Genomic DNA, 72,089 nt, shown 5'->3' on the forward strand with positions numbered 1-72,089 from the left:
AGATAGACCTAGTAATGGAATTGCTGGATTAAAGGGTACAAACAGTTTAGTAACCTTTTAGATTTATTTATTAATTGCATTCCAGATTGACTTGTCCAATTCACCAAGACACCAAGAGTCCATTAATACACTATTTTCCCATAAGTCCTGCCAACTTTTGCCATTTTCCTTCTTTTGGTCAAATTTTCCAATCCTTTAGCTTAGTCTTTAACATATCTCTAAGATCTTCCCCTCCCTCCCAACCCTCTCTTCTCAAGATTTAGATTTCTCATTTATGCTTTCCTACCTAGAGGTGCAGTTTTTCCAGTTTTTCTTTTCTTTTTAAATGGACTATTGCTTTAAACAAATGTATTTTAAATAAGATGGATTTGGGACCAACTTCACTCATTTTGCTCTTACTCACATTTATTACAGCCCTAGAACATATGTCAAATATGAATCAAACTACATGGATGTGTAACCCCCAAAATAAAATATAATGAAAGCATTTCATAATTATTTAATGTAGGATTTCTGGATTGTCTCATTTCTCAAATACTTAAGATTCAAATGAATCCCTTAAGAAAAAAGTGTAGAATTTCATTACAAATTCCCTGAGCTGATGATGTTCTCCTTTGGTACAGCTCAGTAGTACCTGCTCCTCCCTCAGCCTCTTTAGATCTATAGTTCATTCATCTGGTGAGCTGTATACTTATGTTGAGACTCTGATTGCTGGGTTGTTGTCGTTCAATTGCATGAGTTGCTCCAAAGGAATCAAATCTTGGGATGGCTCCAAAAGAAAGTTATTTTCTTTCCATTCCCAATTGAGTCAGAAAAATTTATTCATTTACTGGTCTGAAAATAAAGTTGATGCATGTTCCTCAGGAGATTCTCTCTCTGTACCTTTTTATGGCAAAATGCCACGTGTAGAACAGTAAGGAATATTTTGTCACATGGCTGACAACTACAGCCTCTTGGGCCATGATTCAGTCAGAACTCATAAGATAAGCAATGTTGAGTCCAGAAACTACTGAGGAAAACAAGTCCAATGGGAAGTGAGATTGTGTCTGGGCAGTACTTTTCCCCCTCCATCTTCACTTGAAGAGTGACATAACGTGTTGCTAGGGGGCACTGCACTGCTGGAAATGTCTTTTGATAACAAAAAGTTGAGGGTTTCCCATTTCATAACAAAAATATCATGCCTTTTCCACTCTCTAATTCCCAACCCTGGTCCCTCTGCAGTGATCAATCCTACCATTGCTGTCTGTGCTCACCCTCTTTCCCAATTCTTCTAGTGAGGTAACAGGATAGAACATGTTATTTTTCCCCCCTTGTTAGCAGTAAGCATTCAATCATTTGGTCATCAATCATAAGAGTAGTTGAAGTTCATTGATGGGTAAAAAACTTATTTGTTTTGGGTAAAGGGGAGCTGCCTAAACGGGAAGTTTTATATCTAACTAATGGTTCTAACAAATACATCCTCTGAAACCTTGACAAGGAAATTTTAAAGTATCCTCAAACCCATACTCTGAAACATGTCTATTTCTCATTTTAAAAAGTGACCACTGTGAATTCAGGAATTACTTAAAGGAGTCTTTATGAGAAGAAGGTGAAAAATTCAAAGTTTAAGAAGGCTAAACATTTGTTCCCTTGGCTTGGCTAGAAAAACTTCACCCTTTTTGAAGTATACCAAAAACAAAATTAACTTTAGGCAACTAAGTAGTGTAGTAGCATATAAATTGATAGGCCTGGAATTAGGAAGATTTGAGGACCTCAAATGGCCTCAAATATTTACTGCCTGTGGGACACTGACAAAAGCACTTTACCTCTGTTTGTCTCAGTTTCTTCATCTGTAAAATGGGGAAAATAACAGCACTTATCTCCCAGGGTTGTGAGAATTAAATGAGATATTAATTATAAAATGCTTAGCACAGTAGCTGGCACATAGCAAGTTCAGTAGAAATGTTAGCTTCTATTATAAAAATCATGTATGGGCATATCTTAGTCTAGATCCATGTCATTGAGCATTTTTTCCCACTCATTTATCTTACTAGGGTCACAACATACTAGATTTAGATCTGGAAAACACATTAGAAGTCATCCAGTTCAACTTTCTTAATTTACAGATGAGGAAGAGGAGGTCCCAAAGGAGGCTATGCTTTGACCAAGGTCATAGGAGTTTGGCCTGTTAAATGGCAAGAGTCAGAATTTGAACCCATGTCCCCTGACTCTAGAGTCAAAATTCCTTCCACTACAACACCATGCAGCACAAACATTTCTAAAAGGTCTTTCTGGGGGCAGCTGGGTAGCACAGTGGATTGAGATTCAGGCCTAGAGATGGGAGGTCCTAGGTTCAAATCCGGCCTCAGACACTTCTCAGCTGTGTGACCCTGGTCAAGTCACTTGACCCCCATTGCCTAGCCCTTACCACTCTTCTGCCTTGGTGCCAATACTAAGGTAAGGGTTTTTTAAATTTAAAAAAAAATTTAAATCAAATTAAAAAAATAAAAAATAAAAGGTCTTTCGCTGGCTCATCACCCTTCTGGGAGAGGTACTGAGACCATACATAAGCAGAGACTAGAACCAGTGATTTCTCACTCTGGCAACTATAATAGGATTAAACTTCACTTAAGAGTTAATTTGATTCAACTTTAAGAATACCCTGACAATTCTGTAGAAATGGGTCTTGATAGCCCATCATGTAAAGTGATATTAGCATATCCACAGTTGACCATGAAATATACTTTTGAGAATATGGAAGATTTGCCAAGCCACCATTTGAATTTTTCTTCAATAAATGCACTTTTAATAACATCTTCCTTCCTCCTGTGGATAAAAATGGTCTTGATATTCTCATGGGGAAAGAAAAAAGTGAGCATCCCTCCAAAAGCCTGTAAAGATAGAGAAGAAATAGAGCTTCTGCCAAGAATAAAAATGTGAAAATCTGAAATGTTTAGAGCTTCTGATTAAACCTTCAGTGGTATGTTTCTCTTAGACAAAGCATTTGTCATAAGTAGCTTGTCTGCCCGAGTATGATTTATGCTGCTGGACCGAAAATGGCTGAATAATTTATGCTATTTATTGTTCTAGAAAGTTTTTTGAAATAAACAAATTAAAAATAATGCTGTGTAAAGAGAAGGAAGATAGTGGCAGGTGGCAGTAGTCTCTGGGGTGGGGGGAAAGTTTATTTTATGTGAAGAGTTAATAAAGTGTACCTAAGAGAGAAAGACTCGGGGACAGGGCTCTAATAGGTGAACATTGTCAGCATTTTCAATGAAACCAATTGGCTAAGAGAAGCTGTCAAATAGGTGTGAAATGAGGTGGAATTACTAGCGAAACACTTTCTTTTAAGGTACTTTGCTTTGTCCTTTGCAGTGCCTTGCAGCAAAAAAAAATTAATTTAAATACTGAAAATGGAAAATCTGCAGCTATATGGATGTGATTTCACTAAGAAAGTCTTGGAATCTATTTCCTGTTTTCAGAGTGTTAAGTATGAAGCTTGAGTACATCTGCATACGTGTGTTACTTATATAGGTGGACATATGTACTTCTTCACATCTATGCACATACATGGACTGTGTACTATATATTTTTGTGAGTGTTAGAAGCTACCACTTTTTTAGCATGTCATATACCTTGAATTGTCAGTTTATAAAATTTTCGGAATGTACGATTATTGGTCTGTTCTTGCTGCACATTTTTACATAGCTCATATGATTTATCTCACCTGCTGAAATTCCAAACTCATGTTAACCCTTTAAAAAAATTGCCCCAAAACCCAACAACAACCACCGCAGAATCTCTTGAATCAATAGGAGTTACAGACAAAACGATGGATAGATGAATGAATGTGCCGAAACATGGGATGCTCGATTCACCTGAAACTCTTCCACAGATAGAGCGCTGTAAGGAATGGTTAAAAAGATCTGAGATGTTTACAGTCTACATAATCTATACATTTGACATATTAAAGGAGACTTCTATCAGCTGCTCAGTAACCATTCCAGAAAAACGCTTTAAAAGAACTCATGCAAAATCACAGTCACTCGTCTGCTGTGCTGTTTCTAATTTGAAGGCAAATTCATCTCTGACACACAGCAGACTCTGTGCAGGTGGAAGCAAGCCCCTCTCTGCTCCTCTCTCTGCCAGTCAAATTATGTCATCAGTGAAGGATCACTGGTTTTTAATGATACGGTGGCCTCCACACTGAGAACCCGGTCCTGGCAGAGCAGTCTGCATAGCCAATAAAATGGCTGTCACCAAATTACAATTGACACTTAGCATCACTAAATCTGTGGTGTAATTCCTTGTGACAGTTGTGTAGGTATATTAGAAGAAAATAATTTACTTCAAACCCAGCATGTTAGACACATTTTCCTGAGTGTAATTCATGTCACATTTACAGTAGCCAAAGCAAGCAGTCTCGAGGCAACCTTAATCTGGGAAAAGATCATAGATACTAACATGTTCATTGAAGTATGATTATTTATGCATGCAATAAACAAAGCTAGAGCAGTTGTTCATTGTAGGTTTTAATTGTTATTGGGGGTTTTAATTGTTATTGGGTTTTAAATGAATATTAGCCTCTTTTGCTTTGGGGATTAAGAAAACTGTAAAGGGGAAGCAACATTTTACATGTAAAACAGGCTTCAGCTGAAAAGTCTCACCATTTCTTCTTTTTCCCCAAATGAGATGGCTCCTCAGGACTCTCCTTTGGCCCTTTGCCATTGGGGGGCATAAATTGCACTGGCCAGCTCCTCTGTGAATGGTGGCTCCCCTCCACCTGACTGAAGAAATGCTGGTAAACTCAAAAGCATCTCAGCTAGTGGCCACGCCAGTCAGGATGGCTTTTCTCTTGAAGTAATAATATTGTGGAACAAAGGTTCGGGAGGCAGAAACACTTTCTTCCGGATTACTATTTTGATACATTCATCTGGAGCGGAAGTGCAGAAAGAACCTTTGCTGGTCTTATAAGCATATATAAATGTGACAGAGTTAAAGGTCTCCACTCTTCAGAATGAAGTGGTTCGAATGTCTGGCGAAATGGGACTGCAAAAAATTCATTCCAACTTTGTCTCTAGGCAATTCACCTTTGGCCCAGTGATGATATGAGTCTTTCTGCTGATGGGGAAGATATAATAAGTCAGGTCAGGCAGTCTTTAGAAGGCAGAGCCCTATTTGTTAGCAGAATGAGGCAGGTGTAGTATTCTGTGCTAGATTAGCTCATCCCAGCATGATAATTACCTCACAGGAAGCCCTCAAGGTTACCCATCAAACACAGGAGGAGCACATCCAGTTCTGGAAATGGGCGTGTGTCTCCTTAAAGAGTCTTCATTTAGAAAAGTCCAAATTCTGAAATGCAAATCATTGGGTGATCATTTCCTTTTCCTTCCATTCTATCATTAAAACCTTTTCCAGTACAGGCAAACACCCTGAAGAAAGACAGGCTACAACACTGCAAATGGATTAATCACTGTTCTCTCTCTCTCTTTCTCTCTCTCATTCAGTTTATTTTCTCATTTTGTAGCAGAAAAAGTAAAGGAGGAACTGAAAAACCTAAGTTCTTTTCACCATTTGTCACCCAATCCCCATTAAAAAAACAAAACAAAAAACCTGTCTTTGAGAAATTAATTCCAAATGACTTGACTATTTGGAGGAAATATGGAAAAATAGAGCTTTGGCTCTGTGCCATGGAGCAGCCAGAAGAGATGGTAACTGGCATGTTTTTGTTTACCAAATAATCTCTTCAAGAACACATATTCACTCTTCATATACATCATGACATTGGAATCAGTCATGACTACCACATAGCAACATGCCCGAGGGCCATATCTGTGCTAAAGAGACCTCAGTGTCACTGGAGCAGGCTGCCGGCAACAGCCGTTGTCTGGCTGGCAGGGTTAGAACCTCTTCCATTTACTAGGTCAGTGAAGATGACCTTAAAAAATTCGTTAGAGCATTTCCCCCCTAGAGCACCGTGGTGACAGTATAGGGCTAGCTAGGTTGCACTAGGGGTCCTTGGCAGCTGCAGCCTCCAGTGGCTGTCACTGTGGGCACCAGCAAGCAGAATATTTTTGGAGAAGAAGCAAAAACTGAAACAGGGAAAGGAGAGAAGAGACTCCTTTTGCAATTGTGGCTTTTCCCACTATCTCCCCAAACCAAAGTAATAATACTCAAGCGGTGATATTTCAAATGATTTATATTTTTAAAAAGGCAAACACTAATATTGAAACTGACTAAAAATAAAAGTTATTTACATGTATTCAAACAAACCCAGGGGAAACATTCTTTTAAATAAAACCAAGTACAGCAATTAAAACTGCCTTAAGACTTTGGAGTCATCCTGTACTTCATCCAACAGCAGTAAGGGGGTGAGCAATATTTTTTATTAGCGATTAATATAATGATTCTGTATGTTGACAAACAATAAAAGTTTTCACAAGTTTCTTTATATTTCTAATATATTGTTTAGTCTTTATTTAGATCTGTTTCATTTGGTGATTTTTTGTTTTTCTTTCTTTTTTTTCTTTTTTAGGAATTATAATGCTTTTATTTCCAGAATGTACAAAACACTGATCCTTCTATGATTCTGCCATGTGGACTCTGAATTCCACGAAGCTTCAAAATAACTAAGAAGATTTTTTCATTTGTGATGAAATGGTCAAGATTCTTTTTGTAAACCTCTTCCCCCTCCCCCAAAGAAAAAAAGGTTGACTATGACTTTTAAACACTTCTCTCAGACTAAAAGGAATGAGGGCTATCTTGGGGAAGAAGGAATACTCAGTTGCCAGAGGGTGGATAGTCTCCATTTAAGGTCAAATGAGTTGCCTTTTTGCCTCAAGAGATTCTCTGCCCACCCCCACCAATAGGTGGAAAGGAAAATGGAGAAAGGGAATATTGGGGATAAAGATAGACTGGAGCGGAGAGGGAATCCCACTCCCCTAAGTCCCACTCTCATTTAGGAAACTCTACTTATGCAGCTGAATGTCTCCAAGAGCACCCACCAGGGGCAGCCCCCTCCAGTGCTGGAAAGCCTCCCACTGCAGAAAGAGAACAAAATATAATATCAACTTTGCCAGAAGAAGCCTAATCATTTCCCCACTAATGGTGGTGGGAAGCATTGATTGAAGGTCTTGGATTAAACACTTGACACAGCCATCAAAAAGAAAGGTAATCACTGTTTTGAAAAACATATATTGGTATTTTTATTTCCGTCAGCTTTATGTGCACATTGATGAAGTAGCTTAACTGACAGCAGGTGGAAGAATCTAATCTCTCAGCCTTCCATTGCTTCCAAATACGGTCACATCATTTCCATTTCCAAACCAGGTCTGATTTGACACAGAACACATGGCCTATTACCTCATTATCTTGCAAGTTCCATTGGAGGAATTTTCCCCCTAAAGATAGCTTGCTTCATTGCTGATTTAGAATATTTCTGTTAAGTGAGACTTTGAAGATTTCTGTTGGAAATATTCTCTTTTTGAAGAATGTTTATCATACGCTGTCAGGGAGAAAGTCTAGTGTGTATATACACACACACATATGAGTGCATACACATTTCTTACTCCATTTAAGAAATATATGTCCTAGGATGAGTCTATCTTGCTTGCTCATCCATTTCATTATTTTTTTTATATTTGCTTCTTGATAAATTATTTTATTAAATTAATGCTATATTTTTTAAAAAATATATTTCTTTCTAAAATCACATCTTTGGACAATATGAAACAAAAGCCATTTTCTTGATTTATTGAGACCAAATCTCTGTGGAGTCATAGGATGATCAAACTGAAAAGAACTTTGGAGATTAGATCAACCACTTGATTTTACAAATGAGAAAACTAAGGCCTGGAAAGGCCAAGCTCACAAGGCTGATAAGGGTTTTTTTGTTGTTGTTGTTGTTATACAGTCATTTTGTTTGTGTCCAACTATTCCTGAATTTATTTGGGATTTTCTTGGCTAAGATAATGACATTTCCTTCTCCAGCTCATTTTACAAATGAGGAAAACTGAGGCAAATAGGATTAAATGTTTTGTCCAGGGTCACACCACTAGTAAGTGTCTGAAGCCAGATTTGAATTCAGGGAAAGGAGTCTTCCAGACTTGAAGGCAGGCATTTTAGCTACTTCTTCACCTGGTTGCTCCCTGACAATGGTAAGACCTGATTTATAAACCCAAGTCCTTAAACTCATGTTTCTTCATTACTTCTTCCACTATATCAAACCTTACATTTTTAATATGCATCAAGAATAGCTAAGGAATAAACTGTGTATAACAATAGTCTATCAATTTCAGAATTAATTATAGAGAGCTAACTGTCACTTTTACCCAAAGGCAGTATTCACCCAAACAGAAAAACAATATATATCTGGGGATGCTTTTTTCCTGGCAAAAAAATAATACCTGATTAGAAAAAGGAGGGAAATTTATTTTATAAATAAGATTCTCTTATCTATACATATTATGAATATAACTTTAATCGGGCCCTGATTCAAGGACCTCTTATAGGTTTATTTTTCCTTACTTAGAATTTTTACACATAAGACGTTGATATTTTATATTTCATCCAGAAGTCATCTTTTTCTCTTTTATTTGGACTTTTTGATGTTTTTTATTTCTTTTGACAATTGATTCATATACCTCATAACTCAGCCATGTATCCCATGTGTCTGTCAACACCCTCCTTAGGGGGGGTTGTATTATTATCCTATAATGCAAAGTTTAAATTCTTTTGAGAGTAATTTTAGGATAAGAAACTTGCTACCTCCCTGAATCAAGAAAGCGAACTATCTGGAGAAAGTGTTATGAAGTTGCCTGCAGAAACCACATACTGTACCAAAAGATCTAGAGTGAATTTTGGGATGTGGTGATTTAAACTATGGGGGGTTGAAAGCATTTATTTTGAATGTACACTTTTGTGCCAAAGGGGACAGTCGCCGCCTTATTGTTTTTTTGTAAATGCACCTAACATTAGTTTTGTTCTTTTTCTCTTTTATTTCCCTCTTATCCCCAAATTATTGTAATTTCCCTTTAGAGAGTATAATATTGTATGTACCTCTAGTTGAAGATCTTTTAAGTTGGTTATGTGTACTGATTCCATGGGGAAAGTAGGTATGTAAATCTGGGAAATTTCTACATGCTTGTTTTACATTGGAATCACAGGGGGATTATGTAATTAGAATTTTGTACCCTAGGACTCCATTTCCCAGAATCTCACTTTCGTCCTTATGTTATGTCCCTACATTTTGGAGATAATGTTTCTGTACCCCTGTCCCCTCTCTCTTCCCCCACTAATCGCATTTGGGAAAGCTTCTCTTTACTCAGGTTCTTTCTATTTCCTTTACTTCAAGTGATTATTAATCAATCTTTAAAATATACTTGGAGTTATTGGATATCAATTTTAATATTACATTTCCAGATATATATGTATTTCAGAGAATGTCATACATACATTTAAATATGTATGTTCAAAAGTGAAAATGATTAATCTTCAAGTAAATATCAACTTGAACTGTTTTAAATATTAGGTCTATAATACACATATAAGCTTTCCTTAATCAAAAAGAATCCTATACTGAAGTAATTTAAATTAACATCAATTGACCTTTAACACTGTGTATTCTTTAGGCTATAGAATATAGTTAGGGAGTTTTATTTCCTCTATTCATTTTAACACTATAAAATTATCAGATAAATAATGGGTTTGGTCTACCTTTCAAATCCCAAAACTTATCAGTCTTCAATACAAAATGGAGAAGAGTACCCTTACTCCTTCAATCTAGATTCTTCAGTTCATCCAAGAGTCTGTGTGGTTGTTGGGTTGTTGTTTTTTGTTTTTGTTTTTGTTTTTTCATAAAAATAAGCAGTAACAATAGAAAGATCTACACATTGTGGCATTGCTCATTCTCCAGTACAAAGCACCATAAAGCAAAATATCTGATATCTGGGAACTGGAAACAGATTTGGTTTTATATTCTTACTATAAAACATGTACAAAAATGCAAAAAATGTTTAGCCATAAAAATAATTATCATTTGCTCTGGGCATGTAGCTTTTTGTCGATATGCTAGCAGACTTTAAAGTAATGTCTATGTAGTATGGCATCATATATGAATCTAAATACACCTTCAACTTTTCATAAAAAATTACTGCCACTTTTATTATCATTTAAATATGTTAGAATTTATTAATATATACTTTACCAATTAATGTACATAATAAATATTAATATGCATCAATTATATTACATTTACTTAGTTTCTTAAAGTTAACACAGTGCTTTATGTATGTTTTCTTACTTTTATTATCACAGTAATATTATTATTACTAAAAATAAGTAATAAAAGTATTATTCCCAATTTACAGAACTGAGACTTAAATAAGTTAAGCCAAACTAAACTAATAGTTTTTTGTTATGTGTTTTGTTTTGTTCAGTTGTTTCAGTTGTTCAACTCTTCATGACCTCGTTTGGGGTTTTCTTGGCAAAAATATTAAAATGGTTTGCTTTTTCCTTCAGTTAACTTTACAAATGAGGAAACTAAGGCAAACAAGGTTAAATGACTTTTCCAGAGTTACATGGCTAGTAAGTGCTTGAGCCCAAATTTGAACTCAGGAAGATGATCTTCCTGTCTTCAGGCCCATCACTCTGCCTATATTGAAGATGCTCATTCAACTACTTGAACTATTAGTTCAGTATTTAGCTAGTAACTAGTTTCAGGACTGCTGGTTAGCCCTGTTAAGATTAAAATTTGGGGAAAGCTGATGCAAGTCGAAATTAGTTTCTCTCTGCAAGGAGTATTATATTTTTTATGAGGTTTATTGAAGATTAAAATATAAAGAAAACACAAGTAAGAAAAGCACGTGTCTAGGCCCAGAGAGTCTATTCATGACCACTCATATCTTGCCTGCTAGGTGGAGAGCCGTGTGTGCTCCGAAGCAGAAGTAGAAAAAAAGGGCAGAGCCTATTCACAACCAGGTTAAATACCCCATCTCGCTCTTGGCCCAGGTGAGATTTCAGTGAGATTAGAAGGCATTCTGGGGAAGTGGAGTAAGGACTTCTGGGGATTGAAGTCCTGGATTCAAGTCTCCATGTTTACAGCTCCCAAAATTGATATTCCATATCCTACCACTGGACATTAACATTATCCATTCCCCATGCCTAAAACGTACTTCTCCCCATTTCTATTTTTTGGTATCTTATTGTTCCTTCAAAGGTTAGGTCATTCCACTTCCTCAGTAAATTGTTCCTAAACATAAATTACATCAGTTGGCTATGTCCCTCCTCTAGTTTTCTTAGAGTATTTCATTTGGCATTCTTGCTTGTCCCATTTACTTTTTATTCGAAATATCTGCATATATCTATCTATCTATCTATCTATCTATATATATATATATATATATATATATATATATATATATATTGTATCCTCCAATAAAATGGGAAGTACTTGATGTCAAGTGTCTGAGAGCTCTGTGCCTATCACAGTACCTTGCATATAAAGGAGAGATTGATACATGTTTCTTGAATTATCAGTCAATAAACATTTATTAAGTACCTACTCTTCAGCTGACTAAATGCTAGGGATACAAGGAAAGGCAAAAGATTGTCTCTGACCATGAGGAATTCAGTCTAATGGAGGATACAACATGCAAAGACCTGGTTTGGAATAAATAAGACATAATTAACAAGAGGGAAGGTAGTAAATTAAGAAAGATGGGGGGAGCTAGGTGGCACAAAGAGGGAGTCAGATGGAGAGTTGGGAAGATCTGACTTCAGACACTTCCTAGCTATATGACCCTGGGAAAGTCACTTAACCCCAATTGCCTTGCCCTTGCCCCTTTATCCTAAGAGTTGATACTAAGCCATGAAAAAAAAGATTTTTAAAAAGAAAAAATGATTGGAAAAGTCCTCCTGAAGAAGATGGGATAGTAGCTGGCACTTGAAAGAAGCCAATGAAGTCAGGAAGCAAAGAGAAAGAGAAAGCATTCTAAGCATGTGAAAATGACCAGAGACAAGAGATGGAGTCTCTTATTTAAGGAATATGAAGGAGGCTTGTCAGTGTCACTTAATCTAAGAGAATATGGAAGGAAATAAGATAGAGAAATGGGAAGGTATTTGTAGGGGGAAAGAGTATAGGTTATGAAGAACTTCGATCAACAAAGAGTTTTTTATATTTGATCCTGGAGGTAATAGGGAATCACTAGAGTTTATTGAGTAGCAGAGTGACATGATCAGACTGAATTTTAGGAAAATCACTTTGGTGGTTGAATGGAAAATTGATTGGAATGGGGAGAGACCTGTGACAAGCAAACCAAAGACCAGGCTATTGCAATGGTGCAGGCAGGAAGAGATGAGAATCTGCATCAGGGATGTAGTAGTATCTGAGGAGAAAAGGGGTATTCAAGAGATATAGAAAATATGAAATCAATAGAATTTGGCTACAGGTTGGATATGAGGGTGAGAAATATTGACAAATAGAGGATGACACCTAGTTTGTGAGCTTAAGGTACTAGGAGGGTAGTGGTATCCTTGGCATTAATAGGAAAGTGCTGAAGCAGGGGAGCATTTGAGGAGAAAGATAATGAATTCAATTTTGGATATTTTGAATTTAAAATGTTTATAGGCCATCCAGTTCAAGATATCTAATGAGCAGTTAGAGATGAGAGACTGGAGGTAAGCAGAGATATTAAGGCTAGATAAGTAGACTTGTGAGTCACCATTATAGAGATAATAACATGGGAATTCATAGGAATTTATGATTTGGCCAAGTGAAATAATATTGAGGGAGAAAAGAGAGCCAGAAGCAGGACTTTGTACAATACCCTCAATTAGGGGACATGACCAGGATGGAGATCCAGAAAAAATGACTGAGAAGGAATAATCACTTGGCAGGATAATCAGGAGAGAGAATTGAAAAGTAACTTGCCCAAAGTTATATGATAGGAATGAGATTCAAACTTGGGTGTTCTAACTATAATTCTAGTTTTCTTTCCACTATGCCATGCATTAATAGACTCAATTGACATACACTAGTAAGAGATAGGAAGTGAAATTGTAAATTATGCTAAGTTCTAACAGATTAAGATTTTTTTTAAAAATAAACTTTTAATGAAACAATAATTGCAATGCATAAGTTGAACTATTTATCTTCTGAAGAATCTGGCCTCAACCAAATTATTCCTTATACTGCTCATTTTTTTCAGAGCTCTGCAATACTCTGCTAATTGAAGAACATCTCCTCAGCATCACTTTTCTCCTGATTTTCCTCTCTTTGAATCATCAGAATTTTCCCCAAATCCAAGAACCCTGCACTTCACATTCACAGCTGCTAGAACTTTTCCTCCTTGTTGCTCCTAAGCATTTACAGTGCCCAATGGAGAGAGTAGCATGATCCTACTTAACAAAGAGATACCACCCAAGTAGAAAATTGCTTAAAACAAAGGTTTCCTGTGTAGCACTAATGGATTCTGAACACCCTTATCCAAACTCTCACTCTCAGTGGTGCATCATGTCCACCAGAGCAAGGCTGACAGCTATATCTTCCTCTCAGAGATCTAGGGATACCTATTATGGGGCTGTGGAGAAGGGGATAATCTTTCTCTAATGCTATCAGCTCATGCTGCTATTCCATTGTGTTCTCTCCAATATTAACCACCAGTTACAGATAAGATCTCTCTTATTTCATTAGTAACCTTTATTGATTAGGCTAAGTGTCATTTAGGCTATTAATATCAATTCGTTTTTACAATGAGATATCTACCTAGAAGACATAGCAAGAAAAGAACTACAAATATTTCCCCCCAACACTTTGGGACACTATTCCCTACACTACCCCAGTTCTTGTGGAGAATGGGCTCAACCTTAAAACAGGTGCTACAAAACATTCCCCCAACAAAGTTAACTTCTAAATACAGTGTGACTAATGGAGGGATCATGGTTGTGCTTCCTCTTGACTTCCTTTGATTCATTTTTCTGCTGGGTCAAATAGGTCACTCAGGACATCTTTCACTGGGCTTTACTATCTGCAAACTCCAGCATGGACTCCAGCTCCCAGACCTTTGGCAACTTGTCTCTCCCACATTCTAGAAACTCACAAGATAACATTCTTGTCCAAACTCCAATACCTTGGATTTGGAAAGAAAAAATTCAAAGAAGGAAAAAAATAGAGGTCCATATTTATGGGTCTAAAAGACCCTAAAAGAAGAAAAGCCTAAAAGAAGAAAATAAGGCCTGAAGCCTCTCTCTCTTCACCAATAAGCTTTTAGAATGGCTTCTCTCAATTGCAAGTGGGGAGAAAAGAGACTGAATCATCCTTTTAGTGACTTTTAAAGGCATTTTCAATTACCTCTCAGCAGTTAATTGAAAGATTCTTCTTCCTCCCTTAGTAAGCAGACCAGAAATGATACCAGCTCATGCTCCAAAGTACACATGAGCCTAGTATCAGGTAAATACACTTGCATGCTTATAAGTGCTGGGCCCATTGAAGCCAAATTGTCAGATGGTCTTATGACTATTATAAAGGATCCAATCAGACCCACATAGGGTTAATGGAAAGCACGACATTTGTTTTTAAAAGCCATTTGTAAAGTCACATTCTAACAGGCTGAATAGAATGAAGAAAAAGATGCTAATACTTTATATTTAAATAATGCTTTACAATCTTACAAAGTATTTTTCGATTGATTATGCTATTGTCTCCATACAGACAAGGACAATGAGAAAACTGAGGCTCTGTTTTGCCTAGGGTTGCTGTGGCTACTTGACAGAGGTAAGACAAAGACAGGTCTTGACTCCAGCAATTTGGTTACTATGGGACAATGCCTCCCTGGACAATCATAGTATCTCATGCTAGTATTACACCCTTGGAGGCAGGTGTATCTAAGAGTTTTGTTTTGTTTTTTTGTTTTTTGTTACTGATAATTACAATGAAAAGGTTGAAAAAATTTTAATCTTAAAACTATATAGAAATATATATGTAATTGAATTTCAATGCAAGTAAAACATGCCTATCACCTCTTTTGTTCCCTCTGGATAATGGGATTTAGAGATGGAAGCAGTCTTACAAATCACCTTATTTACTCCTTCTTGCAGGTAAAGAAAGGAAGAGCCAGGGGGTTTCAAGAGATTTGTTCAAGATCATAAGGAGAGAAAATAGCAGAACCAAGTTTCAAATTTAGGTCTTCTAATTCTAAAATCTAAAGTCAATTTTCACTATATTACACTGTCCCTCACTTACTCATATTCTGCCCCAGAGTTGGTTTTGTGCAAGTTTTATCTGTATTAGAAGATAATCCAATATTTCAGACTCTTAGGTCAAAATATATTCAGATGAACAAAGTCTATTTGCCCTTCTGGAATTCAATCTTTAAGAACCAGCTTTCAAGTATAACCCACCCACTCCAAGACTATTTCCTCTTCAACTGTTCCCTTCTCATTTATTCATTAATCCATCAAGCATTTATTGTTGTTGTTTGGTCATTTCAGTCATGTCTGGTTTTTAGTGACACCATTTGGAGTTTTCTTGGCAAAGATACTGGAATGGTTTGGCATTTCCTTCTCCAGCACATTTTACAGATAAGAAACTGAGGCAAACATTAAGTGACTTGCCCAGGGTCACATAGCTAGTATGTGTCTGAGACCAGATTTCAACTCATGAAAATGAGTCTTCCTGATCCCATGTCCAGTGCGCTATAGACTGCACCATCTAGCTTCACTAATCATTTATTAAGCACCTAAAAAACTTCAATATGTTGAGCACTATGATAGACACTGAAGACAAAAATGCAAATAACCCTTACACACTAGGAGCATATATTCTGTTAAGTGGCAATGACATGTATAAATAAAATTAAATATAAAACATATATAAATTAATTACTCTGGGTAGGGCACTAGCAACTGGGAAAATGAGGTTAGATTTCTTGCAAGAGATCTTAGTAGAGCTGAACTTTGAAGCTAGGGCTTCTATGAGGAAAAAGAGAGGAGACTATACATTCTAGGAATTATGGATGCAGAGACAGGAAAGAGAAATCATCCAAAAGTTTGATAGAAATAAATGGGGAGTGAAGACAAGTGATGTGCAGATGAGCCTGTAAAAATGTAGGTTAAATTGTGAAAAAGCTTTAAATGAGTTTTTGATGTCTATTCCAGTTCTAGGTATATGATCATTAGGCATAGTGGTCAAGAGCAAGTTGATGATCATCTCAATATACTCTGTCGTAATCAGACCATATTTGGTATATTTACACTCAACTCTGAGCATAACCTGGACTCTAACCAAAGAACAATGACCAGGAAATGAAAGGGTCTACAGACTATGTCATATATGAAGATTAAATTTAACTCTCCCCTGACTGTAAAAATTAAATTAACTCCCCTGCCCATTTTTAGATTTAATCACCAAAGGTATAAACACCCCATTCACACTTGAGTGGGGGAGGTCTGTGACCCAAGTGTGCAATAGTGAGTGATGAATCAGAATTAAACTGACTGCCCCTGGGCAGTCCTAAAGCAAATCTTCAACTGTGATTGGTAGATGTAAAATTAGGGGAAGGCACAGGAAGTAATAGAAAAGAAAGTATCTTTAAAAGGGAGTGACAACTCTCTGAGTTTGGGGGGGGGGTTGTTTTTTGTTTTTTTTTTTTTACTTGGAGTTCTACTTGGAGTTGAACTTTCTATGAGACACAGTTCTTCATTCTTTGGAGTTGAGACTGGAGAATAATCTGCTGACTGGACCTGAGACCCTGTTCCTGGTGTGGCTGTTGTTAAATCTCTTCCTTTGGGCTAACATGTGGTGAATGAAAAAGTTGACTCCTTCCTGGATTTTTCTGAAGAGATTAGCCCCAGGAGAGATGTATCCTCTTGAAAGAGACATCCCCAGGTCCTTGGCTACAAGGGCTGAGGCCTCTTTGGTTAAGGATTAAATTCCCTTGCCTGAGTTGAACCAGGGATCAGAGTAAATTACTTAGTGCTTTGGCTAGATATCTTACCCTATCGTCTCTCTGATTTTCTTCACTCTTTCTATATTTTGTAAATAAATTGTAAATAAATCTCTTTGGAATTAAATTAAATTCCTGGTGACCCTATTTTAAATATAATCCAATCTAACCTTTTTGATAAATAACCTCTTTTTCCCCTTACCTATATGAGGTTCACTTGAAAAAATATGGCATATTTAGAAAGAACTAGGAACAATGAATATGGTCTAACAGGTTAAAAAGGAAAATATTTATAGTTAATGTAAGGAATATAAACAATATACATATACATTGAGAATATTCTTTAGGAAAATATTAGAATTGACTGTCTCACAATCAATATGCATAGGACACCACATCTTTAACATTCACACATAACTGACAGATGGAGAGAAAATAAGGTCCCACCATGCTTATTATTTGTTTATTATAAAAAACCAAAATGCCAACTTAATGTTTCTTCAACAAGGTATCTTCCATGCATATGTCAAAAACATTGAAGATTCTTTATAAAATAAAACAATAGAGATAACTTTGACAAACTTTTGAGTATTCATATCAAGGGAGGCGTAACACAAGCAATGTATGCTCACTAATGATGTTTGTCACCGGAATATATAAGATCCTGTTCAGATTTCTAGTAAAAGTGAGGTTGTCTATGTAGGGTGAAGTTCCCCAGATGCTCATTTTTGAAAGTGACATTGTGCTGACTGCATCAAGTCCCAGAATATGATGGAGCCTCTTGAGAATCATTATCACTCAGTTGGAGTTGAGGATCACTCAAATGGCCAATTAGAGATGCATGGTGGGCATAAGTAGGCTGTAACACATTACAAGCAAGGAATTATTCAGGAGAGTGAAAGTATGAGATATCATCTACAAATGTACAATCAAAAATAAATTGAGCTGGACAGAGAGCAAAAAGCAAGGGGTAGGTGGCCAATGGAAAGTCCAAGCATTCTCTCAATATTATCACAATTTCAGGAGAATGTGACAAAATTGCAGGTATTTTGGCAGACTCTTATGAACTTAGAGGATATGAACAAGAATTGCATAGTATGAGCAAGCCCAAATGGGTTGCTTTCTTCATTGTTAGATGGTATCCTCAGATTCATGAGAATATGAACTGATTGAAATAGTAGTATAAGGGAAAACTTCCTAACTATCTCAAAAAGAAATGGAGCTACCATGGGAAATAGGTGGCTCCCTTTCACTGGAAAGTCATTAGGCACAGTCTTAATAACCCTTTGTGAGGAATACATTGCTAAACAGAAATAATTTGAACTAGACTCCAAAATTGCATCCAAATCAGAGATTCTGTGATTCTGCCATCATTTTCTAGAACCTGTCTTCTGAGTTGAACAATCTCTTGAGTGGTCAATAGCATTTTGCTATTTCAAAAACCCATTTGAACTCTCAATAAAATCCTGTTTCCCATTTGGGAAATATCCTACAAAGTTAATGTGTTTGAGGGTAAGGGGGAAGGACTTCTAATATAATAATAAGGGTCATTTTGTCACCATTAAGAGATGAGAAATTTAGGCTTTAGAAAAAAATGTTATTGTTGTTTCAAAAGGATAAGGGGAAGCTAAATTGGTTTTTACTTGGGCTACTTTGTTTATTTATTTAGCTAGAGGCAGAGCTAATAACCTTAATAAAACCATTTGGTTCCAAATGGCCCCAAGTGGTTTTTCATACTTGTAAAGAAAACAGCTGGCTATTTATAACGAGATGGGCAGGTTTCCTCATGTGGACCAGATCACAAATATGTGCCCTTATGTTTCATGTTTGAAGATGACACTGCTGAGTGACTGGTGTGTGTGTGTGTGTGTGTGTGTGTGTGTGTGTGTGTGTGTGTATGTTCACACACACACGAATGGCAAGCACAGATGTGGCTAGAAGGATTGTGAGCCAGCAGGTTTTCCGCACCTATCGAATGACCTGGTGACCTTTTGTTTGTGGTTATCACAACTTTCTTCAGCCTTGCTAAGTTAGAAAGTCAGGTTGCTGCTCCACATTATATTTTCGTTAAAGTACTATGTCTTGTCACATTAGTTAATGTTATTCATGATATCCTGCCTTTGGTTCTGTTCCTTCTACTTACAGTTACACAGAGCTTGAGAATCATGATTGTGAGGTGATCCATGCAGATTAATAGGGTAGAACATTCTCCCAGGATGCTTCACTAAGGCACCTTCTCAAAAGAACTCAGCAAGGCACCATAAGAAATGATGAACAGGTTAACTTTTTTTTTTTATTGAGAGAACTACATGAAATTATGAAGAATAAAATGAGTAGAACCAAGAGAATACTATATTCAGGAATAAAATACTTTTTGAAGAATAACTTGTATATGTCTACCTCCAGAGAAAGAAATGATAAACAGAAACAAGCAAGGCATAGTATATAAATATATACATACATATATATATATATATTTATATATATATATATATATATGACCAAAATGATGCCTTCTGTAATGTAGGGAGGAGACAAAGGGAGATACTTGAGAACATTAATGTAACAAACAAATAAATATACACATTTAATTTTTTAAAGAATTAAAACTAAGCTAGAATCAACTGTCAATGAATTCTAAATGGTACTGCCATCATGGAATATACATAGGGAGCAAAATAGTCCCACTTATATTAGTAATAACTAAAATACTCTGCTAAGAGTGGGAAAGTGTTAGAGTATTAAAATTTTGCTGAATTTGAATGTTTAGAAAGCATCTACTCTTGATCTCCTTCAGGCACCATCTTTTAGAAGCTCTGAAAAATTTCATATATGTGCATGAGAAATGAAGCAATTATTCATTTCACAATTTGGATTTTATACCCTTAAAGAAATCAATCAATACAAAAGCATGGATATGTGGTAACCAAGCTTAATAAAATGAAATTCAATTCAATAAACATTTATTAAGCACCTACCAGGTGCCAGGAATTGTGTATAATGAGTCTCTTATCTAATAGATCACAAATTCATTCAACTATTTGAAGTACAATGAGTTTAAATGTAGTCTTAGTTTTCCACAGCTGGTTGAATGTTTCTGTTGACAGATTATTTTACTTGAAATATTAACTTACTTTATATTAACTTACATAAGGGCAACTAGGTGATACAATAGATAGAGCACTAGGTCTCAAGACTTGAGTTAAATCTGGCTTCAGACATTTTCTAGTTGTGTGAGCTTGAGCAAGTCACTTAACCCTGGTAAAACAGGGCTAATAATAGCATCTGCCTTCCAGAATTGTTGTCAATATCAAATGAAATCACTGTAGAGTGATTATCACAGTGCCTAACAAATAAGAAGGACTATATAAATGTTAGATGTTATTATTGATTATTGGGAGAATTAAAAGAAGGAAATAAAAGATGGCATCATCTCAATTTTACTCTGGAAGAAATGAATGTTAATGTGAACCTTGGCTGACATCAGTAAACTATATAAAAAATGGATTTTTGTCCACTGAAACAATTAAAATTTTACATTTTCAACAGTTTGGGGTGATTCTTTATAAGTTGTTTAACCTCTTTGTGTCCACAGACAAGTCTCTAAGATAATGTGGCTGACTTGAAATAGTAATAGTTTCTACACAGATAAAACCAATTATTAACCAAAATCAAAACAAAAAGACAGAGAGGGAAAAAGAAAGACAAATATTGGCCCACATCTGTAAAATGGAACTATACTGCTATAAAGGTATCATGTGTCATAGTTATTTCTTTTTACAGTGCTTTTCTTCTGTGCACAAAGATGAGTCTCATCCTGGAGTGTTCTTCTATATACACATAAACCTAGCTGCAAAACCTAACCTGAAATTAGCAGTCCCTGCCACAGTTGAGTCCCTGATAGGCTAGACTGTCATAATAAACATATTAAAGTGTAACAGCATCAGAAGTCATCATAATCACTAAGGGAACTCTAGGCACTGAAGTGATAAATTGCAATGTCCACATTACTGCCCAATGTAACATTGCAACAAGAAACATCCCCATGTACAAAGGGAATAAAACTTGACCTTCATGCTCAATCAGGTCATATGAATGGTATTGTGCCTGATGACCTTTCACAAGATGATTAAGTTCTAAAAAAATAGTCTGTTTTAGTGCATTGACCATTAAAGGCCTTTCCTCAAGAATTACCAGGCAATGTTTCACCACCAATATTCTACTTCAGGAAGATTCATCTGATCTCTAAGAAAACAGGCAGCTTCAATTATTTTCTGTTAGCTTATGAAAAACACACCTATTGGGGCATTACTATAAAATATAAGTTAAAATTCTGAAGTGTCCTTTAGAAAATAATTATCCATCAAGTCAATTTTTCCCTTCCTAATGTGTCCTACTAAGCAGTACTCTCTTCTGTGTTGCAGATGGAGAAAGGGAACTTTCCTACTTTCCCTAAATCCTATGAAGGACTATTACAGCTGCAAATCTTTAAGACCTGTGTGATTGCTCCTCCTTTCAATGCAAATTGTAACCTCCCTCAATCTTAGTCACTGTTTTTCAAGAGTTGTGGTAACCAAAAAAATTCATCTATTGAACACCTGGTGATAAACCTCTCTGCATCTAGCTATCCAAATCAACACATATTCCTTTTGTTAAAAATACCAACTGTTTGCAAATCCAAACAAAATAAGCATTTTGATGTATAAATGAAAGTAAGATTTTACACAAACATAATCACAGATTTCTTATATTTTTTACTTACTTTTCTTCATATCTATATAATAGATCACATCCAATTCCCACCCTCTCCATGTGACATAGGATGCCATAATGGAGGCCAACGTGGTCAAATAAATTAATTCTTTCATGTTTTATTTTTCTGTTCACTTTCCAGAGATAACATTCACAGTTTACTCTTCTAGAATTAGTTCTGTGACTGTATATAATGTTCTCCTGGTTCTATTCATTTCATGGCTAATTCTCTCATATAGAAAAATCATACCTTATAATTTTACTAGGTACCAGGCTCTGTGCTAAGGACTGGGAATATAAAGAAAAGTAAAAGAACCTCCAGGAACTCACATGCAAGTAAGAAACTGATATATAATAACCATATACATACAAGATAGATACAAAGTATATGAAAAATAAACCTAATAAACTGGGACTCATACAAATTGATCAAAGTCTTTTCAATTCTTCATATTCCTTAATGTTGATGCTTTCCCTGAGATTACATTTAATTTATCCTAAATATGTATAGATAGATAGGTAGATAGATAGATAGGTAGATAGATAGATAGATAGATAGATAGATAGATAGATAGATAGATAGATAGATAGATAGATAGGTAGGTAGGTAGATAGATAGATAGATAGATAGATAGATAGATAGATAGATAGATAGATAGACAGACAGACAGACAGGTAGATAGATAGATAGATAGATAGATAGATAGATAGATAGATAGATAGATAGATAGATAGATAGAAAGAAAGAACACACACAAAGAGTAAATTGGGAGAAGCTTAGGGAAGATTGTATATATCTATACATATATGTGTATCGGTTCATATAGGTTTGTGTTTATGTATATATATATGTATATACATATGTATATTTAAGTATGCATGTATATGTGTGTCATCTACATGTTTTATATGTATGTATATCTTGTCTGTACCTGGTTCTTTGCATGTAATCTTCCCCATTAAACTGTGAGCTCCCTGAGAACAGGAATTCTTTTGTTTGTTTGGAGATAGAGCTAGGAGGTTTGCTTGTGTGAGTGAGTTTTTTTTTTTGTCTTTCTATGTATCCCTAGAATTTAATATAATGCCTTCCATGCTCATAGTAAACATTTTTAAATGCTTGTGGACTTGTCTTGATTTGGCTTTGCAAAAGCTTGCTCTTCAGTGGCATAGACTTCAAAAATCCAAGATAACTTCTACACCATAAATAATTATCCTTTTAAATTCTCTTATGTGTTCTAGTGTGCAGAACTGGGTTAAATAAAAAAGTGCAACCAGGGAGAAAGGAGTGAAAATATTAAAAAGGAAATCAAAAGAACAGAAGTCTATTATGGTTGTATTAATCATGTATTGTTATCAATTTTGGAAACATCTTCAGGTCTTTATTTTGTTTCTTTGAAACTTATTAAAAATAAAATGGGTGACTTTTTAAGTTATTGGAAGATACAATCTTGTATTTCTAAAATAATTGTGTAATATAGAGCCAATATATTTATGCTTTTATTCAAGAAATTCATGAGGTCTAAGATTTTTGTTTATGATAGAAAATTTTTGAGATTCATATATTCTATATAGTATTTTGCATAACAAGGAATAAAGTACTCCTGCAATATGGATTAGGAAACTCTAGGTCTCTAAATAGGGTTCTAGAAGTGATGTATTCTTTCTATTACTCGTTCATTGACTCATTACTTATTGGATGTTCTCTGCATATAGCAATATCTTGGGTATTGAGAAACATAAGAAATGTAATCTCTCCTCTACCAGAAGTTATAATCTCTCTGGAAGATATACATGAAGCAATCATGTGGCAATACCAAGAGGCATATGGTTAATTACCAAACTGAGTAGCAGAGAAGTTGGTAGCAACCAACATTTGCTAGTTAACTTGCAATTGCTTGTCAATATGAAAAGTGCCCTGAAATCTACTTTCTATGACAATCAGTTGGGGAGGAGAAACTTGCGACAGACAGTATCATATAGAAAGGAAGCAAAGACCCTGTGATTCCTTGAGACTACTGTTGGGAGGATTACCATGGGAAAATAGAGAAATGGAGATGAGAAGACAAGGGAAGAGTACACTTGTGGTAAGGAAGAAGCCTATTTGGTAGTTCCAATTTTAATAAATTAATATTGCTAACTTGCTTAGTTGTTTCTCTGATTCTAAATGAGGTAGACTACCTCAACATTTTAATGCCCTGGGACAATACTCTACATTAGTTACAACTCTAGCAGAAGTGCTAAGTGCTCTAAAATTTTAATTCAACTTAACAAACTGAGTGCCCTGTTATGTCTAAGGAAATATGTTAGGTGCTGAAAGAACTACAAAAATGTGGCCAAAAATCTGTACAATAAGCACTTGTGGGGCTTCCAATCTGATAGTTGAGATTATGTTATACACAAATAAGTATAATGCCAGAAAAAATACAATGATCTCTATAGTAATACATGTGAAGTGATATAGGAACACAGTGAAGGAAGATAATACTTTCTACTAAAGGATTAAATAAGACTTCATGAATAAGGTGACACTTGAATAAGATGAATCCTTGAAACATAAGTAAGATTTTTTTTTTCAAGTGGAGATGATAGATGTTCTAGGGCAGTGATAGTGAACCTTTTAGGGACCAAGTGCCCAAACTGCAATCCTCATGCCTCATTTGAGCCCTCCATCTTACCCCAGACGAGAGAGGGAGGAAGTACTCCCATTGAGATACTGGGCAGAGAGGTGGGTCATGTGAGAAATGTTCTCAGGTACCCATGGAGAGGGGGAGGGGAGCAGCCCCTGGCATTTGTGACATAAGTTCATCAACATGGTTCTAGGGTATGGGCAAGGAGCTCAAAGAAAGGAGAAAAAAACATAAATGCACATCTATATATACACATACACATATGTGTGAATATATTATAACATAACATAATATAATATAATACAATGCAAATTCTATGCTATCCATAGAAGCACTGTTTTGACTAGAAAAAAAAATTGAACCAAAGCAGGTGCCCATCAAATAGAAAATGGCTAAACAAATTATGGTATATAAATGTAACAGATTATAATTATGCCATCATAATATAAGTAATTTTTTTAAATCAGGAAGGCTTTATATGAACTAATTTCAAATAAAAGAAAGCAGAAACAAATGAAGAATAATATACATTATGATTACAATTATGTAAATAAAAGCCACTAATAGAACTGAGATTAATGCAATTATCAGTCTTAGTCCCCAAGGAGAGATGATAAAATATTTCCTTTCTTTCTGTAAAGAGATGGTAAAATGAAGAAGTTGAATGTTTCATACGTTGTTAGATGTAGTCACTGTCAGTTTAATTTAAGTATTTTTCTTGATGGCCAGAAAAGTTTCTATGGAAGAAGGGCATATTGGGAAATAACTGTGCTGTATTTTTTTTTAAAAAGAAAGAAAGGCTCTTTAAGCCAAGAAGAGGACATTATGGCAATGTGACTGAGTTTTTGTGGATAGACAAAAGACAATTGTTGATTTAATCTTTTTTTAGATGTCTAGAATGTATGATTAATGAATGTAATTGAAAAATGCACAACTAAGAGCTTCAAATAATGACAGTGGCTAAACAGCCATTTTCTTCATGAAAATGTATTACTTTTATTTTTACTTGATAAAATAAATGTTAAGGCTGGGGGTGGGGAGAAACAGAACTGGGCCAACAGAGGCTTCTAAAAGTCTGTGGATCCCATTGCAGGCAAAGTCTGTTGTCATGCAAGTCAATGGAAGAATCATCAAGTATAGCAGCTTTGTTGTTGTTCAGTCATGTCCGACTCTGCCTGACCCTATCTGGGGTTTTCTTGGCAAAAATATTGAAGGGGTTTGGTATTTCCTTCTCCAGTTCATTTTACAGAGTATGAAACAAGGCAAAAAGGGTTAATTGACTTGCCCAGGAACACACAGCTGGTAAAAGTGTGAGGTCAGATTTGAACTCAGATAAATGAGTTTTCCTGACTCCAAGCCCAGAACTCTATCAAATGTGCTACCTAGCTGCCCCAATATGGCAGCCACACTGGCAGAATGATGAAAAAGTGTAACCAGGCCTATGTTTCCATCTCTCCCTCACTTCTGGTATCAATTTATAATAATGCAAAATGAGGAATCATTTCAATTAGGCATGTGAATTTGTGTCTCGACCTTGTTAAGTGAAAAATAGGTGTTATCACCAAGAATGTATATGAAGTTGGCAGTAAAAAGTGCACAACTCATAGGCTTCCCTGCCCCTTTAGCCATGTGTTTGAAAGCCCAGAAAATCCAAATAATGGTAATGCGTGTACAGAAATTCCACTTCTAAGTGGCAACTGGTACTTAATAGACATTTGCTAAGTTTGAGTATGTTTCTTAGCTGCTAACATCTCCAAAATTCAACAAGAGAACGGAAAAAGACAATCAAGTAAATGTAAGGCATGAAAGGGTAAAGCTTCCATGCAATCTGTAAAATGGACATAGCCACCAGAGGACACTACTTTCAAGACCAGATGTTACAGTATAAGCATATTGCATAAAAGAAGATCAAATGCGAATAAAAATGCTTTCCTGAGGAAAGGTTTTTTACAAAGTTTAGGAAATTCTATAACTTTTTATCCCACAAAGAAGATTATTTTATTTCACTCAGACCTCTGAAATCCAAATTGAAGTGCCTGATTTTTTCCATAGAGCTTCTTGTCATTTTCTTTAGCCCCACAATTGAGTAATTGCCCTATTTTGATTTTGTGCTGATCTAGCTTTTCATGACTATTTTGGATCAGGTCTCTGTATGATGCAGGTACTGCCTGGAGTGTTTGATCTTTGACCTCCACTCACAGATGGTTTTATGTAGAAAAGCCCCCTGATTATTGCCATTGCTTTCTGCAGCCTCCTTTTTCACCTTGAAGTGTAAAGGTTCACAGCCAGGGCCTGGCTCTTATTACAGTCTTTAAGATGAAGAATATACTCTGAAAAGAACTCTGTTTTTATTTCTTTGGAATTATTGGCTTTCAAGCCTTTGAATTCTGTGAAGATAATTACTGTTTTGGCCCATGATTTCTCTGATATTTGATGCTGCTGAGTGGAATAAATTACCTATCTAACAAGGAGGGTTAATTGGTAGTTGTGAGCCAATGTGCATGCTCCATGCTAATTCTTTTATTTTTTTTTTCAATTCCTTGCAAACTATCACTAAGGGGAACCTCTTATTGTTTTAACCCTTCCCCAGCAGCACAACCACTCATGACTACCCAGTTTTTCTATTGGACACTCGCAGAAGATTTGAATCATTTGCCTGGGCTCATGTGCATGCAGAGCTGCTTAACCCCAAATACATGTTTCTTTGGGATTTTTTCTGCTTGTGTCTCCTTTGTATCTTAGCAAGCTGACACTGGGTCCTATCGAAGTTTCACATAAGAATTATACGTACTCACATCCAGAGCAGGTTAATTGGATCCAATCCTTGAAAGTTTCCCAACGGCCATGAAGGACTGCATCATCACAACAGCTTCACCCAGAGATGCCAAAGGCTTCTCGTGGTGCAGAGTGCCCTATATTCTGTATATAGTCGTATTAGCGCCCAGAGGGCTTGCGCTGAGGCAAACTTTCACAGAAAAGACTTTGGCAGCCACAAAAGCCCTTCTCAGAGCCCAACTGAGGTAAACTTTCCAGAAGCACCTCAGTAAAAGTCGGGTGACCTACCATTTGTGTATCAAAGATGCATTCTGGATTCAGTATGCAAATTGCACTATTGAAGCAGTTTCCTAATATTTGCATATTTATAACCAGGGTCTGTCAGGAAAAGGTTAAGATCACCTGCAATGGCTTCTGTGTTGTTGTGTAAAATGAAAAATATCGCACACTTGGGTGTTCTAATAACCCTGATATTATTTTAACAATGACACTATTTAATGTATGGGATTAGTTCCTTTGATAGTGCTATTAGTCATCGCTCTCCCCTATAATAGGTGACTTCATCTTTGTTATGACATGATCTTTCCTACTGTTTGTTGACCTTTCAATACAAGAGGGAGGGAACATTCCCAACCCCCCAAAACCTTTAAGCAGCTACTGTAAAGCGCTGGTTTAATTCTCAGCTGGAATGTTTAGAAACCCTTAGTGCTAAATACCTTGGTGTCCTGCTTAAACACCAACAACAGCCTTATGGGGCCTTCCCCGACCTTAAACACATCTTTTTTTGTTGAGAATATTGCATTCTGCCACAATTCTGTAGGCTAACCCTGGGCTCACAGTGAATATACCAGGCTCATTGAAACTCACTGAATTGAACTGAGTTGCTTTTTGTTTTATTCTCTCTCTTTGCTTCACCCCCAACTGGGACTGGGCAGCTTTTCGTCCAGTGGAGCGTGTTTTAAAGTAGCCCAAAGAACAGAAGAGAAGAGAAGGAAAAGGAAGGGAGGGGGGCAGGGGAAGGGGATGGAGGCGGGGAAAGGGGGGGGGGGGGTTGCACAGAGGAGAGAGAAACCAAAAGGTGCAGCGAAGGCCCATAATTAATCGTGATCCTCAGAGTCTAAAATATTTTAACGCCAGGTTTCTGATTGCAGTGCAGCAAAGTGGATTTGGGAATGCAGAAAAGTAATTAGGTCTGTGCATTGAAGTGTGGAGAGCATTTAAAAGTGAATGGGTGGTTACTACATTCTTGGCAGGCTGTTTTTTATCTTTTCAAGCTCGGCTGTTGTTAGAGGTGATGGGTTTATTGCAGTTTTAGCACTCTGGAGGTGGCTCTGTTTTTTCTGAACGTACCACGTAGCCTTTTGCTTTCCATCTCCAAAAATGAATCCTCTGGTGTGCGTAAGAATGAGGGGGAAATTATTTTAAAAGAAAAACAAGCTTGCATTGGCCAAATATTGTTCACTGGAGCAGAATAAGTTGGGAATAAACCTCAGTGCGCAACAGGTCACTTACAAAGATCTTGGGTTCAATTAATGACTCACTGAGCACAGAACCAGCTGGAGACAATGGTCGCCCCGAGGAGAAGGAAAACAAAACACTTTATTCTCTAACTATGTTCACATAGCTCTCCAAACTATCTGAGGCAGAAATCATTATGCCACCTCGAGGTCCTGGGGTAGGCAGTCCTAGCCCACGAATGCCTGAGCAGCCACAAATAAATGCACGGTTTTGATTTCTTCAGTCCAGAGAAAGACTGCAATTTGTTTAGGTCACCAGCCCACCAATCTAGGCTTTTAGATCCCTTAGTCCCGTTAGCATTAGCGCTGATTGGAAAGTCACTGAAAATTTGAGGGTTTAATAATAATAATAAGAGCTGAAATAGGAATCACTGGAATTTTCATGGCCTCTTTAGCCATTTAGCTTTGTGGAGCTGGTAGGGGAAATAAAAAACAAAAACTTAGCTTGTTTCTTTTGGTAGCAGGTTCAAAAAAGGCCTACAAGGAAAATCTTACTAGAGAGCTTTCTCCTGCTATAAATATCCCACAAAAGCTACATGATTGGCAAAAGCAGCAGCAAATATGCCTGATGGATAATCTGGCTTAATAGTCAAATTTATTCTCTGTAGGAATATTCTTTGAAAAAGGCTGCATTGGAGAGAAGCCATTTGCTCCTTGTGGGGAAAAAATATTCATTTAGTAAATCTGACAAGTTTCTAAACTTTGTGTCCTCTTCTAGTTTCCAGGTTCTCTTCTCTTATTCATTATTTTAGCTCTTGGTGTTTTAACATGAGCCATATTTCAAAAACATTTTCATTTATTTCACCCTCTGTTTGGCTTACTTTATCAGAAATGTATGTCTTTTTTGGTGTGTCTTTTTTTCTTAGCTATATGCAATATTTAATTAATTAGGCTTATCTGCATATTCAGCAAATAGGGAGAAAGTTTTGCCTGGTTTCTCTGCTACCATTTCTAAACTTGACAATCTCAAAGTAATTCTTCTTTTTACCCAACCAAGTTTGAAACAGCAATCATCATTTCAGGGTTGTCACCTAATTTCAAGGCAGAGACCATATCTTATCTTCTTTCCACATTAATCAGTATACAACAGGCACTTAATAGAAGGTTGTTAAATGAATGAATGTGCTTGGGCTTGAGAGCTTCTAAAAATATCCAAATGACTAGATGATATCATGCTTTAAAAATTAGGTATAAAAAATACAAGACTTCACTCTTCCCCTTCTATACAAAAAGGGCACTCCTTCTTCTATATATCCTTTTCTCCTCATCACCCTTAATTGTTTTGCCTGGGTTTACACCAAATTGCACCTGAGAATGACCCAAATATCTCAGTTGCTTGGAAGCTTAAAAAATCCAGCTATGCAAACTTAAGCTGAGCAATGAAGGGTGCCCTTTCCATTCGTTGTTAGGAAGGTCAACCGAGCGGACAAACATTTCTCACAGAATTCCTGCGGTGATGTGTTTACCAGTTCATGACACTTCTTTGCCTTGCCTTGCCCTATCCTGGCAGTTTCACTCATAGAGTCATGACAGAGATGGAGTCATCCTACCCACAATAGTAAAAGAAACATCCTCCTCCCCCTTGTCCATGGAACCCTCATTTCCCCCATTTGGAGAGAGTTGGGCTTGCTATGCTTGATAAATTATTCTTCCTTGAAATCCTGATTGATGGGTAATTATGTAAATGTAAAATGTAAAAAAAATTAAATACTCCTAAACATAGATAATATTAATAATAAGTCAATTTATGCACGACCAGGATCTTTATGTATGGATCAGTGCCCTGTTTTTTTTCAGCTTGGCACCACTGCTGTAAAGGATTCTTGTGTGCTAATCAATAATCAATCCAAAGCCAAAAACCTCTTTGAGTTTTGCTTTTAGTTCAATTAGTAACTTGCTGTGGGCCTTCAAACAAGTCACTTAAATTCTCTGCTTCATCTCTAAAATAGAGTGTGACCTGGGCACCAAAAAAAATCAATGAATATTATAAATCATCTTCAAAATACTGCTATAAAAGTAATAGAGTCTATTTAGGAAGAAGGTCATGAAGTCATCAAAGATCTCTCCCAAACCCCAAAATAACCTTGTGGTTTGACAAGCTATGGCCTGAAAAGCATTAGGACATGAAAGGCATCAGGACATCCAAAGATGCACTAACTTACAGACATCCCTGAAACATTTCTAGAAACTAGTGAATCTTCAAAAGATCCTACCACTCCCCACCCATCCCCAAAAAGCCCCTCATTTTCTTAACCAAGTAAGATAAATCAGGTGCTCGTGAACTTTCTCTGGTTTTATATGGTATAGAAGAGTTACAGATTATCAGAATGGATCTGGGAGGTCCCTATTATATAAATGAAGAAACTGAGTCCTGGCAAGGATCTAATTCTGAGAATCCATCTCTAGGGTTTAGCACCTATGTAAACCTCTTAACTCTCTGATCTTCAGTTTCTTCATTTGAAAAATGAGAGAACTCAGAGAGCTGTCCCCTGAAACCCTTTTCTAGTTCTTACTCTATGGTCTTATGCTCATCCCTGGTCACAGAAGTAGTAAGGAACAAAGTGAGGAATGAACCTCAAGTTCACAGATTCCAAACATGGCACACTTCCCACCACACTGAATCAGTAGAATATTTGCTAAGAGTGTTCTTGGCAGTATTACTTACTGCAAACAAAATTATATCCAGCAGGTAGAAATTAGCCTGTGGGCTAAATACAGCAGAAGGGTACAAGAATACAAATTTAAGCCATGAGGCCTGGATAAAGTGCCAAGGTGTAATTATGTGGCTTTTCTACAATATACACTATAAGCTTCTGTGGCTTCCATAAGGAATGCCACAAGGAGTAATTGCAGTGGTTGTTTCTTTTGGTATAAAATTAATAAATAATAGACCCCATCCCTCACCACCACTACCACCATCACCACCACTACTTCCTGTCTGGAAGGATTGTGGTCATTTTACCTCCAGGGTTCTCCTCTGCCTCTTTCCTATAATCTCTGCTTTAAGATCAAGGAATTCCCCTTCCCTTCAGCCTGCTCAAAAGAGATGTAAGTCCACCTTAGGATCAGTGGCCACTGGACAAACATCAACTCTCCCTATTCAGCTGCCTTCAGGCAGGAAAGTAGCTTCCAGTTGCATCATCTGAAATGGAATTTGGTCTCTAGAAGAGGCAAGTAACAGTGAGGAAAAGTGGGGAAATCTTCATTCTCCTTCCTTCTTTGGAGAAACAATTTCACTCCTCTCTAGAGAATGGAGTCAGGAATAGCCCAGAAGACTGTGCTCAAATACCTATTGGAATAGGGCACCATCTATATTCATGGATCTCAAAATAGATCTCTCCCTGGGGTTAATCTAGAGGAACATTGCAGCCTCTCTAGTGGTTAGCACTCTACTTGGCCCAAAAGGAATAATGCTTGATGCAAAGTTCTAGGGTGAATTTCTTGGAAATGAGGGCCAGAGAAAGTGCTGAAGTGATCTGTGATCTTTTTCTTTCTCTAAGTGGAAAACTCATGACCTCTGTGACCTTTAGCCAAATCCATAGCCTTAGGCTTGCTGGTATAGTAGTGTGGGAGTGATGTTAGAGAAAGGGCTAGAAGCAGAAACAAAAGGCTTGTAAACAGAGTGAAAGAAGCTTAGAAGTGCTGAAGGTGGAGGAGGGGGAAGCCAGCAATAGAAAACAAGACAGAGAAAAAGGCCTTGAAGGAAGAAGGAACAAAACTGCTTATACAGTACAGCAAAAATCAGCTAAACTTGGCGTTCAAGACATTTCACACAAAATCATTTTCACGGATTGTTTTTGGCACAGGAAATTTTGTAAAATGTGAAAATTTGAAAATTCACAAAATGACACAATTTGCTAAAAAATGCCATTCAATATAATTATATGTAAACTACAGAACTGTTTATTATAACTCATTAAAAAAAGACTTTAAAATATGTATAATACTGCCTCCCTCCCCGCCAAGATCTGGACTCTGTTGATGTTTAGTTATGTCCCATTCCTTGGGATCCCTTGGACTTGTTGATGGAGTTTTCTTATCAGACACTGGAGTGGTTTGCCATTTCCTCATTTCATAGATGGGGAACTGTGGCAAATAGAAGTGACTTGTCCAGTATTTGAGGCTTGATGTGAACTCAAATCTTCCTGATCCTAGATTTGCACTATTTGGCAGTTCTAAGATCCGGACTTAGTGGGCGGCAAAAAGCTGGGATTCAGGAACTGGCATGTATCAGTTGACTTTGGGGTTCATGTAAGCTCCCTAGGTCTGTTCATCCCCTAGTAAATTTCCTTTTAGGTTTAAGTTTTCAGACAAGAGTTATACAAGATTAGAAGCAGAGCGGTACAATGGGAAAAGCACTGGCTCTTAAGTCATAAGACTAGAGTTCAAATCCCTGTGTTCTCCCCACCCCAACATTTACTTTGTGTCTGATTATAAGCAAGTCCTTTAGTCTCTCTGGGACTCAGTTTCCTTATCTGCAAAATGCTTTCTGAGTTCCTGTTCTAAATACAGGAAATTCTGGGACTCCTTTGCAAGCTATAGCTTCACAAAGCAAACAAACATTTGTTAAGTACCTGCTCTTTTCCAGGCACTGTGGTAAGTGCTTTACAAGTATCATCTCATTTATATACATTATAATCATTATTTTACTTATAATTTTTTTCACTCAAGAATAATGTCCTATTTCAACTCTTCCAGAGATCCATGGTTTCATCTTTAAGTGGTCTTTCCCTCTGCACGTCAAGAATGTTCAGAAATTGCCATAGAAAAATAATAGTAATAAATATAAAAAGATAAATTAAAATTGAAAAACACTTCCCCTGGTAGACATGCTTCTGCTTTTTCTCAGAAATCTCATGACATGATATTTTCAACTTGTTCAGACCTGCCAGAACTAGTGCTTCACTGGCCTACCCTTAAAGAACTTATTCACCTCCATATACAATGAGGCATCTTGATACTAGGGAGGAAAGAAAAGAGACAAGGAGGAGGAAGGAAGGAAGGAAGGAAGGAAGGAAGGAAGGAAGGAAGGAAGGAAGGAAGGAAGGAAGGAAGGAAGGAAGGAAGGAAGGAAGGGAGGAAGGAAGGAAGGGAGGAAGGAAGGAAGGGAGGGAGGAAGGGAGGGAGGAAGGAAGGAAGGAAGGAAGGAAGGAAGGAAGGAAGGAAGGAAGGAAGGAAGGAAGGGAGGGAGGAAGGAAGGAAGGAAGGAAGGAAGGAAGGAAGGAAGGAAGGAAGGAAGGAAGGAAGGAAGGAAGGAAGGAAGGAAGGAAGGAAGGAAGGAAGGAAGGAAGGAAGGAAGGAAGGAAGGGAGGAAGGAAGGAAGGGAGGAAGGAAGGAAGGAAGGAAGGAAGGAAGGAAGGAAGGAAGGAAGGGAGGAAGGAAGGAAGGAAGGAAGGAAGGCATTTATTAAGTTCATACTATGTACCAGGCACACTATGCTGAGCACTTCAACACTTAATCAAAACCTGTAGCCCATGTACATTGTAGCATATGGACAGTAAAGGTCAGTTCATCTGGAAGCCATGCTTATTGCAACTCTGTTATGTTGTACAAGCAACTACAAAGGAGCAGGCAAACAATATGCTATTTGCAGTAGCTTCATGGTAAAATAGTAGTTTAAGCCTCAGTGCAATGGCACATTAATGGCAAAAACTAAGAAATGTGAATCCTATGTAGCTGCTTATCTCTAGTTTAGCTTCCTAGGATGTTTGAACCAAAGCAGTGTCAAGGCTAGATTTGACTACAATTATCAGAAAGTCATAAAACCAGCCTTTTTTCTGGGTTTTTTTGTGTTAACCTGAAGATAGAGATGGTGTATTATAGTGAGAAGTATACTGGGCTTAAAATTAGAATACCTGTGTTTAAATTCCACCTTTGTCACTTAATGCCTTTAGTGAATCACTTTAACATTTATTTCCATCATGCAACTCTCTAGGATTGATGTATACAAAATGAATAAATGTAAATAAAATGAATCCTAGACAAAATGAGAAAGAAAAGTTCAGTTCCTAGAGTTTGATAGGCACATAGTTGGTGCTTTAATACTGATTTAGAGACAACTAGATGACTCAGTGGATTGAGAACCACGCCCAGAAACAGGAGGTCTTGGGTTCAAATTTTAATTCAGACACTTCCTAGTTGGGTGACTCTGGGCAGGCCACTTAATCCCCATTACCCTCCCCTTAGCAGTCTTCCACTTTGGTATCAATACATATTATTGATTCTAAGATGGAAGATAAGGGTGTGTGGAGTGAGAAATTAGTGAGTTATTCTCAAGTTATTAAAAGTTGTTAATATCTAAAGTTTGGTTCCCCCCTCCTCACCCCATTCTTACCAAAAGGTTTTAAGGGAGTTTTTAAGCAGCTTTAAGGGAGTCTGCCTGGGAATTGCCCCAGGCAGGAGTCCCAGGCTGATGGTCTTAGATCCTGAGATACTCACCAACTCCAGACCAAATCTTAAGTACCAATCCATCCCACAGAAGGGTTTTACAAAAAAAAATTTACTGATTTACTAAATAAATACATATACATGTATATATGTTTATACATATACTTAAATATTTGTTGATGACAAATACTTAATGTCTTAAAGTACTTGTTGCAATGACAAAGCACAGATAACTATAATTTACTGTCTTGGGGAATTGCCAGAGGCTCTAACGAGTTGATTGATTTATCTGTGGTCCTAGAGGTAATGCAGAAGCTTCAGCACCAAAGCCTTGGGTCTGGCAACCATGCCCCTGTCCCTAGCTGGCTACAATAGGGACTTGGGGAAATTTCCTCTAGGGTGAGATCTTGGACTCTTAGCTGAGCTGAGCTATCTTGCTCCCAAAGGGAGAGCTCTTTCCCTCTGACATATAATCAGTCTCCTATGCATATTTTCTCTGATTCCAATTTTGCTATTGACATGGATAAAGGAGTTATCTGTGTTCATTGTGAAAGCAGTATATGGTGGGAAGGATGTGAGCATTGGATATATAAAGCTTAAGACCTTGTTTCTCCATCAAAAGGTTAATTTGCAGCTGAAAACTGTACCCCTAGAAAAATAATATTTAAGGGAGCAGATAGATATAATTCTAGCCCAGACCCCCACTCTTCAAGGAGAGTGGAGTGGTCAAGCTTTCTGCTACTCCTCCTGACAGAAAATAAAGTCTTCCTTAGAGATGGGTGAGAGGATGAAGTTAAAGATATCTATTCTGTCTTCTTTTGAGCCACACAATGACACCTTCAAAACACATGTGGGGAAACAGCCTCATCACACATATAATGGGCTTATTATTGTTACTTTAAAATGATTAGTAAGTAAGTATGTTAAAATATTGTCAGTTTTAATTTCTAATATAGTAAATATTAATAGGTATAACCAACATTAACAAAATTTTCCTGGTGGGTCCTCAATAAACAGTATATAAATGGGTCCTGAGATTAAATAGTTTGAGAGCAGCTGTATTATTAGAGTCCAATACCTGAAGGCAAGAAATGTACATATTCTAGGACTCCTCAACCTCCCCCTTATCCCTCAAAATTTCTCTCCTTTCTCTAATTCCTTCAGGAACCTTTCTTTTACTAGCTAATCCAAACTATGGGGTTAATAAATGCCAATCAGTTAATGTGCAACCTCTTTCAGTGTATTTGCATTTTAACAGGGACCTTCTGAAGACAGGCCTTGGCATTGATAAGAGGAATATCCTGTGCAAGCATAACTTTCTAGTGACATACCCCAATTGATAAATTAACAGGCAGTTTTCAGAAGAAATCAAAACTAACAATAGTTATATAAAAATATTTTGAATCACTATTAATTAAAGGAAGGCAAATTAAAACAATTCTGGACATAAAACAATTCATACCTCTCAGAATAACTAACATGACAGAAATGGAAAATGACACATGCTAGAGAGGATGTGTAAAAAGAAGCATACTAATGCACTGTTGGTGGAGTTGTAAACTAGTCCAACAATTCTGGAGAACAATTTAGAACAATGCCCAAAGGACTATAAAACTGTGCATACCCTTTAATCCAATTATATATCCATTAAGTCTCTACCCCAAAAGACATCAAAGAAAAAGGAAAAGGACCCATATGTACAAAAATATTTATAGCAGCTCTTTTTGTGGTGGCCAGGAATTGAAAACTGAAGGGATATTCACCATTTGAGGAATGGCTAAGCAAACTATGGTATATAATATTGATGGAACACTATTGTAAAATGACAAAGAGAAAAGTTTCAGAAATTCATGGGAAGACTTTAATGAACTGATGCAAAACGAAGTGAACAGGACTAGAACAGGAAAATGATGAATCTTGGAGGAGATGATGGGGGAAATGGGATACTAATGTTCCATTAGTGGAATTAGGAACTGATTCAACTATTCTGGAGGGCACTTTGGAACTATGCCCAAAAGACTGTAAAACTGCATATACCCTTTGATCTAGTAATACCACTACTAGATCTATATCCTAAAAATATTTTTAAAGGACCCATGTGAATAAAAATACTTATTATATCAGCTCTTTTTGTAGTTGCAAAGAATTGGAGATATCCATCAGCTGAGCAATAGCTGAACAAGTTGTGGTATATAATTATAATGGAATACTATTGTGCTAGAAAAGGTGACAAATAGGATGATTTTTTTAAAAAAATGGAAAGAACTACATGAACTGATGACACAAAGTGAAGCAAGAAGAATCAAGAAAACATTGTACGAGGAAACTATAATATTTTGTGATAAACTGTGAATGACTTAGTTATTTTAAGCAATACCATGATCCAAAACAATCCCAAAGGATTCATGATGAAAAATGCTATCTCTTTATAGAGAAAGAATTGATGGAGTCTGAATGCAGATCAAAGCATACTATTTTTCATTTTATTTTCTTCATATTTTGGTTGTGTTTTTATGTCTTCTTCCATAACATAACTAATGTGGAAATATTTTTATAATCATACATACATGTATAACCTAGATCCAATTGCTTACAATATTAGGGAAAGGGGTGAGGATGGAGGTAGAGAATTTGCTACTCAAAATTTTATTAAATAAATGTAAAAAATTATTATATATAATTAGGTAAAATAAAATATTAATAGTAACAGAAATATTTTAAAGATAACCAACTATGAAAAACTTAGCTACTCTGATTCATAATCTATGGTAGTTCCAAAAGATATAATGAAAAAAGCTATCCACCCCCAAAGAGAGAACTGATGAATTCTAAGTGCAGATTGGAGCACATTTTTTAAACTTTATTTTTCTTTCAACATGGTTAATAGGGAAATATGTTTTGCACTACTGCATATGTATAAGGGATATTTTATTTCTTGCCTTCTTGATGGGTGGGAAAATGGTGAAGAGAGGGAAAGAATTTGGAACTGAAAATCAAAAATTTAAATAAATAAAGCTTTCTAATGGCAGAGTCCCTTCTATGCTTATCAATCAACCTGACTCTACTTATAAGCACACTCAGAATATAAAGCCACATCTCCCAAGCTTTAAGCTCTTTTGGAAAATGTGCTATAAAAATCCACGGTTACGTCATTGTATCCTTCAGAAGAAAATTCTTCCTTCAAATGCACTCACATAATTCTCAGTGGCCCCTGAGGGAGAAAAAAACCCCAAGACCCTTTGTCAGCAATTCTGTATGTTAGAACTAGAAAGAATCATTAGGCCCATAACTACAGGTATGGGCAATTTCACAGAGAGTTGAGCTAATTATTCACATGACTAAAAGAAAATTTGTTGCTGTTTGTTATTAAGGGAAAAGGGGGCATTTGAGGTCTTTTTAATGAGTACTTTTCATTTAAACAACTTGAATTCATAGGCTTTCGTGTTAAAACTGGGCAGTTACTGGCCCAGTTACTCACATCTAGGAAGCCCTGTGGGTATGAACTAGATTTGAAGTCAGAAGGACCTAAGTTCAAATTTATCTTCAGACATTTTCTAGCTATGTGAACCCTGGCAAGTGATTTAATCTCTCTCAGTCCCAATTTCCTTATCTGTAAAATGGGTATAATCAAAGCACCTCTCCTACAGTATTGTAAAGATCAAATAACTTGCATGTAACACTTGTTAAACCCTAAGCTGTACAAATGCTGCTGATGATAGTATGATACATGGGGTAGTTAGATCCATGGGTTACTTACAATTTAGAGTGAATTATTTTTGATCATGTCACATGAATCCCTCTGGACCTCAGGCTTCTCATATATAAAATAAGGGGCATAGACTACATGACTTCTAAGGTCCCTTCTGACTCTAAATAATCTCTAAATAGATCACTAAATGATTGAAAATGTTGTCTGCAGGAAGAAGAGGAAAAGGAAATTGAGAGTATTGTGCTCTTCTGGGAAGGTCAGATTTAGCTGTCTACCAAGAGCAAGAATCAGATAGCAAAATGGAAAGGGGAAGTGGAGGGTTTCAAGAACCAAACTGCCTGCTTTATAATTTAGCTTAGAACTTTGCTGCCAACATCCACATTTATACCACAAATATCTCTTGGCTGCCTCTGGTAAGTTTTGTCACTGACTTGCCCAACACCTGGGTTACAATAACTTATCCAAGAAAACCGAGATTTCCTCAAACTCACCAATCCTCAAAACTTCTTGGTAATATTACCCAATTTCCTATCTCCTTCCCTGTGATCATAGAAGAGTATTCTCTATTCTTCACTGAAGCTAATACTTCTTCCTGCACCCTTGATCCCATTATGACCTACCTCCTCCAGGAACTTACTTCAGAGGTGATTTCTTCTCTCATGACCTTCAATCTCCTCCTCTCCACTGTCTCCATCCTTTTGTCTTGGGAATAGACTTTTGTCTCCTTAAGTAAAAAATGCCGTACTTTATATTTCATTAAACTATTTACTGTTCCTTCTCTATTTTCCTTTAGTATTAAACTTTTTATTTAGTTGTCTAGACTGTACTCATCTCTACTTCTTTACTACCTATTCTCTCCTCAACTTTTTGACATATGACTCCCAACTGATTACATCTCATCCAGAAGACCTGAATTATAATCCAGTCTCAGATACTCTTCATTAGCTGTATGACTTTGGGCAAGCCATTTAGCCACCATTTGCCTCAGTTTCCCAATCTATAAAATGATGATAATGGTTTCTACTTTGCAGAGTTGTTGCAGGTTGTTGTTCTTTGTAACTTTTGGCACTTTGACTGTTTCTGCTCAATGCTATCTTTTCCACTAGCTTCAAAGACATTACATCTTCATATTTCCCTTCGTACCTCTCTAACCACTACTTCTGCTTGCTTCTCACCCTCTTCCCAACATCCTAATATGGGGGTTCCCCAAGGATATAACTTGAATCTCTCTCCTTCTGTCCCTGGAGTTCTTAACCTGGATTTCCCTGAAGGCTCCATAGAAATATTTCAGAGGATTCTTAAAACCGAATGGAGGAAAAATACAACTTTATTTAAGTATAATTGGCTTCTTTCATAATCCTATGCAAGTTATATATTTTAAAACAGACTGAAAGGGGTTCTTCACCAGATTTGCAAAGGGGGGTCACAACACAAAAATATTAAGAACCCCTACTGTATATATTTTCTTTGGCAATCTATTAATATGTCTCCTGAAATTTTATCTATAGTCTTCACTTCTTTTCTGAGTTCAAGACTTGACTGTCCAACTATCTATAGGATATCTCCACCTAGATGTTCTACCCACATCACATGTCCAAAAGCAACATATCTCACCTCTTGCACTGACATCTCTATTTATGCCAATGGTATCACCATTATGGTTCTCATATTAAGTCTTACAGAAGTTTTGATTCTTTTCATTCCCTCACCTTATAAATCAAATCATTTGCAAAGTCCTGAAGATTCCACCTTTATGTCTTACCCATCTTACCCATAAGATACTCTCTTAATCCCTTATTTTTTTTAACTTCTTAGCACCTATGCTTTTGGCCACCCTCTAGAATACTGCAATAGCCTCCTAATATGTCTTTTTAGATCAATTCTCTACCTCCTTCAAGACATTTTCATATTGCTGCCAAAATAACATTGTGCACATATCTGATTATGTATGTCATGTTATTTTATATTGTAGCCCTCTATTTAAAATCTCCCTCACAATTTATTACCTCCAGATATTTCTAGCTTTATCTCAGATTACTCTTATTATATACCTAATGCTTTGGCCAGTTAGGACTATTCTCTGCCACCTAAGCACAGCTTACAGTCTTGCCTCTTGATGTTGTACTCATATTCCATTCTCTTTTCTATGTTGAATTCCTGTTGGTCCTTTAAATCTAAACTCATAATCCCCTTCCTTGATTCTTCTGTTTAGTTAATACCAAATTCCCCCTCGCCCTCACATAGTGCTTTTTATATCTCTTTAAAGTACGTATAACTGAATGTTGTACTAACATATATACTTATCTTTTTGATGTCTTAAAATTTTGCTTAGGATATAAGACCCTTGAGAGCAAGGACTTGGCTTTGGTTAAAATTTTCATTTCTTTTTCGATATCTAGTATACAGTATACTTCATTAAACAAATATTTATTGAATGAATGGGCTGATTTGAACTGAATTGAATTGAATTAATTTCCTCACTGTAGCTTCTTCCTCCATCAGTACCCAGCACAACTCTTTCACATTATTCCTCATGAATCAGTCTGGCTAAAAGAGAATAATGAACAAGCTTCAAGTGATGAGTCCCACCATACTGAGCCAGACTGTTTATCCAAAGATGACAGAGTCCATTGCCAACCCCACATTGGAAGCCTTTCTGCTTTGCAGAATCTGCCTGACCTTACACTCTTCTGTCTTATATTTGGAGAACCCAAGGTCACTGTCACCCCTTACAAGGATGACTTCAGTGAGGGATAGCACAGTTTAAGAGGGGAATGAAATCTTGATTTTTTTAACATTTAATATAAATGGATGAACTGTGAGTATACTATAGTGAGTGAATTTTATTTTAATAGCATAAAAATGTGTATTTTGTGTTGGATTTATTTTCACATAGAACACATGTGTACATAAATACCAGTTCCCAACCAGCTGGTTCATTCTAAGGCCCAGTTTTAAGCTATTCAATATTCCTATTAATAGAAATTGCCTAAATTGTGGCATCTGTTAAATAAAATCAGCAATAGTAAATAAAATGAGTAAAATCTACTGTACTACTCTCCCCATATGAATAGCACAACTTTTCATAGTATTCGGATAAAGTCATTGTGCCTACTTTATTCATTCCAGAAGTCACATGGGATGTTAAAAAAAAAACACTATTAGGAATAAATTACAAGATACCAAGAAAAAAAAAAAAGCACAGGTTTGCTTTACACTTCTAGCATGTCTACTGCAGGCGGCGATGGTTGCTGCACTGATAAAGAATTAATGATGTTAGCGGTCCTGTGGCTCCATTTCCAGTGCTCAACAAAGCATCCCCTGTCTGCTCCAGGATATGTTTCATATTTATTTTAAAGTGTTTACTAATACAGGCCTGTAACTATTCTATGGTGCCACATACAAGTTCTACAACGTGTGTGCTCTACATAGAAATAATTTCTACATCTTAAGATAATATTATGCAACCATGTTGGAAAAGAATTTTAATTCATTCCTGCCTGTTTCCCATAATATTGTTGTTATGCTAAAATATATGTTCTTGCATACTTGATGCTGGCTAGATGCCTGAGAAATAAGGGCTGCATGCATACAGTATGAAAACTCACATTTCTATACTGCATCTAGGTTTACAAAGTCCTTTCCCCACTTCCCTGGGTAATAAATAGTGCCAGGAGTATCATACCCATTTGAAATACAAGGACAGAGGCTCAAACCCGATAAAGGACTCATTTGCCCAAGTGTGACAGCTACTATCAGAGCCAAGGCTCAAACTTAAGTACTTGACAACAGGTCCAAGACTCTTTTCAGTATACTGGAGTGAACCAATTCAACTGGTTTGTTTCTGTTTGGTTGGTTTGGTTTTTCTATTTTAGGTCCTAATATATCAAGGGGAAAGTTAATACTATTTGGCCACTAAGGCATTCAAACCAACTGAATCAGGTTTGTCACAGTAATTTCATAAAACTGACTAGTAGCAGTCATTTAGAAAGTCAGCTTATTACAGATGGGTTAATGATACAAATCTGACTTCAGTTATGTTGCATGTAATTCAATAAGCATTTGGTAAGGCAAGCACCTACTGTATGCAATGTACTATGCACTAGTCCCTAGAGAAAATGCCAAATTAATTTAAAATATGGTCCCTGCCCTCCTGGAGCTTATATTCTAATAAAATATATGATACATAGAAAAACAAATAAGATATCAAATATTTGATGAATATAAAAGAGCATTATACGTAGAGTGTTACTTAACATCCAAAAGATGGAAGATAACGACTGATTGAACAATCAGGGAAGGATATATGGATAAGACAGAATTTTCATTAGACTTTAAAGGGTGGATAAGATTTCAGCTGGCACAGTGGGGAAGTAAGGATATTCTCAACACAAAGACCAGCGTAATCAAAAGCACAAAAGCTGTAGAGTATGGAGTGTGTAATCTCTTGACCACTTAAGTTGTTTGTTTTCTATTTCAAGACTTCAAGTTTATGACATTGACAAATCCTAAGGGTGGAAAAATGTCTCACAGATTAGCTTCCAGAAGAAAACACTCTTCAACCTCAACATTTGTTTTCATCATTGTTCCTCCCCTTCTAGATAACAATGGTTCCAGCAATGTCTCTGCTTCCAAATAGTGAATACCATGGATCCCAAAATATACAGAAAATATCTCAGGGGACAAAGACCATACGACACTCCTGTCTTCTGAATGAAATTAAGAGAGTATGTACAAGGAACATAGCCAGCAAATCTATCTTTCATTCAAGCGTTACAGTCATAACTATAAAACATTCTTTGGACTCTCTTTTGTTCTATTCTCAACTTTGTAACCTACAGAAATCAAGAGTGAATCTCAAAAAATATACTAAGCTTACTACTGTTGTCCAATTCCCATAAATACACCAACTACAGCAGCTCTAGGCAGAAGCACTGAAACAGTAAATGTTTGTCTCAAGAACAAGGGGAAGCCTCCACCGTGACAGATCCTAGCACATGCCAAACTGTTTTCTCTTTTACCTCTAGATACTATTAAACTTCTTTTTCTCCACTATTCTAATGTGCTAGCTTTTGGTGGATGAATTAATTGATGTATGATTTAAAAGCATTTATTAGATGCTTTAGTATGTAGTAAGCACTGTACAAATGGTTGAGGATACAAATACAAAAAACTAGACCATCCCTGCTTCCAAGGAAGGTTCTGAGAAGACAGCACATTGAGGGAAGTAGTGGCCATTGAAGAGTACTTTTGGTTTGGAATAAGATAATAAGTGAAGACAAAGGGAAAGAGATTTATGCATAGCATTGTCAGTACTGGTTTGATTATGTTTCCAAAACTGGGAAATGAGGGAGAATAAGGGAAGTCAATGCAAAAGATATATAGCCTGGGGGAAGACAGTAGGCGATTAAAATTAAACATGGTGAGAGCACTCAGCCTAATCTAGTGGGCAACAAATGAGGTGCTCACCAATCAGAAGATCCCAAGACAGGAGCATTGAGATGAGTTAAGCCCTCTGGGAAATGGTTTCCTTTGGAGCAGGCAGCTAATGAGAAGATAGTAAGAAATTAATATAAAGCATGGATCGAGCACTTGGCTTAATAATTTAGGTCAAACAAAACTCAAAGTCCTTTTTCTCCCAATAGAGACCTCTTTGCCCTAGCTCTTCACTGTCAAGACTAGTCTTCCTTTGATTCCATCATTGGTTCCCTTCTATGCCCTCAGGGGTCACATTCCCTGAAGCCTTTTCTGGCTTCCTGGTGACTAATGTTCTCTCCATGTTGGTCAGGAATATGTTGCCTCTAACAACTATGGCTCAAATTCTCACAAACTGACTCCCCACCTGCTAAATGGGAAGCCTCCTTTAGGGTCAGCAGTGCTACTATCAGATGCTATATACCTCAAGAATTAATCATATCAATTAGTTTCTCCTTTCCTGAGTGTTTTAAACACAAGGGAAAACTAGTTTCCCATCAAATCCCAGAAGTGTATTTTTCTTCCTCAATTGGTAAAAAAGGCCAGTACATTAATGAAAATTTTATTATAAGGCAACCAAGAAAAATCAATAACTATTTGCCAATATGTCTACTTTTTTCTTTATAAAAACTTTATAAGACGAACATATATACACATTAAAGGTATGAAAAGAGAACAGGCAGGCTTTTATAAAAGATGTCCTTCAGCAGAACACTTCTTCACAAGCTATATAATTTACTAAAATGGAGTAAGGAGTATAGTATTCCATTGTATTATTGTTAGTTGATTTTAAAAGGCATTTAATTTAGGAGTGCAAAATGCCACCTAAAAGAGACTCCTCTTATGTAAAGTATGTCCTGTGTACATGTCAAAAACATATATATATGTATAGATGTATTCTTTAAAAGATATGAGATAACTTTGTTTAATGACCATTTGATTATTAACATCTAATCAGCCATAAAACAAAGCAGTGAACCTCAACAAAAGTGTCTGCTCAAGTTATATGAAGACAATCCAGAGCAGAGCTTAAGAGAAAGAGGGATTACACTGTAATGAAGAATGTTCAATACAATGTTAATGGAAAAAGGATTCCCCATAGGTGGTAGAGTCCTCCAGATTTTTCTGTTTGTGAATGATATTGTATTGATTTCATAAATCCCTGGAACATGGAAAAGCATTGTAAATGAGTCAAGTCAAATATTTATTAAGTGCTTTCTATACAATACATACTATACTAAATGATTTAGATCCATAATCCTCCAAAAGAATTTGGATTAACTGTCTGTATCAGAAAAATCAAATAAATGTATATATTAAATTATCTATACTATAATATGCAAGGGATGTACAATCTATTGAGTTGGTACATCAGTATATATGTGTGTGTATATGTATACATATTATATGTGTGTGCATATATATACCTATATATACCTTGCACATCAAGTAAGCAATGAAATAAGACCAAAATTAAATTAGAATAGGAACATGTATTCAAATGCTTTTGAGAAAATGTAATGACTTCAATAACTCTACACTTCTCTTTGAAGCACTGAAAATCCCATCTATTTAACACTAGTATTCTTCTTAATATGCTGTGATGACTATAATGGATTACTTTGCAAAATTAAAGTTGCAGGTCACCAAAAAAGGTAATGGGAAATAACATACTGGGTATGAATAAACTTCAACAAATAAATGTAATAGGGGAAAAAAGATATAAATATATAGGAAAAGTGGCATCAAGGATGATATCAGAGAAAAATATGACCTAAAAAGGAGGTAGGTCAATCATGTAGAAAGAGTGAGGAATGGTAGCCTATGTGATCCATTGGTATCTACTCAATGTTGAGAGATCCAGTGGAAAGCCCCACCAATGGCGGGTAGTGTCCCTTTGGAGTATATATGGGAGGACATAGATAGTCAAATGTCATGGGAGAGCATGGATGAACTGCAAGCTACAATACTGGAAGGGGATTTACATAGGCATCAATTCATTATGAAAAATATTAATAAAATATTGATTAGAAAATTCACATCACTTTGCATTATATATGATGGCATTTCCATACAATAAATAATCTCACTCTTACTCACACACACATACACACTCACACATAAAATTACATTCAAATTTTATAGCAGAAGTTGAATCTCTAATGATGGCCTTCTTTTGTATAAGCATATAATAATGTTTCTATAATTTGTTACCTTACATTATAATTATTATATAATAATGGCATACAGTAAGTCATAAACTGTTTTCTAGTTTGGAAGCATTATCAGTATAGAGGTCATGTATTGATTATCTTAATTTTTTCTTGGGAAAAATCTACCAATTATAGGCACTAGATAGGTGGTTTTTGAATGAATGAACTCAGTTTTTAAAGTTCTTGACTATGAACTAAACATTTTGCCAGACTCCACAAATATACAAAATGTTGATGTCAGTTCTTGCTTTTATGGAGAGTTGAAGGAAATAAGAGAGATAAAAGGATAACTAAGTTACACAATCAATGAGAAGTATATTATAAAGGCACAAAAAACTGTTCTGTAAATGAATCAATCAATCAATGAATGAGCATCAAAAGTGTACCACTAGTTTTTCATTAGTTCATACTTTGTAAAGCAAAACATTATGGAATGTTTGCATGGTGCAGTAGAATGTTTATTAAGTATTCAGATCTGATTTTTCCACCAGTTAGTTATTTGACTTCTAGCAAGTCATATAACTTCTCTGGATCTCAGTGTCCCTAACTGACAAAAAAAACAACAACTAAAAAAACAAAAACAAAAAAACCCCAACTATTGGACTACATGGTTTCTAAGATCATTTCCAACTCTAGAAGTCCATGTTTCTATTGGGATTAAATATAAAGTGAATTGGGATCCATTTCTTCTTTTTTTGAGCCTTGAAGATGAATATTTTAAACTGTACTCCCACCTCAGTTGTGATTAATGAGATAACACATTGTCAAACACATTGTAATTTTCATAGAAAACATTCCATACAATTCTTATCAGCATTGTTGTTGTTATTGTTGTTGTTATCTGGCCCAAATATGGCACTAAACTGGGGGGATCAGCATGATGCATGTCTTCCAATTTGGCAGTGCTTTCTTAGGCTTTCAATTTACCTGGTTTAAACAAAATGGCATGATTAATATGAGAGTTCCCTAAGGTTGGCTTTGCTAAGCCACCTTTGAGTAGGTCACTGAAAGTTAAGGATGGCATGACCTCAGAATTCTATCTGATGGGTTCAGTTTAGATGAACACATTCTGACACTTAGCCAAGGCTCCTTTGAACTAGCCAAACCTCTTGATTCTACAAACTGGGCTGCAAAATCTTTTGAGAACAGTCTTTCTCACAAGATTGCTGGCACTTCCTCTTCCTCTCCCAGCCAGAAAAACAGTAAAAACAGCCTTTCTCGTATCATTTTGGCACTTCTGGTAGCAGGCCAGGCTGGAAAATGGAAGTGTAAAAACACTGAACTGAACATTTCAGAAGGTAAAGATATGTTCAATTCAAGTTTAGCGCTAAAATGGACAAGGGGGTTCCTGTTTTACCCTTCCTACCCTAACACAAGGAAATACAGAAATTTACCTTTGCTTTAAATTTCAACTCCTTTCATTTCATTGTCAGAAGTAAATAATGTTGGAAATGCCTGCAAGTAGATTAGGAGAGTAAAACTTATAAGGAATGTATCTAAGCCCAAAAGGGAGAGAAGATGATAGCGTAAAGGGATCCCTGAATTTGGAGTCAGGAGACCTGGGTTCAGATCTCAGCCTGACACATTTTCCTCAACTGAAATAACACTCTCTACTACATGGGACTGTTATGGGAGTAGAGGCCCTTTAAGTGCTATAACAAATCTGATAAGATAATGCCTTCTCACATAGTAGTTGCTCAGTGTTACAATAAAATACTAAAAGGAATTAATGAGACTAGAGAATCTCTTCATTATTCTAATTTTATTTTTTCTGCTTTGCCCCTTATCTCTTGGTATAATGCCACTTTTGAAATTCTTTGTCCAATACTCCTCAAACCACATTTGTCAAAGTGTCCAATTTTATTTACTCTAAGATATCCTTTTCCCACTCCAGTCTGATCTTCTATGTGATCTCAAAGAAATAAAAGACGATGAGAAAGAATGTAATTTACAGCCTGAAATTAGCGGCTTAACAAGAGTAGTCCTGTTGCAGCCATCTCCAATCCAGGTCAGTAAAGCAATTCAGAATTAGGTGGGGTTTTTTTAAGTGATTAAAATGTTCATATCTTTTAACGCAATGATCTTACTGTTAGACATATCTCAAGACAAAGGTCTAATATTTGAGAAAATATTCAAAGAACTAGACATAAAGTAGATACTTATTACTTAGAGAATAAAGAAAGCAAGGGATATAAATACGATGTAAAAAAGACAAATACAAAGTGTCAAGGACCAGATAGCAACAACAACAATAATAACATGACGATGCTGATAAGATTATGTTATCAGAGAAGCCTGAGAAGAGTTCTATGACTTTATACTGCCTGAAGTAAGCAAAACCTGGAAAACAGTTTACAAAAATACCAATACAATATAAATCAAAAGAATACACAAAATGAAACTGGACTCTGTAGTTTAAATGTTAATTAGGAAAATGCACTTTGATCTCTTCATTGCAGTAGAGAACTATGAATATAAAAGATGGCACATACAATCAAACAGGGTTAAAATATTTGTTAATTTTACTAAATTTCCTTTTTCTTAGTTTCTTTCATGTGTGGTTATGAGAATTGGCTTTCTAAGTAGGAAAGAGAGTGAGGATGAATTAAAAATCAATGCAAAGAAAAAAATACAAATAAAAATAAGATGAAACCCATTGGAAGGACTTTGTGGGCTGGAAGGGAGACCAGAGAAAGGGCACAAATGAAATAAGAGATAGTGATATAGAAATAGCACCCCTGAAATTGAAAAGATGAATTCTTGAGTTCAGCCACATTAATAAAAAAAAAAAACCTCATTTACTTCTCTCCTTCCTTGTCTTTCTTTCCCAATTAAGAAAAACTTATCTATTTTAGAACCATTTGATCAATTGAATTGGGAATTTTTAGTAAGCACAGACAGGTTTTGCTTATGCTAGGGATATGATCCTTGTTGTCACCTTATTAAATATTTATTGTTTTCATTTGCACATCTTCAAATAAATTAATGGACTATACCTCTACTCTATTTCCACAAAAGGAACCAATTCAATCAAAATGTTTTCCTAAAACCTAAGACTCAGAACTTAAAGGAATCTTAGAGGATGCCTTGTCCAACATATTCTCTCTATAGATAAAGAAACTGAAAACCAAAGAAGTTAAGTCACTTGCACAGTCATGCAAATAGTTTGGGAAAAGTAGGAATAAAAACTCTTATTATCTAACTTCAAATGTACTATTCTTTCTATTATACCCGCTACTTCTAGAATAGTTCTGTTCTACTGTTAAGGAAATGTTATTCTGCCCAAAAGGCTATAAAACAGAGCATAACCTATTAGGCATATATCTCAGAGATTTTTTAAAAGGACCTATTTATACAAAAATGTTTGTAGCAACTCTTTTTTTGTGATGGCAAAGAATTGGAAATTATGGGGATATCCACCAATTGGGGAATGGCTAAACAAGTTGTGGTATATAATTGTAATGGAATACTATTGTGCAATAAGAAATGACAAGCAGGATAATTTCAGGAAAACCTAGAAAGACTTACATGAACTGATTCAAAGTGAAGTGAACAAAACCAAGAGAGCATTGTATAAAGGAACAGCAATATTAGACAATGATCAACTGGGAATTACTTAGCTATTCCCACCAAAACCATGATGGAAGACAATTCTGGAGGACATATGGTAAAAAATACTATCTCCCTCTATCAAAAGAACTGATAGAGCCGGAAGGCATATTTCACTTTATTTTTTCATGATTTTTCTTTAGTCTATGTTTTCTTTCACAGCATGACTAATATGGAAATGTGTTTTGCATGATTTCACATGTATAACCTTTATCAAATTGCTTACTCTCTCAAGGAGTGGAGAGGAGAGGAAAAGAAGAAAAAAATTAGAACCCAACATTTAAGAAATAATAAAAAATATCCATTAAAAATGTTTACATGCAATTGGGGAAAATATTTTTTAAAGAAAGAAAACACTAACCCACATAAATGCATTTAGATTTGTTTCTCCCTGAAAGAAAAGATAGTTATAATTTTTTTTCCCCTGAAACCTTAATTCTTGAAAGGCAGCAGCTAGAAAATAAACCCAACTGAGATCAAGTCACCTATGGTGATTAATTTTAATGACCTGGGTGGTCTTTTTTATGACAACCATCACAGTAAGACACTTTAGCCATTGCAATGGGGAAATTCCCATCAATTCAGAACCTAGGAGAGACAGCAGACTGAAAAACATTTACTAAAATTTGCACATCCTTCCAGTTATCCTTTTGTCAGGTTTTATGTGAATCTGTGTTTGTGGGGGAACTCACAGTATATTTGGCTGCAGGCAGATGCTCCTGTTTTTCTTAGCCTAGTGATATCTGCAGCCTTTGTTATTAAGTGTTTTGTCTTTCTGCCTCCATTGTCACTGACATCCAGTAAATACAAAAGGAAATTTCTATTTTTGTCAGTCTATGCAGCCAAAGAAAGTTGAGGGCCACACAACTTGCTGGTGATTCTGGGACTTTCCTAACAATGCATCCAAATAAGTTAGGAAAGGATATATTCTTTTTAAGGGTGAGAGATAAAAAAAAAAAGGTGTCAAAATACAGGGATGAACTTTTAACACAATCTCGAATTGACCAAATAATTATCTAAGCACCCACTGAAGTACTTGCAGGTATCCACTTAAGTACATGGGACAACAGTGGAAACAGTACTAGTTCCAAAGTTGGATAATTTGTGTTTAAATCATACCTCTGATATTTATTGTCTGTGACCTTGGAGTAAGTAAGTAAGGAGCCATTAAGTTTAATCAATTAGCTTTTATGAATTAACAATTATATGCCAAGTTACAAATGAAAAAAAAATCCTTGTCATCAAGAAGTTTATATTCTATTATGAGGAAACAGTGTATTTATCACTGTATTCAAAATATATACATAGTAAAACCAAGATAAAGGGGAGAAGTATTCATATTTGCCCAAGTTTTTTGGCAGGCAGCAAGTGAGCTAATTTATGAAGGAAGCTGGGAATTCCTTAAATTGGATGGAGGTGAGAAAGATGTGAACCCCAAGCTTTAGGAACAGGAAGGGCAGGAAAAACTGTAGATAAGGGGCTGTTAGGTGACTCAGTGGACAAAGAGCAGAGCTTGGAGATCAGAAATTCTAGATTCAAATCTGACCTCAGACACTTCCTAGCTGTGTGACTGGGCAAATCACTTAATCCCAGTTGCCTTGCCACTCTACTGCTTTGAAACTGATCCTTAGTATCACTTCTAAGACAGAAGGTAAGGGTTTAAGAAAAGGAAAGAATATGTTATGAAAGAAGAATAGAAAGATCAGTTTATTTGTACTGTAGAGTTTATAAAGGTGACAACTGTGTGATAATCCTGGCAAAGAGGTGTGGAGCCTCCTGGTAAAAGGCTTTATATTTTATATTTTATTTATATTTTCTTCTCAAGACAATAGCAAAAGCCAAGGAGCTTTTTTTAAATCTTTACCTTCTGTCTAAGATACTCAGTATTGACTCTGAGGTCGAAGAGAGGTAAGGCTAGGCCATTGGGGTGAAGTGAGTTGCCCAGGGTCACACAGCTAGGAAGTGACTAAGGCCACCCAGGAGTTTTTAAAGCAGGGGATTATCATGGTAAATATGGGCTTTAGGAATCCTATTTTGGCAATTGTGTGGAGGGTAGGCTGGAGACTCAAAGAAGGGAAACCACAGCAGGCCAGATAATGAGAGCCTGCCCTAAGGTCTGTCTGTTTGAGTAAAAAAGGAGATAGACAGGAAAGAGATGGTGGGGGCAGAATTGACAAGGCTTGGCATTGACTACATATATGGGTTGGAGAAGAATGACCAAGAAGAATAGCTGAGACTACAAACCTGGCTGACTAGAAGAATAAAGAAGCTAGGAAGAAGATTGAAATCCTCATTTGTAAAATGTAAAATGAGTTTGGACTACCGATTGTGCCTTCCACTATAGATGTAGAATCTCAAACAAGTTATGGGTTTTCTATTTCTAGAGATACTTCCCTTTGATTTCAGTGATAATATAATCTCAGGGTTTTTTTCCATATTTTAACTAGACTAATGATGCTATAGGTAGGAAAATAGAGATAGACATCATTAATGATATTTTGAATAGATTTAAGACTTTTTCTATTATCAATGTTATATTATCTATTTTAGTCCAAAAGGACGACTGATGAGGTTTAGTTATGCAAATTAAATCTTTGATTGTTTCACATCTTTTTTTTCTTTTAATGAAGGAACTATAGCTATTGGATTGGGAGGGATCTAGCTGACAATTCTGGCATTAAGTTGCCGAACATTAAGACATCTTGTTGAGGCATGTTCTACATTAAAAATAGAAAAAGTCAGGCTGTTTCAATTATCCATCCTCATTCTCAACTAGCATTGAGCAACCCAGATGACTGATTCTCAAAGGAATGAAGAGAAGCGATAAATACTGTATTCTTCCATTAGTAGAAAGTTTTCTTCAGTACGAAGAGAGTAAAGAGTTAATTGAGTCTTGTCATTTTTCAGAACATAAAGAAAGTAGACTATTGGGGGGTTTTCAGGTAAAGATAAGGGTAGTATGCCAAGAGAAGCCTCAGAATCAGTTTTTGTTCATGTGACAAAATAAGTAAATGGATAATAATATGCATACACTGAAAAATGTACAGGGAAGTGACAGTACAGGTACAGTTGGTTTCATTGAGATATTTTTGATCACTTAGGGTGAATCACTAGTCCATCTCATACAGTTTCACGGATGGGAGTAGGGGGAAGAAAGGGAAGACAGGCTGAAAGCTCTGTACTCCCCGCTTTCAGCTCCATCTCCTCGCTTTCTCCTTATCTAATTCATTTTTCCCTGTCAGAATTATACACTTTGGTTGACTCAACTGCCCTCCTTTTTAACTATGCTGAATCACTTATGATTGACAGGAACCTTAATGCAGAGAGTGAAGCTGGAAAGCAGCAGAAACAGTAGTAGCACTAGAAGAGAAAAAGCCAGTAATAGCTTGTGAATCCGGCTGTTTGTGATGAAGTAGGAATTCCAGGGGAAAGGTGAGGTTATTATTTGGTCATGTTACAAGGTACTGTTATGTTTGCCATAAATTCAAACTTATATTTCTGCTCAGTGTTATAACTCCTTAGATTATTGAATCTTTCTACCATAAAACCGTAACGCACAGTTCTCCTTAGTTTTATTTGGCTTCTCTGATCATCTTCCTTCACTCTGCCTTTCTTATTTCAAACTCTTTGCTCATTCTTCTTCCTACCCCTCACGCAGCAATGACAATGACAGGAACTTTGAACATCTCAAAACACTTTTCATTCACATGCGCTTTCTAGGCTGCCATCATTACTTCCCCAGCTAATCCTTTGGTTTCTAGAGTTGACCTGCTATATCCTTGAGATAACCTTCCATGATTGGCAGGCAGCTGGGGATCCAGCAATGTTTCTCTGCAAAGGCAAAGACCAGAATATTGGCAATGGCAAGTGCCAAGGAATTTTATGCAAAAGATTGGGTTTTCATGAGTTTTTCTGACTTGTACATGGACCCCCATGTCCCCCATGTACATGTCCCCCATGCACAGCCAATGACAAAAATGAATTCTGTGGCACCCAGTGACATTCCTGTTTTCTCTTTTCCTCTTCATAACAGAGTAACAGGGATGGACATTTATGGAGCACTTCAAGGTTTACAAAGAACTTTTTAACATTATCCCATTTGGAAGCACAGCAATAGTAGAGGTGAGAGTCAAGCTAAAGAGATCTGGGGCAGGTATATTTCTAGTCCTTTACTTCTGGGTAGATGTAAATCCTATCTTCCTACCACCTTCTTCCCTCTCCTTTAAAAAAATCTGTCCTGTTTCTTTTCTTTATTTCTTTTTTAATGTTCTTTCCTTGCCCCAAATCTGTAGATATTGAGAGAACATGACCTCTGCTTAGGCAGCATTGGTCAGGGTCACTGGGAGAAAACATACAGTGTCTTGTGTTACCCTATCTCCTTCCCCAAAGTACAACTAACTCATTTCTATAACAATCTAGCAAAAGGTTTACTTCTTTCTGGCATTAATGCGAGAGCAAAAGTTTCTGAAATCCAATCTTTTTCAGACTCAATTTGTTATCATTCACATTACCAGCAATATCATTTTAGTTTTTAAATGTTACTAAATATCACAAACCAGCCCCATGTGTTTTAAAATATACTGCTGACAGAACACTGCTGGCATTTGGGGTAATGGAAAGAATACGGATTTCATCCTGGTAGGTACAAATATTTTAATTCCTTCTTTTCTAAAATAAACATTTAACTGACAGCTCCAACTCTGAGTGTATATATGCCTTAAATTAACTACTGCTTTACTGATGAAAGTAATTAAGAAGGCTGTTCTTTAACCAAAATGACCCATTGTCCTCTTTAAAAAAGGGTCCTTACCTTCATAATTCTTTTTTTTTCCTTTTTATTACATTTGATTCTAGTATCCATTTTCATCTAATATCCCAAGAATTCTTTTTGAAGTTATGAAATGTCATCTAATCCCAATTGTGGAAAAAAAGGTCTGTATAAGCTCTGACAGAGAAAGATGCAATCCTCCTCCATTTATTAGCTAGCAAAATTTTGGGTTAGCAACTAATTTCTCTGAGAGGTACTATTGACAAATTCAAGAGACAGTTGCAAAGCAAGAAGCACATATGGATTTTCCCACTACCAAAAAGTATCGTACCTCCTTCCGCATCACCACTCTGATTTTCTTGTTCATGATCGTGAAAATGAAAATGAAGAGAGGAAACCAAGAAAAGGAAGCTTAGGTTGTATATTGTCAGAATTTCTCCTTTAGCCCAAATGAACTCTCCCATTCAAAATCAAGAAGGGGCAGGGATACAATATTAAAAAAAAAAATCCTTACTGAGTGACCATTGAATCATTTGTTCTTGCTTTTCCTTTAACAATAAGGTCCTTTAGAGAAATAATCAAAAATACCTATATTCAGAATTTACTATGAACACCTTACATCTGACTTTCTAATTTGCACCTGGCTGGAGTGATCTCTTTTATCAGATTAGCCCAGTTTTTAATATTTTTATCTAGTTGCACAAAATCTTTCCAGAGTAGCACTTTTTTTCCATTTTGCAAATCTAATCATTCATGTTTTAATTTAAAATTTTTCTTGTTTTTGTCTTTTCCTTCCTTCTCAGGATTTTATGCACTATCTTCCATTTTGTATTTTTCATTAACCAAGTCACAAGTATGACTTGGAATGCTGGGAATATGTAAGGACTAGTTACTAGGACATATGGTTCTACAAATAGAAGTTCCTTCACTAGGCCTGATGGCAGGAAAGAAGATTTGCTAACTAGCCCAAGGCAAAGCTGGTGTAAAATTTCAGATAAACAATCAAGATTTAACCACCTCCTGTTTACTCCCAAAAGCACACACACACACACACACACACACACACACACACACACACACACAATAATAATGAAGCTACAACAAGGATTTTCTTTTTTTTTCTCATAATCTTGTCAAATGATCTTCCTCCCAACACAAAGTAGAAAGATTAAAAAATAATATGAAGTTTTTTGTGGAAAAGAAGCATGAGCTTTGATTGTTTTGTAGGACATACACAAGTCTAGATTCTGAGGAATATGCATAATCTGAAATGAACATTTTAGACTCCCTATTCCAAAGTAAAATTACCAAGGGCCCAAAAATCCAACAATATACTCAGGTTAGGCTTGAAGAGTTGCCTTTACTGTCATATCAGATGCCAAAGTTTTGACTCTAAGCCAAAGTCTGATTGGGAACCCATTTTAATTTTTTAACTATTTTCAGCTTTTAAATATATTTCCTCCAGAGAAAATAGTTTTAAAAATAAAAATGGATTCCCAATCATACTTTGGCTTAGGGCCAAAATTTTGACTTCTGATATGGTAGTAAAAGCAACTCCTCAAGCTTAACCTGAGTACCCAAATTTCCTACAAAGAGAATTTTGCTATGGCCTACAGAACACGAGCTACTTTTATGTTTCTGCCAGCACTACGTAACAGTTATGTATGTACAAAATTTAAGTTGGTTTCCTTCACGGAAGTGATCTAGATGAAACTCCTTACTTTTTAGCTAATACAGGATTTCTTGAAAGAATAAAGAACTTTGAGAAGGAAACAAAAAAGAAACAAGATATAAAGATGCAGAGGGGAAGAAACTATGGAATAAGATAGCTTATAAAGCTATTATTGATCTCCCTGAGTCATGGGACCCTTACCTAACTCACCTATAACCATAAGTGAGCATCCCTAATCAAGACATCCCCTTTTAAATTTCTTAAAAATACTTGCTTGCGTAAATACTCAACTCTATCCTTCATTTTAAGAAATCCATATTGTCTAATACAGCCATAAATCAAAAATCCAGTTGCTATAAACTCTCTCCATTCAATGAGGGCAATAAATGTAGGTATAATACATCTATAAAGCTTTTTTATTTTTTGGCAATATTTGTAAAACTACCAAGTTTACACATTTTTGCTGGGACCTAAAGAACTTAGCTTTTACATTAAGGGACAATCCTATGACCAGTTAGAAAGTTGAAATAAGTCAAAGTGAAAATCCAGAAGCACAAAACCTCTTTTCACCAACTAAGACACTAAAAAGTCCAAAAAGAATAAACAATTATTTTAAGTGCCTATTAGGTGCCAGGAACTGTGCTAAGTGCTTTACAAATTTGGTCATTTGATCCTCATGGCAACCCTGCAGGGAAGATACTATTAGTATCTGTTTTTTATATTTGAGGAAACTGAGACAGCAGAGATTTAGTGACTTGCCAAGGTTCACACAGATAATAGGTATCTGAGGCCAGTTTGAACTAAGTTCTTTCTGACTTCAGACCCAGCATCTATCACTTGCCACTACTTCTAAAGTAGATATCAATAATTGGACACAGACATTGTATTTTAGAAAAGTCTATAAAATAACAGAGATAGATAATTGGATCCACACTGACTGTTCATAAACATGGTGTCAGTCATACATTGCCATTCATTTTACACAGAGCTGGTGGGCATATCTCCTTAGAAAATGAAGTAGAATATATAAAGGAGCCAAAGTTAGCCAAGTCATCTTTGTTGGAAAAGCCAATGTGGAATGTCTACACTTTCAGTTTTCACTCAATTAAAGTGGAACCAAAGGCACATGCATCAGTATATGGTGTTATTTCCATGCTAAGGTGAGCACAGTGTTTTGATACCAAGTAAATTTCAAAAAAAAAAAAGGCTAAACACATCCCACTTATCTTAGTAGAACTCATCATATTAGCGAACAATCAACAAATATTTAACTTTGTTTGTTAACTGACTATTGAGAACATGAAGTTCAAAGATGAGTGCAAAATAGCCCCTACTCACAAGGAAGACTATACACAAACATACACACATACACAGAATAAATACAAAATGGGAATTAATACAAAGTATTAAATACTAGCAATTGAAAGGCGATTAGAAAAGACATGGAGAAAAGGTAGTTCTTATACTAAGTCTTTGAAAGAAATGAAACATCTTCTGTGTTGAAAATAATGAAAGAATTCATTCCAGGCAAGGGTTATGCTCAGGGCAAAAGAAGGGAGACTTCACACTATCATGAGAGAGGAACTAAAAAGGGGCCAGTTTGGCTGGGTCATAGGGTGAAAGTAGGGATATAATGTAGAATGGGGATGATTAAATAAATTGAGGAAAAATGTGAAGGACTTGAAAATCCAGACAATAGATGTTATATTTTATCTAAGAGGAAACAGGGAGACCCTTGAATTTATTAAGCAGGGAAGTGATGTGGTTATATATACTCAAGGTAAAACATTTTGACAGCTGTCCAAAGGATGGATTAGAATGACTGAGACTTAAGACATGGAAACCAACTGGGACATCATGGCAGTGGCCTAGACAAGAGGAAATAAGGGTTTGTCCTTAGGGTGGTGGCTTTGTGAGTTGAGGCCAAATCTAAGAGAAACTGGGAAGATAGAAATGGCAAGATTTGACAATTAATCAGACAAGTAGGGTAATGGAGAATGAGAGTTTAGGAATAATCTCAAAGTTATGAAAGAATGCTTTCATTCATGACCAATACAAATAGGAAAGCTGGGAAGAGGAAAAGGTTTGGAGGGGGAAAATAATGAATTTTGTTTTGGACATATCAAGTCTGGGGTGTCTCCAGGACATCGAAATACTCAGTAAGTAGTCATGCAGGGATAGATGTGTAGGTGTAGGAGGCTTAAGGAGAGAAAAGGTTTGGAATAGTTTCTATGAGGAGTTGATTGAGAAAAAATTTTTAAAGAATTGCTTTGCATAGTCCTTTCCTGATGTTTAGATACTCTGACCTAGATTTTCACCATCCCCAAAACCTGTTTTATAAAAGGGTGAGGAATGAAAGAATATAAAATAAACAGGAATGGGGAAAAGAAGAACCACTGGACATTGCAAATAGAAGCTACATATGACTTCCTGTAGAGCTCAACCAAACTTGAACCTCCTCTATTGTAAGTATCAGGGGATGGCATCCATCTCTCCCCTTTCATCTAGTACAGTGATTTCTGTAGAGTAGGTACTTACTGAATATTTACTAAATTGAATTAAATGTTCAGTGTTGGGACAGCATAGAGTGCCAGACCTGAAGTCTAAAAAGCCTGGATTCAAATCTGGCCTCAGATACTTCCTCACTCTGTGACACTGGAAAAGTCACTTAAGGCCAATTGTGGATCCGTAACACTCTTCTGCCTTGGAACCAATACTTTGCAATGATTCTAGGACAGAAGCTAAGGAGTTTTTTTTTCTTAATGTGCAATATTATATTCATCTATAGTAACAAACTGTCATTAATCTGCCTTATATAATTTCAATAGATCTGTTGAATTAACTCTTATCTATCAATGACTCCTCCCCTTCCCTCCTAGTCTATTTTTATTTTTGCATAGACTACTAGTTCCTAGCCCTGGCTTTGCTAACTACCAATATGATCTGAGGCAAGTCATCTCAACTCAGGTCTCTGGTTACCTCATATCTGAAATGAGAATGACATCTACGGTCATTTATAGTTTTCTATCTTTCTGTGTATATGTTAACACAACACTTTTTCCCCCTATATTTTGTATCAAAATTGCTATGATCTGACTCTTTAATGACCTCGTTTTGTGTTTTCTTGCCAAAGATACCAAAGCGGTTTGCCATTTCCTTTTCCAGCGCATTTTACAGGTGGAGAAACTGAAGCAAATAGGATTAAATGACCTGCACAGGAGATCATACAGCTAGTGTCTGAGGCAAAATCTGAACTCAGATCTTCCTTGACTCTAGACCTGTTGCTCCATCTACTATATCGCCTAGCTATCCTATCTATGTATCTACAAAGAAAAAAGGAAAGTTTACATTTGTCAGTTATTCAAATAGTTGTACTGACCAACCACAGACCTTAAGGAAAACAAAACCAGATTAACTCAGTCTTCAAGGTGGATTACAAACCAACCACCTCAATTTTCGTCAGTTTGCTACTTCCTATTGCAAGGTTTTAAGCATTCTAATCAACAATGGCCTTTCTCACAGGGTGACTATGAGAAATAATTAATGGGGAAAAAAGATTAGGTCCTTTGAAGACATAAAAGTGCTATGCATGTGTTTATCAACATAAAATATAATTATTTCTCTACTACCAATCTTCTGGCATCTATTACAAGTTTTAAAAATTAATTACAAGTGGGTCAATAAGAATAATGGCCAAATCCCCTAATAACCAGGATTCAGACTTACTGATTTGGATAGCTTAAAGTTTTTTGAAGTATTCCTTTGCTTGCTCTTGGGAAAAAGCTGTTTTTGCAAGGTCCTCAATGCTTCCTAATTGGCTAAATTTCTATTCTTCATTTTTCTTGTTAAAGACAAATTTTTTAAAATGAGCTTAGTCTCAGTCATTTTAGAAGCATCATTAATTTCATGCCCCTCATTGCAAAAGCAGCTCTATTTTCCTTCCAAGTATCTTTTTCCTTTGATATACTGCACTTGGATATGTCCATCTTTTTCTCTTCAACCCTTTTGCTATTTCTTTTTTCCTATCAAAATGTGTATGCTTCAGAAAATGGTCCTTATTTTCCTTTATCCCTTCTGTATGCTACCAGATATATGTAGATATAAATATGGATATAGATATACATATGTATATTTTCTTTCCTCTTGAGGGCTATAAGTATTTTTTCATGAGATCATAATATATGTATCCTTTTATAAAACATGTAGACCCTGACCCAGAACATCTAATTTACACACAGCCACACACATAGGCAAGAGTCCCTGTCTGCTTTCTTTATTTTGTAACTTAAAACAGAGGAATTCAAGAAGGAGCATAATGACCAGAACCCTGGATCTGGATATAAAACCTGGGCTTGAACCCCAGTTCCCCACCATTTACTATGCAAGTAATGTAATTGAGCAAATCACTTAAACTCTCTAGATCTTTAAATAAAGGCATTAGATTAAGATGAACCCAAAGATTTCCTTTAGATCTAAGTACTAATTATTCTAGAGTGCATGGATGAACCCTTTTATAAAATTCCTTTGACCAAATTGAATCCTAGATGAAGCTGTTAGCCTCTTAAGACCAAATTAAGGTTGACTGAATGATGCTTAGCCATCGTCCTGAGTTACTTGGCTTTGTACCTCTAAAGAAGAGCTGGAAACCTGAAGAGAGAAAAACAAGATGAAATGGAAGTGGGCATAAAGGATCTTTTTGGACACAGCGTATTCCAGTTCTCTGGGAGAGAGCTTGTGCATCCCTTAACTTCTCGATCCTTCAAAGGAACTATGTGTGTCACTGCTGCAGGAGAGAAGAAAACCATATGGTCCAAGATATGTCATGGATAAAGCAGCAAGGAGGTCTTGAGTCTATTGGGAATTTTAAATCACAGTTGTGCTAAAGCTCTAAAGGAATCCCTAGAAAAAAGAAATTCCTTTCTTAAGGAAGAGATCTTATACCAAGCAGAGGAATTTCAAGGCCAGGCAAGAGCCAAATGCAAAGAGTACCATGCAAAAGAGTCACAATAAGAAAAAAAAACAAGTTACCAATGGGTTACGTGAACTAATATATATGGATAAAAGTGGCTGGATATCTTACAACCCAGAATACAAGCCAGGAGAACTTCAAACTCAGGGTAGAACAACAAATTGCATTATCTACATAAACTTTTAGGGCGTTCTTCATAGTTAAGGGTTGCTTGACTCTCTAACAACCTTGAGTGTTTTGTTGTTTTTTTTCCTTTTAGGGGGAATTGGTTAACTGGTCGAACTTTGGTTAAGCTAGAGATCAGCTAGAAAAAGAATTGTTTTAACTGTTTATGGGCTTGGGGGAGAATCTTTGTGGGTTTTTTTTCTAGAGCAAAATAGTATTTGTATTATATATCTGTGTACTAGCATGGTGCCTAAAGACCCTCCCTATAACAACCTATGCATGAGTCAAATTCTGATGTTTATAGGGAAAATCTTGTGCGGAGACATCAGCTAAAGAATAACTTGAGATGCTTCCCTAACATTGCACTAAGTCTATGCAAAACTAAAGCCTTCAGTTCTGGGCAATGAGTTATATTCAAATATCAGAAAGTTAAAAGGTTTCAGGTTCATAGAACTAACACATCCCTTTCCCAGGTAGCTGCTGTCCCCAAAGTTAGAAGTGCTAGGTAGGGGGAAAACATTCTCTAATTTCTAAAACTTTTCTGTAGAATTTTTTAGTAGTCCTTCTTCACTCTCAGTGGGCAGGTACGTGGCAGTTTTTTTTTCCATATTTTTAGCCAAAGCATCTAACACAACTTCTTCTACAAAGTAGATGTTTAATAAATATTTATTGAAATTAAATTAAATGAGAGGAAGAGGGAAAATAAACTTCACCCACTGCTGGAGCTAAGGGATTGTTCCTGGCATATAATAAGCTGAAATTCATACTGTAGAATCATACTGAAATAATATTTCAAATGATGGATGGTTGAACTAATACTATACTTAAGGTACTTTATAAGTTAAGTAGGTTTTGTGGACTGGGCAAGGAATCCAACCATTTTATAACAATGTTCCAATAGAAAAATGTTTCTCAATCCCTGAAAAAAACTTGAATATGGGGGACACAACCTGATGGGAAGTTGGAGACTGCTTATGTATATATATTAAACATAGCAATAGTTATAAACATATAAGTAGATAGAGATCATGTGATTATGAATATAGAATATGAACTCCCCTGTGGAACCTACATGTAAATATGTGCTATCTAAATAGATGAGAGACAGCAGATACAGAAATAGAAAGCTATAGATACAGAGAAATGATATATACATACATGGGGATGATAGATGGATACCAAAAGAGAAATAGACCGAAATAAGGGATGTAAAGATTATAGAAATAAACAGATAGATAGGTCTCTACATATTTACATGGGCTTCCATACATAGAGGATATAGGAATAGATGCATCAATTTATAAGGAAAGCTTCTGAATCCAGGCAAGAAATGGAGTCCCTCATGCAGAAAAAAAAATGCTTGGATTATGTTTGAGCTAGAACCTACATTAAAGGGAGTGCTTATGTATAACAACAACAATGGCACATATAGCAAATACATATTGCCCCACTTACCGGATCTAAAGGGCTTATCCATTTTGGTTCTAGAAATCCTTCCTGATGCTGCAAATTAAAGTCAAATGGCCTTAGTCTCAGGTCAGAGCAACAATGTCACTTCCCCATTCCTCACTTCAGGGGTCTTCTCTCCATGGTTCCAGTTTGCTTGGAGAGTTTCTCCTAATAAGTCTAGCAGATAACAACAATATATATATATATATATATATATATATATATATATATATATATATATATATATATATATATATATATATATATATATAAGCTCTCTATTTGTCTCTGATGGAGATCCTAGGCCTCCATCCCCACCTCATCTTCCAATAAATGGTAAAACTCTTTTCTGTTTTTTTTTTTAAGGGAAAAACTTTTCTTGTCATCTCCCCCAAACCTATAAAATAAAGCACCTTGGCCCAGATGAGGTCAGTGACCACCACTGTTTTATACTACATGAAAGAAAATGCAAAAAAATTCAAAGGAAACCATTCAGGAACAAAAGCTTAGACATGAGGTGTATTTTAACTAGCAACACAGAAAATTCCCTCTCTCTTTTTCTCTGTTTCTGACTTTCCCTCTGTCTCTGTTTCATTGTCTGTCTTTCTGTCTGTATCTCTGTGTGTGTGTCTCTTCTCTTCTTTCGTTCATTGGTTGAGTAAGCAGGGAATAAGGGCTTTGAACTTCACTCTTTATAAAGAGCAGGAGGTAAAATCAAATCTTGCCACCATTCAGTCTCATCCAATGTCCTCCTCAACTCTTGGAACTCTCTTAGTTCAGTCCCTTAATCACCCATCATCTTTAACAGCAACTGGCAAGAGACCCAAGGACAGTCAATACTTAGGTACCATATAGATCATTTCTACCCCTCAGTCTGCCCAGCTCTCTACATGCATCAATTCATTTTTTAATGTTATTTAATTAGATGGTTTAGAATATTTTTCCATGCTTACAAGACTCTTGTTATTTCCCTCCCGTATCTGATGCTCAATTCCACTGGGTTTAACATGTGTCATTGATCAAGACCTATTTCCATATTATTAATATTTGCACTAGGGTGATCTTTTAGAGTCTACTTCCCTAGTCATAGCCCCATCGACCCATGTGATCAAGCAGTTGTCTTTCTTCTGTTTCTTTTCCCACAGTTCTTGCTCTGGATGTGGATAGTGTTCTTTCTCATATGTCCCTCCAAATAGTTCTGGATCATTGCATTGTTACTAGTAGAGAAGTCTATTACATTTGATTTTACCACAGTATATGTGTACATTGTTCTCTTGGCTCTGCTCCTTTCACTCTGAATCAATTCCTGGAGGTTGTTCCAATTCACATGGAATCTCTACAGTTTATTATGCCTTTGAGCACAGTAGTATTCCATCACCAGCATACACCACAATTTGTTCAGTCATTCCCCAATTGAAGGGCATCCCCTCATTTTCCAATATTTTGCCAACACAAAGAGAGCGGTTATGAATATTCTTGTACAAGTCTTTTTCCTTATTATCTCTTTGGGGTACAAACTCAGCAGTGCTATGGATGGATCAAAGGGCAGACAGTCTTTTAGCATCCTTTGGGCATAATTCCAAATTGCCTTCCAGAATGGTTGGACCAATTCACAACTCCACCTACAATGCATTAATGTCCCAATTTTGCCACATCCCCTCCAGCATTCATTGCTTTTCTGTCAAGTTAGCCAATCTGCTAGGTATGAGGTGGTACCTCATAGTGTTTTGATGTGCATTTCTCTGATTATAAGAGATTTAGAACATTTTCTCATGTGCTTATTAATGGTTTCAATTTCTTTATCTGAAAATTGCCTATTCATTTTGTTGCCCATTTATCAATTGGGGAATGGCTTGATTTTTTTGTACAAATGATTTAGCTCCTATTAAATTTGAGTGATTAGACCTTTGTCAGAGGTTTTTGCTATAAAGATTGTTTTCCAATTTGTTGGTTCCCTTCTAATTTTGATTGCATTGGTTTTGTTTGTACAAAACCTTTTTTAATTTAATGTAATCAAAATTATTTATTTTGCATTTTGTAATTTTTTCTAACGTTTGTTTGGTCTTAAAAATCTTTCCTTTCCCAAAGATCTGACAAGATCTATTCTGTGTTCACCTAATTTACTTATAGTTTCCTTCTTTATGCTCAAGTCATTCACCAATTCTGAGTTTATCTTGGTGTAAGATGTAAGATGTTGATCTAGACCTAATCTCTCCCATACTAGTTTCCAATTTTCCCAGAAGTTTTTGTCAAATACTGAATTTTTGTCTGCAAAGCTGGGATCTTTGGGTTTTTCATAGAGTGTCTTGCTGAGGTCACTTACCCCAGGTCTATTCCACTGATCCTCCCTTCTGTCTCTTAGTCAGTACCATATTGTTTTGATGACCACTGCTTTATAGTACATTTTAACATCTGGTACTGCTAGGCCACCTTCCTTCGCAATTTTTTTCATTATTTCCTTTGATATTCTTGATCTTTTGTTTTTTCCAAATAAACTTTTTATTGTTTTTTTTTCTAATTCAGTAAAAAAAAAAGTTTGTTGGTAGTTTGATGGGTATGGCACTAAATAAGTAAATTAGTTTGGGTAGAATTGTAATTTTTACTATGTTAGCTCATCCTACCCACGAGCAATTAATGCTTTCCAATTGTTTAGATCTAGTTTTAATTGTGTGGAGAATGTTTTGTAGTTGAGTTCATATAGTTCCTATATTTTGTCTTGGCAGATAGATTCCTAAGTATTTTATATTGCCTATGGTGATTTTAAAGAGAATTTCTCATTCTAACTCTTGTTGCTGGGGTGAGTTGGAGATATGTAGAAATGCTGATGACTTATGTGGGTTTATTCTGTATCCTGCAACTTTGCTAAAGTTGTTGATTTCCACTAGCTTTTTGGTTGATTTTCTAGGATTCTTTAAGTAGACATCAGTAGTAGTAGTAGTAGTAGTCTCTCCGGAACCGAGGATGACGATTGTCTTTGTGTGTTTTCATCTATGGTATATAGATGAGTGTGCACAAAGACACTTGTGCATGGAGATTTAAGTGGAAAAGTCGTTGCACAGAGATAGTCCTACTCTCTCGGCTTTGGAAGCCTGGGTCCAATGGCACGAAAAGTCGTTACACAAGTATTTTTTGGACGAGCACCATTTTTTATATTTTGTTGTGGAGTTATTTCATTTGAGTTATCATTTTCCCAATATCCATTCCTATAGTCATCATTCCTAAAGTTGTGGTTTTCATTGTCATAATTATATTTATTTCTATAATTATCACTTTTGTAGTTGTTATTAAACTGAGTATTCCTTCCTATAATCTTGAGAAAAGCTCTACACTGTACTGTATTGTGGCCCTTCTTCCCACAGAAGTGGCAGGTAATAGATTGATAATTAGATTTCTGGAGAGGGGCAAGTGTCATTAGTTCATTATCATGCCCACTTTCTAATTTAACTATCCTATCTATTACACATCTCATTTTTTTCTTCATTTCCTCCATGTCATCATTATTTTCTTCTTCCTTTTCTTTGTTTCCCTTTAAAACATATATAGCTGTTTTTCGCAATTCTTCAAGGGCATTGTGTTCTAAAATAATTCTTAATTGCTTTGCAAGAGTTATTGACAAAGATCCTTCTAACTTGTCTTAAGCTATTCTCTTTAGTTACATCCCAATCCAAGTATCTGTCCCCAAACTCGATTATTCTATCCATGAATCTGGAGGGTGTTTCTTCCTCCTTTTGCTTAATTTTTTCAAGTTCCATCCACTTATCTGTACTGTCTGCACATTCCTTCATTGCCGTAAGGATGGCCTCTCTACAAAGGTATAGTTGTAGATAATCCTCAGGATTGTTATAGTCCCATTCGAGATCCTGAGATGGCCAATGAGCTTCATTCCACCCCCGAGTTTTGTTGACATGAGCAATTATTTTATTTTTCTCGCGTTCAGTTAAAAAAGCCTGTAGCAAGTTCTCAACACCCTTGTAAGATGCATTATACTGAAAAAATATGTCTCCCATCTTTTTTGTTACTAGAAAGGGATCTTGGTCATATGTGGGGATAGTTCGTGTAAATTCATTTATTTCTTGGGGAGTAAACGGTATCCTATGTCTTAAAGTCACCACATCCCCATTCCGTCCTATTTCAGGTACTTCTCCTAGAGAAAACAGGCCTCTAGTTGAATTTTGTACCTGTGGGTCAGTTTGACAAGGACAGATTTCTCTAGGAGGATGAGATCTCCTTTTCGTTGGAATTTGGTTTTCTGTAGGAGAGGGAACATGAGAAACTAGGATTGCAGGGAAAGGGTTTTGGGGATTAAATTCAGTCAAAATTTGTACTACACAAGAGAAGCAGTCTGTTAACTGAGCTATAGGGAAGGTTTTTTCCATCTCTATTTCAGAGAAGGAAATTTCCTCATTCAAAGGTTCAGAAACAGGTCTGTTTCTGGTAGAGTGGGTGTTTGCCAATTGATCCTGTAAGAAACATTTTAGATCTTCTAATTGGGCTTGCATTTTATCCTCCATTTTTTTTCATTTTAGCATCTCTAAATACAGTATTGAGGAGTACAAAAATGACATTACATATTAATATAAAAAAATGGAGGTATCCTGCATTCCTCAATGCCCCTAATTCTTCACCTGCCATATAAATGTCAAAGAATGTAGTATTCATATATATATATATATATATATATATATATATATATATATATATATTGTAATTATTTTTCTAACAGTCTTCACAAAACACATGGGAAGCAGGACAAAGCAAAAAACTTTCCACACGCTTTTTTTTTTTTACTCCTAATCTAGGCAGTTGTTCCTTAAGGGAAAGGATATTTAGAAACAGCTCTCCCAGCCAGGACTTTAGGGTCCTGTTGCTAAGATTTTAAACAGCTGTTTCCTATCTAACTATCAGAGTCACACAGCTGGGAAGTATCTGAGGTCAGATTTGAACCTAGGACCTTCTGTCCCTAGGCCTGGCTCTCAATCCACTGAGCCACCCAGCTGCCCCTTAAGATTAAAGGGAAGAAAAGGAAAAACTGCTGATTCCAATTTAACTTAAAGAGAAAAGAGAAGAGAGAAGAAGTTTTTTATACTCACTTGTTCTAGCAGCTGTGTCTTTAAGCCGAGTTAGCTGTTAAAAAGGACTGAGTGGTGAGAAAGTAGAGTAAAAAGGCAAGAAAATTCAGGAAGTTTATTGAGGGAATTCATTAGACTCCCGTGGTCAGCCACAATGTGATATGGAAATCACTTTAAAAGACTGATATATATTAATTTAAGGTCGCCAAGGAATTCAGCTATGTAATTCCTAAATGAAAACTCAAGTCAGCTGTCAACCTTTTTAATGGTGTTTTAATTACAAACAGGAGGAAAAAAGTATTAGAGGGAAAGAGAGAGAGGGGGAAAAGGGAGAGAAGGAAATAGGGCTTAAATACCCACTCTGCTTAAGCTGAGCCAAAGGCCCAAGGCCCTGGATAGCCAAGGCAAAGAAAAGACCTATCACTCACATGACCAAAATGGAGAACAGTCTGAGGGCTCCTCCACTCCAAGTACCAGGCTCCAACCCCCTTTTCCTCCACACAGGAAGTCCCCAGAACTCCTGAGCTGTCCTCTACCTCACTTCCTGTCTTTCACATGTGCCAATGCTGGCTCTAGCTTGACCTAGGACCGCCCAGAGGTCTGTCCTTTTTGCACATGTCTCAAATAATTAAATCTTGAGTTTTGCTGCAGCCCTTCCTAAATCTTGTTACCCTGAGTAGGGTGGAGATTGTAGTTTCCAAGACCTGATTCTGTTATTCCAAGCATCTCTATTGTTATTGATCAGGAAATAGCTAAATCTCATCTTCTAAAGAATGGTTTGAATAGGGTTGAGTAGTTTTGAAATTCACACTGGGAGCCACAAGTGAGAGCTGGGTGTCAAGTGAGGGTCAGAGGCTGGAGAGCTGCCCTAAGAGGGCAGGACAAGCCCTCCATAACAGAGATACTACCCCTCCCTGAGCACCCCATACACCCCTAAGTAGACATCATATCATCTGCAAATAGTGATAGCTTGGTCTCCTCATTACCTATTTTAATACCTTCAATTTCTTTTTCTTTTCTAGTTGCTACTGCTAGTGTTTCTAGTACAATGTTACATCAGTTAAGTACATGCATTAAGATGGAGTTTCCACATCTCTTTCCCAACAATTTAAATGCCAAAATCAATGTCACAGGTCTTAAAAATCACCTTGATTTCCTTAGTCACTTCTGACCTTCTAAGTCTCCCTGGAGAGGCTCATTGTAACTGGCAAGCTAGGTCTACAATCCAGATTATGAAAGGAATATAGATGAAACATTAACTTCATTGTTTCTTAAATACTATTAATTCTAGACATCAAAATATATATTTCCATATCATCACTTTGCTGATCATAGTCAATGAGATCAAATGTTTCCTGACTGATTTATTATTCAGAGATTCAAACATGATAGTGGTTCAAAAATAAACAAATGAATGAATTGTAGGAGAGGTAGGTCTGATCAAGCTTAGGTGCACATGGCCATATAATTTATTCTTTATACCTACATTGCTTGTCAAATGAAACAATTTTAGCCATGTCCCTTCCTGTAACACTTTTTTCATTACAAATTTTCCACCATGGTCAATTCCCACCACTTTTATTCAATGAAACTCTAGGGGTTAAGAATTCAATTATAGATTTCTTAAATTTCTCAAAATGTACACCTTAGTTGTCATTAGAGTCACTTCCTTCCTTATGCTGTCTTTATTACCTTCCAAAACAGTTTTTTGGAGTTAAAAAATGGTAGAGCTGGTGATCTAGTAGTCATAATACAATTCAAGTATTTTCAGTGAAAACAGAGAATTGAGCTTTAGCAATCTTAAATATTAACCTCCCTCAGGCACCTCTTTCAGACTTCACAACTTACTCATAGTTCAAGAGGTAGTTCCATCAAATAATGCATATGGATGGATCTAGACAATTGTTCTTGCTCATCAAAAACATGTTGTGTTGTTAAAAGGCATATTGTATAACAGCAAAACAAAATATTTGGGAATAAAGTGATGGCTTTAAAAAACAGAGTCAAATGTTTTGAATACATTTGTGACTACTAGACTCAACCATGTTTATTTATTATTCTGTTCTAAATATAACAAAGGAGTCACCAATAGGGTCAACTAGATTCATTGAATCATACTGATAGGCAATTTGTAAGTAGTTTGTGATGAGATTTACAAAGATTTGTCCTCTGTTGGAGGGAAGGGAATAATGTTTGTTGTGTGTTTAGTTTGAAGGGGTTGGTTTTTTGTTTTGCTTTGGGTTTTTGTTGTTATTGTGAAGACCACTGCTATAACAAGGAACATATAACAAGTTCTCTCTACACATGCAAATCAATATTCTGCAACTTTTACTCTTAGATGAGAATTTGGGGTATAGAAAGATTAAATAACTTTCCTAGAATCTCACAGAAAGTAGGGAGCAGATTTGGTACTTGGACCCAGAGTGGTGTGACTCCAAGGATGACCATCTATACTGTAATCCATGCTACCTTTTTTCTTATACTAATTGTTTTTTTTTTTAATCTATTATTTGTAAAGTGTTTAAAACAGTACCTGGTACATAATAGGTACATAATAAATAGGTGTTCCTTTCCTACTTCTTCTTCATATCCCCCTCAGTGCCTCGCACAGGACATTGAATATACTAAGTGGCCTCCATATGTTTGTTGAGCAAATGAATTAATGACCCACTTAAGCTTGACTAGGATCTGTTTTGAATGAGGATACCCATATAAATCAGCTTCTAGGAAACCATACATTTTAAAGCTTATATATAAGATATATAGTTCACACACACACACACACATATATATATATATCTTTAAATGGTGAGACTTCATTTAAAAATCTGTGATTTCATTGATTGAAAAACTCCCAGTAAAGAATTTCCTCTATCTGGATATCTGCTTTGTAATTTATCATCCTAAAAAGTTTCCTGAAGGCTCATAGAGGTTAAGTGAATCACCAGAGGTCATGTATATCAAATGCAGAAATCAAGCCCAGATATTCTTGACTCTCAAGTCAGCTTTCTATCTACTTACTGTAGTCTGACTTTTCCTTAGTAAAAATCATTTAATTTTGTTTTATGCTCATTTATGTACTTACTTTTCTCACTTACTATATTGTAAAGATGAACATTGTTTTATAAACTTTGTTTTATGCTCAGCTTCTATCCTACCATATACTTGGAAGATACTTAATAAATATCTGTTGAATATATTGAACTAAAGGCAGCTAAGTGGCATAGCAGATAGAGTACAGGGCCTGAAATCAGTAAGACTCATCTTCCTGAGTTCAAATCTGGTCTCAGACACTTCCCAGCTATGTGACCCTGGGCAAGTCATTTAACCCTGTTGGCCTCAGTTTTATCAGCTGTAAAATGAACTGGAGAAGGAAATGGCAAACCACTCCAATGTCTTTGCCAAGAAAATTCTAAATGGGGTCACAGAGTTGGACATGATTGAAAACAACTGAACAACAAAAATATTCAAATGAAATCTTTCTATAGATCAATAAGTATCTTGAGATATACAGCAGGGAGGTAGAGAAGGTCATCTAAAGAGTTAAGTCAAAAGTCACTGAGAATAAGAATTGTTTACTCACCCAGAGACAAAGTTAGTCAATCTCATGATCCACCTGGTCTGTCATCTCCTCTGAGGTGGAAAGTAAAGAGCCAGATGTAAAATCTGGGAAGCTGTCCAAATTCATATTTTTAAAAAGTAGGGTGCTGAATAGGGTCCTTCAGTTTGCAACAATGCTTCCAAATAGCACTAGAGATAACAATTGTGCCTATGTGACATAAAACATTTAAATAAAAAGAGACCTATTTAGTTGATATAGCAACTTGTCTTAATGTCTACATTGAATTATCATTTGATATGGGATATGACTAATTTTTTAGTCCATTTTTCTATTCAAGACACATTTAAGCCATATGAAAGAATTTTGTAATACCTGAGAGTTCTGGTACATGTGAAATTTTTAATGACTGAATGAAGGAAGAGAGCGAGGCAGAAGAAATAGAAGAGACCTCC

Source organism: Monodelphis domestica, chromosome 3, assembly GCF_027887165.1.
Source record: "Monodelphis domestica isolate mMonDom1 chromosome 3, mMonDom1.pri, whole genome shotgun sequence".
Taxonomy (NCBI): domain Eukaryota; kingdom Metazoa; phylum Chordata; class Mammalia; order Didelphimorphia; family Didelphidae; genus Monodelphis; species Monodelphis domestica.